This window comes from Hyla sarda, chromosome 3 (assembly GCF_029499605.1).
Source record: "Hyla sarda isolate aHylSar1 chromosome 3, aHylSar1.hap1, whole genome shotgun sequence".
NCBI lineage: Eukaryota > Metazoa > Chordata > Amphibia > Anura > Hylidae > Hyla > Hyla sarda.
Window position 1 is genome coordinate 170,566,487 of NC_079191.1, and position 72,089 is coordinate 170,638,575.

A 72,089-nucleotide genomic window follows, 5' to 3' on the forward strand; every position below is an offset into this window, starting at 1 on the left:
TTTCTTTTGGTTTCTGTGTTGTGACATAATTGTGATTATTATCCCAATGAGATATCACTGGTTATTATTTCTGGTTTTGAATTCACTATATTTACGTTCCATCTTCACCTCTTCTGGCTCAGGTTCTAGGTCCATCGTATTGAAACCCAAAAAATTTTGACTGGGTTTCAAACTGTCTTCATTTCCTTTTTATACTATTTTCATATTTTCACATAAAATTGAATAGTTATAACAAGTAACACAATGGTTGGGGAAGAACGCATCATAACAGATCAGTCTATGAATCAAATGCTACTAAAATGCTTTTGTTTGCTGCAATGAAAATATATACTGCAAAAAAGTTAATGAAGAAGAGCTCTTTACCAGCTTCTATGACACGCAAGCATGGAAACGTCTACATTTTGCTGTTACTTCAGTGACATCTAGGGGATGTTTCTAGAATACCATCTAACCTTAGCAATAATTATAATAAGTAAAATTATGAAAATGATAGCTGGTTTTATTAGAAATGATTCTTATTAATAAAGTCCACTTTCTTAGATAGGCCCCTCCATTATGCCCCCCCCCCTTCCCTATATCAGAATCTATACAGTGTTCTAAGTACCATAACCTCTAATACATCTGATGCTGTACTCACTCCTTCCACTCCCATTCACATCCTGTCAAATTCAACAGAATTCAACAACAATAATCTGGTTTGCAGGGACAGTTTTACAGTTCAAGAAAAAGTGACAAAAAGTAAGAAGTCAGGTTTTGTGTTAGAAAGAAAATTTACCTTCTATGTAATCTGTTTCAAAGAGAGGCCAAATTGTATTTGTCAATAAGTGCATTGATGTACTATGGCAAATTAAAGTGGATCTGGCACAGAGGGGAAAGAGCAAGAAGCCTGCCTGAGAGTACACACAGGCATGAGTCAGTCCATGACTGGACTGAATAGCCCCTGAACGCACTCTTTGTTGTTCCTTTGCTCCCAGAAACTGTTGCTGGTCTCTGTCCTTGGCCGCTAACTCTGGCCTGCACAGGGGAACCCGCCCCAAGATTCAAACTCTCATCAGTGGTAGAGGTTCCCCACAGCTTTAGCTGGCAGACTGAGCTACTCTTAGATTTAAAACCCAGTAACTAGCTGTCTTCAGCACCTGTACTGATCTGGATCCCACTGAAAACTTGAACTGACCCAGGAAGGGGATAATAGACACACCAACCCGCCTTTCATCCCATAAAAACCCTGGTCAGAAAACAGAGCTTACCAAAGTCCTTAGCAAGCAAGTCTTGCCAGGGATTGGATTTTACATATCTCATTCAGCTATCCCTTGAGAAGATAGCCACAATGTAAAACCTGGTTGCTACATTTTACAGGTACCTGGGAAATTATAGTGAACCCCAGACCACCAGTCCTTTCACTTTCTCACATATGTCACAGGGGCAGGATAGAATGGCACCTTTAACCCCTGCTGTGTCTTTTATGACTTATGAGGTCAATCTATGGCAACATTCTATGTAAGTCTATGGGAAAGAATATGTCTGTGCAAACATTATGTAAAAAAAATTGTCTTATTTGTAATTTCTTGCAAAGCAACAAGGCACATTAAAACTTGGCTATTTGTTTTCATGGTTAGCTCCTCTATAGGTGATGTTACGCAAATATGGTGGACACATCCCAAACTTGTTAGATTTTGAAGTAGTATTTGGCCTTCAACATAGCCATGTTGGTACCATTATCCACAGGGACCCTAAATTAACTTTAAACATGACCAACTAAAATATACACAAACGGAAAGGGCCACATTTGTTTTTGTTTTTGTGGCCAAACAGACTGGATTTTATTGAAAATCTGCCTGAATTCCATTTCACACAAATAAATCCCAACTTGATACCTTCTGTGTCAATGAAAAACTTACACTTGGATTGTACTAATTGTACTAAGGACAATTTATGCTGTACTCTGATGTTTACTTATTTTAATAAAAAATATTAATGTAAAAAATCTGTGTGAAAATCCTCTAAGTGTGATGATTCCATAATTTAGCAGTGGTGTGTGTGAGTGTGTATGAGTGTGTATACAAACACTGTGTATGTAGATATAAATATATATATTCTTAAATGTCATTAAAGTTAGGCCAGTTAACTTGGACAGGATGATTTTTTTTGTTGTCTGTACACTGTAGATACTTTTGTCATCAGGATGCATATAAACCATGTCATAAGAAAATGACTTAAAGCTGCAGTCATCTTTGTAATATTCAAGCATGCTGTAAATCCTTCTTTTAGTGTGTGGGTTACCACGGTTTTCCAGATCAAAAATTGCACGGATTTCACGTGGAAATATAGCAAAGAAAGGTATCTCTCCCTGGATTGCCATGCTTTCCTATTCCTCCAGTAACAGCCCTTTCTGCGGTGGATCTCTCATTGGTAAGAACTAGTGGGTAATAAGAAATAAAGAATTTCACCACCTTTAGGAATAATTTGGAAAATAACTTCAATTGGGAAATATTAAGTTTAGGTCCAACTTTAGGCACTTTAAGTTAAAATAATACTCACCACCAGCCTACCACAATATAGGTCCCTTCTTGACACCAAAATAGCATTTTTCCAACAGACTTTCTGTTCTACTTGTCCTTTCTACCATGTTAGGGATGGCAGCAGGAAGAAGGAGGACAGCAGATGTGAGTGTGTTGTGAAGAGTTGGAAATGATACCTGGAGAATAGCTCACACAGCCAGGCTGTAGAGAAGGAGGAAAGCACACAAAGGGCAGCTTGCAGGGAGGGGATCACATAGGTTATGTACTAGTTTACAGAACAGCAGAGAACGGACTCCTAAACACACATGGAGAGATTTATCAAAACCTATGTAAAGGAAGAGTGGGGCAGCTTCCCATAGCAACCAATCAGATACTAGCCACTTATATACAGTATGTAAAACCATGCTTTCCATGTCAAAGGTGTTCATAGCATTAAAGAGAATCTATCAGCTAGTTCATCCGCACTAAGCCCAGTATACTGTGTTACAGTGTGGGTGAAAGCAGAAAAATAAAGGTGTTACTCACTGAAATCCTTAGGTTATGTGCAGAGCATGCATTGAAAGCGGGGAGCCACTGGCAGAGTTCCCCTAAATCCTTCATACTCACCCATCAGCCCCGTCGCTTTTTATTATTGTGTGGGCTGACGGGAGAATATGAAGGAGAGAGGGGAGCTCAGCCAGCCGGCTCCCCTGCTCCAATGCGTGCTGGGGCGCAATAGGAATAAAACTGCTTACAAGCATAACACAGCACCTAAACTACGGATTTCAGTTTGTAACATCTTATTTTACAGCATCCACCTGCACTATAACCCAGTATACTGGGTTTAGTGCATGTGAACTAGCTGTCAGATTCTCTTTAGGAGTGCTCCTTATGCTTGGTTTCACTTTGGTGGAACCAGTCCCTTTGCTTTGCTAGGGCAGCAAACTGAATAATTGGTCTTTGTCAAGAAAAAAGTTCCGTAAATATAAAAATGCACTCAAAATTGGTTGCGAACAAAGGTAAAATGCTCTTTACACTTTTTTTTCCACCCCTTTATACACAAATCCCTCCCATATCACATTTGGTAAAACCAAATATTTACATCAAATCATCAGCAGATAAATATTTCACTTGATCTACACAATTAGTTAATCTGCAATGGCAGGTAACAAACTATGCAATGTAAATGGTGGCTAAATATACTGTGCCTAAATTATATGTATTATTTACGATGTGTACATAATCTAGGTGATAAATGGATTGTAACAGCAGCTCACTGCCTGCACCATGAACTGGAGCATGAGAATTCAGTACTTACACAAGCAGACCTTTTAACTCCATCTTCTTTTCACGTTATACTTGGTAAGTAGATATTAGAAGCATGTTTGTGGGTAATATTAAACAACAAATTAACATGTCAAAGACTATGTTCAGAATTAAACAGCATTTAACATACAATTTTAATCTAAGTAATGGGTAACTCTTCAAATACAAATCTTACATCAGGAGTTTTATTAAAGGTGTACTCCAGTGGGGAATTTATTATTTTTTTTTTTTTTTCAAATCAACTGGTGCCAGAAAGTGAAACAAATTTGTAAATTACTTAAATTAAAAAATCTTAATCCTTCCAGTATTTATTAGCTGCTGTATACTACAGAGGAAATTGAGTTGTTCTTTTCTGTCTGACCACAGTGCTCTCTGTTGACAGGAACTGTCTGGAGCAGGAGAGGTTTGCTATGGAGATTTGCTTCTACTCTGGACAGTTCCTGACACAGACAGAGGTGTCAGCAGAGAGCACTGTGGTCAGACAGAAAATAACAACTCAACTTCCTCTTTAGTATACAGCAGATGATAAGTACTGGAAGGATTAAAAATTTTTTTATAGAAGTAATTTAAAATCTGTATAACATTCTGGAGCCAGTTGATATGAAAAAAATGTTTTTCCACCAGAGTACCCCTTTAACATTCACATAGTGTACAAACAGTGTGACATATCAGCAGTCTCTCCTATTGCATTAACTAATTGGTATGGGGTATGGTGTGACATTAGAAAAATATAAAATGTTTTAAGCCATTGGGGCACAGATATATTAAGGGGGTATCACGCCCTAGACATCTTATCCTCTATCCAAAGGATAGGGGATAAGATGTCTGTTCGCGGGGGTCCCACAGCTGATGGCCCCCGCAATCTCGGCTGCATCACCCCAGACATCTGGTGCATGGAGCAAACTTCACTCCTTACTGGATGACTGGCGATGCGGAGGCTCATGGTGTCACGGTTACGCCCCGATTGTGACATCACTGCCATGCCCACTCAATGCAAGTCTATGGGAGGGGGGTGACACCCCTCCCATAAACTTGCATTGAGGGGGGATGGCCTTGACGTCACAAGCGGGGCGCTACCATGACGTTACGAGCCTCCGGCGCTGCACTTGACACTCTAAACAAACGCTGAGTGCAGGTGGGAGATCACGGTGGTCCCCAGCGGCGGACCCCCCATAATCAGACAACTTATCCCCTATCATTTAGATTTAAACCTCTTTAAGGGTGTTGTCCACTCAGGATGATCCCAGTCTATATGCTCTTTTATAGTACATGATATCGTGGAATCCATGATGTTTAAAAGTAAATTTCCCCCTCTCTAACAGGAGACCTGGGAAGTTTATTAATAAAAATAGTCACTAAATAGTCACAAAAATAGTCAGTTTGCAAATGTTCATATTTTGTATTGGCTGAATTGTCATAGAGAGATCCATTTTAATTTTTTATTTTTTGCTAGGTAAACACAGAACTTTAAAAACTGATGATACTGAACAATTGCTTCAGGTGAAGAACTTAATTCTGCATCCCAAATACAACAGCAGAACATTTCAGAATGATATTGCCTTGCTGGAGCTATTGAGTAAAGCTTCCCTCAATGACTATGTGATGCCTGTTTGCTTACCGGAAGTAGAAGTTCCGCAAGGTACTAAAGGCTCTGTGTATCACGTGACCACATAATGACTGTGAAGATAGCATGACCTAATTATTTACAATAGCTATATATTAACTAGCATATATAAAATCTTAGATAAAAATACCAACATACTATAGCACCTCCCATCCCGTACTGCAAGAAAAACTGTGCCACACTGCAGCAAATTTTGCTTTATTTTCACAGTTTTTTTTACCTGTTTGAATAGTAAAATGACCATTTTATGGCTTACAAAACATGCAAAAGAAGGACATATTTCTACTATTGAGTTCTACTGAACTCAATAGTAAAATGGCCTTTGGTGCATACATGTCAATTTTTGGGGCCTTTTTTAGGTCAGTATTTCCAAATGGACCAAAAAATTAAGAAAAGCAAAAAGACAGCAGAAGAAGTTTTTGGTCCATTTTTTTCATCTGTTTTTGAAGTTGGTTTTTTGAACATAACCTGAGACTATGTAGAAACAAAGGATTGGTAGCACCCAAAAGTCAATGGGGCCTGGGGTACACTGAGCCTTTTTGTAGCGCTACTGATTATCATGTCACATAAAGTCTCCATGTAGATCAGTCCTTACATTTCCAGTAGGTTTACATCTGCATTATTATTTAATGGGCATTGTAGTTATATACCATCACAGACATATCAGGAAAGTGGACATCGATTCTATAATCCAGTCACTGACAGACATCCAAGATCACTTTCCCCCTGAATGAATTGCAGACAGTAGTTATAGCAGTTCTCCAGCCTTCTACCCGCACAGTAGTAAACAGGACAACCCTATCGCCTACACATAGTGAGCATAGTGAGCAGGCCCACATTCCAGCCCCTACCCAATTACAGTAATAATCAGTAACACAGTAACATAATAACATAGTTTGTAATGTTGAAAAAAGACCAGAGTCCATTAAGTTGAACCTATATCCCTAATGAGTCCCTACTGAGTTGATCGAGAGGAAGGCAAAAAACCCTCATACTACAGTGGGGATCAAACGTTTTGGCTTCCCAGGTAAAAATTTGTATTAGTGTGCATAAAGAAGCAAAGGAAAGATGGAAAACTCTCCAAAAGGCATCAAATTACAGATTAGACATTCTTATAATAAGTCAACAAAAGTTAGATTTTATTTCCATCATTTACACTTTCAAAATAACAGAAAACAAAAAAATGGCATTTGGCCACCCTGCATAGTCAATATCTTGTACTGCCACCTTTAGCAAGTATCACAGCTTGTAAACGCCTTTTTGTAGCCAGCCAAGAGTCTTTCAATTCTTGTTAGAGGTATCTTTGCCCATTCTTCCTTACAAAAGTCTTCCAGTTCTTTGAGATTTCTGGACTGTCGTTCAGGTACTGCTCTTTTAAGATCTATCCATAGATTTTCAATTATGTTAAGGTCAGGAGATTGTGAAGGCCATGGCAAAACCTTCAGTTTACGCCTCTTGATGTAATCCCCCGTGGATTTTGAGGTGTGTTTAGGATCATTATCCATTTGTAGAAGCCATCCTCTCTTTAACTTCAGCTTTTTCACAGATGGCATTGAGTTAGCATCCAAAGTTTGCTGAAATTTTATTGAATCCATTTTTCCTTCTACTCGTGAGATGTTTCCTGTGCCACTGGCTTCAATACAACCCCAAAGAATGATTGATCCACCCCCATGCTTAACAGTTGGACAGATGTTCTTTCACTAAATTTTGTTCCCCTTCTTTTCCAAACGTACCTTTGCTCATTCCGGCCAAAAAGTTCAATTTTAACCTCATCGGTTGACAGAACTTTTCCAAAATGCGTCAGACTTCTCTAAATGTTCATTTGCAAAGTTCAAACGCTGATTTTTGTGGTGAGGACGTAGAAGAAGTTTTCTTCTGATGACTCTTCCATGAAGACCATATTTGTACAAGTATCTCTTTATAGTGGAATAGTGTAACACAACTCCAGTGTCTGCCAGATCTTTCTGGAGGGATTGTGCAGTCAAACGTGGGTTTTGAATTGTTTTTCTCACAATCCTGCGAGCTGTTCTGTCTGATATTTTTCTTGGGCTTCCAGATCTTGCTTTAACTTCCACTGTTCCTGATGACTGCCATTTCTTAATTACATTCCGAACAGAGGATATTGACAATTTTTGTTTTCTGTTATTTTGAAAGTGTAAATGATGGAAATATAATCTAACTTTTGTTGACATATTATAAGAATGTCTAATCTGTAATTTGATGCCTTTTGGAGATTTTTCCATCTTTCCTTGGCTTCTTTTTGCACATTAATTCAAATTTTTACCTGGGGTGCCCAAACCTTTGATCCCCACTGTAGAGGCAAACATTCCTTCCTGACTCCAAATATGGCAGTCAGAATAAATCCCTGGATCAATATTCTGTCCCTATAAATCTAGAATCCATAACCTGTATTGTTATTATTCTCCAAAAATGCATCCAGACTCCTTTTTAACTCTTTTACAGAGTTCACCATGACCACCTCCTCAGGCAGAGAGTTCTAACAGTAAATAATCCCTGTCTGTGCTGGTATAGAAACCAGAGATCTCTGTAAGGCCCCCTGATATATTTATGCATAGTTATTTGGACTCCCCTAAGCCTTTTTTTTCTAAACTAAATAACCCTAATTCTGATAATCTTTCTGGGTTCTGTAGTCCTCCCATTCCCCGTATTACCCTGGTTTCCCGTCTTTGAACCCTCTCCAGCTCCACTATATATTTCTTGTACACTGGTGCCCAGTACTGTACACAGTATTCAATGTGTGGTCTGACTAGTGATTTGTACAGTGGTAGAATTATTTCCTTGTCGTGAGCATCTATGCCCCTATTGATGCACCCCATGATTTTATTTGCCTTGGCAGCAGCTGCCCGACACTGGTCACTACAGCTAAATTTACTATTAACTAAGACTCTTTAGTCCTTTTCCATTCAGTCGTGCCAAGTGTTCTTTCCAGCCCGGATTTTTCCTCCCCATGTGCATAACCTTAAATTTATCAGTGTTTAACCCCTTAATGATGACCCCGCGTCATATCGGGTTGGTCCCGGCATGTATCTGAAGCCGGGACCCGGGGCTAATAGCACGCGACAGCGATCGCGGTGCCGCGCGCTATTAACCCTTTAGACACGGCATTCAAAGTTGCACACCGCGTCTAAAACGAAAGTGAAAGCTGCCCGGCTGCTCAGTGGGCCTGATCCTCTTACCTTCCTCCGGAGTGTCCCTTCGGCGATCGATTGCTCCAAGCCTGAGATGCAGGCTTGAGCAATCGACCGCTGATAACACTGATCAATGCAAAGCTATGGCTTTGCAGGGATCAGGGTAAAAGATCGGTGTGTGCAGTGTTATAGCCCCCTATAGGAGCTATAACACTGCAAAAAAAGTTTTAAAAAAAGTTAATAAATGTCATTTAACCCTTTTCCTAATAAAAGTTTGAATCACCCCCCTTTTCCCATAAAAAAAGCATGTAAATAAAAATAAATATAAACATATTTGGTATCGCCACGTGCGTGCGGTATCGCCATGTCCGAACTATAAAAATATATAATTAATTAAACCGCACGAACAATGGTGTACGCGCAAAAAAATTCCAAAGTCCAAAATAACGTATTTTTGATCACTTTTTATATCATGAAAAAATGAATAAAAAGCAATCAAAACGTCTGATCAATACAAAAAATTCAGATCACGATGCAAAAAATGAGCCTTCATACTGCCCCATAAGTGGTAAAATAAAAAAGTTATAGGGGTCAGAAGATGACAATTTTAAACGAATAGATTTTAAACGTAAACGTAAATTTTAAACGTATAAGTTATGATTTTTTACAGAAGTACGACAAAATCCAGGGTATCATTTTAATTGTATGGACCTACAGAATGAAGATAAGGTATCATTTTTACCGAAAAATGTACTGCGTAGAAACGGAAGCCCCCAAAAGTTACAAAATGGCATTTTTTCTTCAATTTCGTCGCACAATGATTTTTTTTTTCTGTTTCGCCGTAGATTTTTGGGTAAAATGACTGATGTCATTGCAAAGTAGAATTGGTGGCGCAAAAAATAAGCCATCATATGGAATTTTATGTGCAAAATTTAAAGCGTTATGATTTTTAGAAGGCAATGAGGAAAAAATTTTTATGCAAAAACGGAAAAACCCTGCGTCCTTAAGGGGTTAAGGGGTTAACCTTATCTGCTACTTCCCAGCCCAAACCTCCAACCTATCCAGATCCATTTGTAACAGTTCACTGTCCTCTATTGTGTTTACTGCTTTACAGAGTTTAGTATCATCTGCAAAGATTGCTACTTTAGCTACTTTACGATACAACCCCTCTACAAGGTCATTAATGAATATATTAAATAGAACAGGACCCAAGACTGACCCCTGTGGTGTCCCACTAGTAACAGTCACCCAATCAGAATAAGTACCAATAATAACCACCCACTGTTTCCTATCACTGAGCCAGTTACTCACCCACTTGCACACATTTTCCCCCAGCCCAATCCTTCTCATTTTATGCACCAATCTTTTATATGGCACGGTATGAAATGCTTTGGAAAAATCAAGATATACAACATCCAGCGATTCCCCCTGGTCTAGTCTGGTGCTCACCTCCTCATAAAAGCTGATCAGTCTAGTTTGACAGGACCGATCCCTCATAAAGCCATGCTGATATGTAGCCATACATTTATTTTTATCAAGATACTCCAAAATAGCATCTCTTAGAAAACCCACAAACAATTTACATACAACGGAGGTTAAACTAACAGGCCTATAATTCCCGGGTTCACCTTTTGACCCCTTTTTAAATTTTGGCACCACATTTGCTATGCACCAGTGCTGGTGAACAGTCCCTGTCACTATAGAGTCCTTGAATATTAAAAATAGGGGTCTGTCTATTACATTACTTACTTCCTTTAGAACACGGGGGTGAATGCCATCGGGGCCTGGTGATTTGGCTATTTTGATTTATTGTAGACGGCACTGTACTTCTTCTTGGGTTAGACAGGTGACCTGTACTGGGGAGTTGACCTTATCTCGCTGTATTTCACCTGGCATTTCATATTCCTCTATTAATACAGAGGAGAAAAAATTGTTTAATATATTTGCTTTTTTATGATCCCTTTCTATAATTTCTTCATAATTTTTTAAAGGTTTCATTTTTAACCTTTTTGCTATTTATAAAGTTAAAGAACATTTTGGGGTTAGTTTTACTCTCTTTGGCAATGAGACTTTCTGTCTCTATTTTTATGGCTTTTATCTATTTTTTACATATTTTACATTTTACTCTATAGCTTTTTAATGCTTCTTCACTGCCATCCTGTTTTAGTAGTTTAAATGCTTTATATTTGTTATTTATTGCCCCCTTAACATTTTTATTTATCCACATTGGTTTTCTTTTATTCCTGACCCTTTTATTCCCATGAGGCATATACCTCTTACAGTAAGAATTTAAAATATTCTTAAAAGTCTCCCATTTAGTGTCAGTATTCTTGTTTTTGAGGACTTTATACCATTTTATATTGTTAACGGCTTCTCTGAGTTGATCAAACTTTGCCTTCCTAAACTTTATTGTTTTTGTGGCCCCTCGAGAGATTCCTGACACGTATCGGCAGGACTGGTAGTGGTTCCTCTGGACCAGAGAGGCGATGGCGCGGGTTGTACCAGAGGACCGCTTCTAAGTGGTTACTTGTTTTCACCAGAGCCCGCCGCAAGGCGGGATGGACTTGCTACAGCGGTAACCACCAGATCGTATCCTCCAGTAGCAACTCGACCTCTCTGGCGGCTGATATGGCGTGGAACACAGGGAGCAGGCAGGAGCATAGTCAGACGTAGCAGAGGCCAGGGCAGGCGGCAAGGGTTCAAGGGCGAGTAGGCGGTATCAACGGGTTCGGCAACAGGCAAGGCTATACACACACAATATGGAACGTTTTCTCAGAGGCACTAGGGCACAAAGATCCGGCAAGGGCAGGAAGGGGCAGGGTACTTTTATATTTGGCCCTTAATTAACCGTTTGGACCAGGCACCAATCATTGGTGCGCTGGCCCTTTAAACTTAACATAGCTTGCGTGCGCGCGCCCCAGAGGGCAGGGACACGCGCCGGGACGCGTGGCCGGTGTACACAGGAGCGGGGAGAGGTAAGTGAGACTGGGATGCGGATCATTTGCAGGGACGAGCAGCGACGCGACCCGCATCCCCGCCGGAGACCACAGGGACACTGCGCCCCCAGTCAGGGTGAAGAACCGGGGCGCGCATGGCTACAGCAGGAGGCGAGCGCTCCGGTCCAGAGGCATAGACCAGAGCGCTCGTCATGATAGTACCCCCCCCTTTGGCCTCCCCCTCTTTTTGGCACCCTGGAATTTGAGGATGAGACTGCGGTCCAGGATGTTCTCCTCTGGCTCCCAAGATCTTTCTTCTGACCGCAGCCCTCCCAGTCAACCAGAAAAAATTCTCTCCCTCGGACAAACTTAGAAGCCAAGATTTCCCTCACGGAGAAGACGTCCAAAGTCCCGGTCACAGGAGCAGGGGAAATGTCCTTAGGGGAGAAGCGATTAAAAACTGCCGGTTTCAAAAGGGAAACATGGAAGCAATTAGGAATTCTTAGAGTACGGGGGAGATGAAGCTGGTAGCAAACAGGATTAATTCTCCTCTTGACTTTATAGGGTCCCAGAAAACGGGGGCCCAATTTATAACTGGGTACCCTGAAACGGATGTATTTTGAGGAAAGCCAGACTTTATCCCCGGGCGCATAGAAAGGAGGAACCCGACGTCTCTTATCGGCCTGGATTTTCATGCGGGAGGAGGCCAATAAGAGGGAATGAGGCGTCTCATGCCAGATGGAAGCGAAATCTTGTACCAGATCATCCACCGCGGGTACTCCAGAAGTGGTAGAGATGGGCAGGGGTGGTAACGGGTGACGACCAAGCACCACGAAGAAGGGTGACTTATTAGAAGCAGAAGAGTCCTTGTGGTTGTAGGAGAACTCCGCCCAGGGAAGAAGGTCGACCCAATCATCATGTCTGGAGGAAACAAAATGACGGAGGCAATCTCACAGGATTTGGTTAATCCTCCCTAATTGGCCGTTGGACTGGGGATGATAGGAGGATGAAAAGTCCAACGTGATCCTTAGTTGTCCACAGAGAGCCCTCCAAAATTTTGAAACAAATTGTACCCCCCTGTCGGACACTATGTGGGAAGGCAGTCCATGCAGGCAAAAAATGTGGCGTAGAAATAGTTTAGCCAGCATTGGTGCAGAAGGTAGAGAGCGCAATGGAGTAAAGTGGGCCATTTTGGAAAAGCGGTCCACGACCACCCAGATAACATGGAGGCAGATCCGTCACAAACTCCATAGCGATATGGGACCAGGGAGATTCAGGAACTGGAAGGAGTTGGAGCAACCCTGGCGGCTTTTGGCGAGGAATCTTGTCTCGGCCACAGACAGAGCAAGCCTGGACGAAATCAGCCACATCTTTCCCCATAGAAGGCCGCCAGTATCTTCTGGAGATCAACTGCGTAGTCTTACGGATTCCAGGATGGCCAGCAACCAAGGATGAATGTCCCCATTTAAGTACTCTCAAACGGAGACGAGGGGCAACAAAGGTCTTTCCTGGAGGAAGATTTTGCAAGTCCACAGGAGCCACGGTGACCAACCGCTCAGGAGGTACGATGTGCTGGGGCTTGACCTCATCTCCAGAGATATCTGAGGAGCGAGAAAGTGCATCTGCTCTGATGTTCTTGCTCGCGGGTAGAAAATGGATCAGGAAATCAAACCTGGCAAAAAATAGAGACCAGCGGGCTTGACGGGGGTTCAGTCTCTGAGCCGACTGGAGGTAGGATAGGTTTTTATGGTCCGTAAAAATGTTCACGGGGTGCAGAGATCCTTCAAGTAAGTGTCTCCACTCCTCCAAAGCCAACTTAATGGCCAATAGTTCTTTGTCTCCTATGGAATAATTTCTCTCAGCGGGAGAGAAAGTTTTAGAGAAAAAACCACAAGAAACCGACTTGCCCTTCTCAGTCTTCTGCGTGAGCACAGCTCCGGCACCCACGGAGGAGGCGTCTACCTCCAGGTGGAAAGGTTTGGAGGGATCGGGCCTGGACAGGACTGGAGCAGAGGCAAAGGCAGATTTGAGAGCGCAAAAGGCCTCCTCGGCCTGTGGAGGCCAAGTCTTAGGGTTAGCTCCCTTTTTGGTCAAAGCAACAACGATAGGTGCCACAAGGGTAGAGAAATGTGGTATGAATTGTCTGTAATAGTTTGCGAATCCAAGAAATCGCTGTATGGACCTTAGGCCAGAGGGACGAGGCCAGTCCAAGACTGCGGAAAGCTTGGCAGGATCCATCTGTAGTCCAACCTGAGTACGATGTTGTTCCAGATCAGAGGAGAATATTAGGATAATGTCCAGGTAAACTACCACACAAGTATAGAGAAAGTCTCTGAAGATATCGTTCACAAACTCCTGGAAGACGGCCGGTACATTACAGAGTCCAAAAGGCATGACTAGATACTCAAAATGACCATCTCGGGTATTGAAAGCAGTCTTCCATTCATCACCCTCTCGTGTCTGTATGAGGTTGTAGGCCCCTCTAAGATCTAACTTAGTAAAGAACTTGGCACCTTTCAGACGGTCAAAGAGTTCAGCAATCAGGGGAAGAGGGTAACGGTTCTTGATAGTAATACTATTGAGTCCCCGATAGTCTATGCACGGCCGAAGAGTACCGTTCTTTTTAGTAACAAAGAAGAATCCTGTTCCGGCAGGGGAAGAAGACTTTCTTATAAATCCTCTCTGTAGGTTCTCTCGTATATAATCGGACATGGCAAGAGTCTCAGGAGGAGAGAGAGGATAAATTCTGCCCCGGGGTGGAGTAGAACCGGGTATGAGGTCAATCGGACAGTCATAAGGTCTGTGAGGAGGTAGGACCTCGGTTTGCTTCTTGCAGAAGACATCCACGAAGGAGTGATATGGCTCAGGCAAGCCAGGAGGAGGAGAAACTTGCGGGTCCCGTTTGACAAGTACAGACTTGAGACAACGGTCAGAACAGGAGGAACCCCAACGCAAGATCTCCCCGGTGGACCAATTCAGGACAGGAGAATGACGTTGAAGCCACGGCAGGCCCAGGAGGAGTTCGGAAGAGCAGAAGGGAAGGACTAAGAACTCCAAAGTCTCTGTATGAAATATCCCAATGCCTATCTGCAGAGGCTGGGTACGGTACTGCACAGTGGCAGAGAGTCTCTCTCATTTAACAGTAGAGATGAAGAGCGGCTTGGGTAGACAGACTATTGGAATACGGTATTTGTCTACCAAGGAGGCGTGGATGAAGTTGCCAGCTGAACCGGAATCCAAGAAAGCAGCAGCGGAGAAAGAGGACTTGGAAGAGAGGGACAACTGCACAGGTATGATGAGGCGTGGAGAGGAAGAGTCCACACCTAGCAACGCCTCTCCCATGTTTACTAGGTGCGAGCGTTTCCCGAACGCGGTGGACGTAGAGGACAATCTCTAAGGAAGTGCTCGGTACTGGCACAGTAAAGACACAGGTTCTCGTCTCTGTGACGGCTTCGAGTCAGGCGTGACCAATCCACCTGCATGGCTTCCACTGCGGGAGACCCAGTAACAGGTTGAGGTGGACACAGAAAAACAGGAGCCAGACGAGAGTAGCGTCTAGGACGAGCCTTTTCCTTTTCCAGGAGGAGTTCCTCATGTCTCTCGGTGAAACTATCCTAGTGGCCAGCAAGATTAGGTCACTAAGGGTGGAAGGTAGCTCACGTGCAGCCAGAACGTCCTTAATCTCGTTGTTAAGTCCCTTCTTGAAGGTGGCACAAAGGGCTTCATTGTTCCAGTTCAGAAGCTAGGGTGTGGAACTGAATGGCATATTCACCCACAGTAGAACTTCCTTGGGTCAAGTTCAATAAGGCAGTCCCTGCGGAGGAAACCTGGGCAGGTTCCTCAAAAACATTCCTGAACTCCTGGCAGAAGCTCTGGACGGAAGAAGTGGCTGGATCAGCGCGGTCCCATAGCGGAGTAGCCCAGGCCAGGGCCTTCCCGGACAGCAAACTGAGAATAAAGGCTACCTTGGCTCGCTCAGAAGGGAATTGGTCGGACAGTAGCTCGAGGTGTAGAGAGCACTGTGACAGGAACCCACGGCACTGCTTCGGATCTCCGTCATACTTGTCAGGCAGGGACAAACGGATTCTGGAACCGGTGGTTACAGCAGGCGGAGGTAAAGTAGCCGATGCAGATGGAGGAGCAGGCTGTTGCTGAGAAGGCAGAAGCTGCTGCATCATAGCGGTCAGTTGAGCCAGCTGTTGACCCTGCTGGGCCACAATGGAGTTGAGGTCCGCTAGGCTTGGCAGGGGAACATCAACGGGATCCATGGCCGGATCTTACTGTCACGTACCGGCAGGACTGGTAGTGGATCCTCTGGACCAGAGAGCCGATGGCACGGGTTGTACCAAAGGACCAGTTCTAAGTGGTTACTGGTTTTCACCAGAGCCCGCCGCAAGGCGGGATGGACTTGCTGCGGTGGTAACCACCAGGTCGTATCCTCCAGTAGCAACTCGACCTCTCTGGCGGCTGATATGGCGTGGAACACAGGGAGCAGGCAGGAGCGTAGTCGGACGTAGCAGAGGTCAGGGCAGGCGGCAAGGATTCAAGGGCAAGTAGGCGGTAGCAACGGGTTCGGCAACAGGCAAGGCTATACACACAATATGGAACACTTTTTCAGAGGCACTAGGGCACAAAGATCCGGCAAGGGCAGGAAGGGGCAGGGTACTTTTATATTTGGCCCTTAATTAATCGTTTGGACCAGGCACTAATCATTGGTGCGCTGGCCCTGTAAACTTAACATAGCTCGCGCGCGCCCGCCCCAGAGAGCAGGGACGCACGCGCCGGGACACGTGGTCGGTGTACACAGGAGAGGGGAGAGGTAAGTGAGACTGGGATGCGGATCGCGTGTGGGGACGAGCCGCGACGCGACCCGCATCCCCGCCGGGGACCACAGGGACACTGCGCCCCCGGTCAGGGTGAAGAACCGGGGCGCGCATGGCTGCAGCAGGAGGCGAGCGCTCCGGTCCAGAGTCAGAGACCTGAGCGCTCGTCATGACAGTTCCCTTATTGAAGAACAAGTTATAATGTATTATATTATGATCACTATTTCCTAGGTATGCTTCTACCTACACATTAGTTACTCTGTCAGGTCTGTTGGTTAATATTAAGTCTAGTAGGGCACCCTCTCTGGTCGGGCCCTGCACCATTTGCAACAGATAATTGTCTTTAGCTATAGTCAGAAACCTGTTTCCTTTATGAAATTCACAGGTCTCAGTCTCCCAGTTTATATCAGGATAGTTAAAATCCCAGTAGAACCCCTCCAGCTCCTATTCCACACAGTAGTAAGTAGAACCCTCCCTACAGCCTCGTCACCCATACAGTAGTAAGTAGGACTCCATTTCAGCCCCCTCCCCATACAACAGCAAGCAGGACTCCCCCCTCTAGGCCCTCCCCCTTCAGACAGAAGTCAGCAGGATGACCCTCCTCCCCCAGTTCCCTTCCTCACAAAGTAGTAGGCAGGATCCCCCCCAGCCCCCTCCCACAGACAGTAGTAAACAGGACCTCCTCCAGCCCACTGGCCTCACAAAGTACCTAATCCAGCAGATCTTCCCCTAGCAACAGTAAGTGAAGTAAGACATGTGCCCTTAGGGGGGCACACAGAGACAGCAACACAGCGATGTGTAGCTGTGTGTAATGTGTTGCAATGCCAGCTGTACTTTGCACACAAATTAGTCCTCCTGGACTCTACCTCCTTCTCACAGAGAAAAAAAAAGTTAAAGGGGTTATCCACCATAAGGTGATTTTAGTACTTACCTGCCAGATAGTAATGGACATGTTTAGGAAGGATTCGTGCTTGTCTTGGAGCTAAATGGCTGTTTTGTGAGTGAAATAGCTATTTTCTGTTGGAGTTCCCTCCCTACTTTTGTAAGTGTAAGCTCACTTTTCTCCCTCCCACACATCAGCCATTATAGCACACCTGAGCTGCCTTCCATGCTGTGCTGTAGACAATAGACCAGTGTTTTATTGCCAAGGTGCCTCCAGCTGTTGCAAAACTACAATTCCTTGCAGAATGATCTCCCTCCCACCCAGTGGTGGCTCCACCCATTGAAGCAGACAGGCTCCTTATGAACGCCTGACTAGTGATGTAATGTCTAGGGCCGCACTGCAACCTGGGAAAACCTGATATGATGTTAAAAATAAGCATCGGGCAAAGATCATGTACAAATTGCATGACCAGCCATCACACATAGGTACAGACATTATATTATGAACTTAAGTAACTTTACAGCCCCTGTAGCACAGTCAAATAAAAAAAATCCCTGGAATACCCCTTTAAAGGGGTTATCTAGGGAGAGAAAGACAAGCAAATTTCCCCAAAAAACAGCATCACCCCTGTCCTCAGGTTGTGTGTGGCATTACAACTCAGCTCCATCCAGTTCAATGAGGAAAAGGGTGGCATTGTTTCTAGTATAAAGCAGCTGATTTTTTTTCTAATCCTGGATAGCCCCCTTAGTACTTTTACGGTTTGAGCAGGAGGACTTGGAGTGCAGTACTGTAGCAGGGCTGCCTCTGCCAGGCTGAACATAAGATCCTTTGTCCTGCCATTCACATAATTCTGTGTGTCGACAGCCACAGCAGGACCAGTGGCATCGATCTCCATAGCTGTCATGCAGTCCATGTCTATAATTTAAATGTGTCCAGAAGACTGTGTGGCCCACTGGCTGACAATCAGGGTAGTCTACCAAAAATCTGCATGACCCGGAAGATTGTCAGTGGAAAAGACCACTTAGTCCATATAGTCTGCATTGTATTATTTGCTTTTTATTTTTATCTTAGGCATATATATTTATTCCAGTCATGCTTACATTTACTTATTGGGGATTTATCAACCACATCTTCTTAAAGTTTGTTCCAGGCATCAACTACTCTTTCATCAATTTGTGAACTTAATTTGCTTAAAACTTAACATTTAATAATAATAATAATAATCATAAAATAAGGCGCCAAAAGATACAGAAATGGTACCCCAATCAGTACCTAGGTAAGTGCAGTGAGGGGAGGGGGGGGAATTGTCGCTGTCACCGAAGAGGTATCGAGGTTTATCAGAGTAATTTATCACACAAATGGTCAGTGTTCTTGCATATGGAGTGCGACAATCTGACCATAAGGTCACAACAATAACCTCAAAACCACCCAATGCGTTTCTCTCGCCAGGTAAATGGCAACTTCCTCATGGGAGAAACCGTTAGGGGAATGTGAGCACAGTAAAAGGGTTGATGTGCTGTGGTAGTAGCCACTACCCAGACACACAATGTGATAAACAATAAAACATAAATAGTACCTAGTACGAAACTCCTATAGATCATGCATGTGGATGGTGTACTAATGCAATACACTTCATTCTCACAGTCTATGGCAAAAATTGTAAGCAACAATCTGACCCCACCTGTTGTGGGATTGCTAATTTCAAAGATGCCGATGACCTGTGGATAAAGAGTGGCCCAAATTGTGTCATTAATTTTATTGGTAATAACCTGTGGGTAAAATTCACATATATAATAAACGCTGTGGACCTTAATCTGTAAACAGAATGTGGGCTGTAACCTGTAAACCGAATGGATCGCTAATGCAAAATCAAAATAGGTCAGCAAGGTATGTCACAGTTCATAATGGTTAAATCCCCTGCTGGAAGAAGAGAGTCTTGGAGCACACAGTGAACTACCACCCTGACACGGCGTGTTACCCGCTACTCACGACTCCCAGAAGTTAGAGTTGGCGTCTTCCTTCTTGCTGAAGTGGCAGTCTGGAGAGATTAGAAGTCCGGCCGTTCTATAAGGGTGATATGACAGAGCAGTGATATGACAGGCAGCACAGGTACTGGAAGGACACTCCCCCCTAGCCACCAGGGGGGAGTGTCTCGGCTGCCACAGTAACCTAAAATGCCAAGAACATCCATCACCTAAGATTGCACTGCTGGCAGGGATGCGTAATACATGTAGGTGTTAGTATGGCTTATAGTGAGAGGTTGCATAACAGTGTGGAAAGACCTGTAACAGATATTTGCACCTGCATGGATACAGAAGCATCAACAGGCACCACGAGAAACAACAAACGGGCATCTGGATGCTCCCACCATAAAGGTGATGGTAGGTCAAATGAGGACAATAAAAATATCCCTAATTTTAGTACTGATGTTACATAATTCTGTGCGTCGACAGCCACACCAGGACCAGTGGCATCGATCTCCATAGCTGTCATGTCTATTATTTTAATGTGGCCAAAGGACTGGGTGGCCCACTGGCTGACAATCAGGGTGGTCTACCAGAAATCTGCCCGGCCCGGAAGATTGTCAATGGAAAAAGATCTAGTCCATGTATTCTGCATTGTATTATTTGCTTTTTATTTTTTTATCTTAGGTAGATATATGTTTATCCCAGTCATGCTTACATTTATTTACTGGGGAGTTTTTTCCAGGCATCGACTACTCTTTCAGTAAAAATATATTAAAATTTGAACTTCTTCACTTTCAGGTGACTTTGTAGTGGTGAGTGGATGGGGCAAGCAGTTCTTAAAAAGGTTGCCTGAAGCTCTCATGGAGGTATTTAATCTCTTCTCATTATATATGATTTGCAGATTAAACCATTCAGAACATGCAAATAAAATAAAATGTCATTTTTAACATATTTAGAAATTACGATACAATGAGACCAAGAAAACTGTACTAAAACAATTAAAGGAAAAATATGGATTACTTACCGGTAATCTGTTTTTCGAGAACCCATGACAGCACCCCTGGAGAGGACCTCCCACTGTGGGACAGGAAACCTGGATAAATTTGGACCTCCTCCTCTCCACCCTCAATTCAATTATAAAGTACTCCTATGGAGCAAGAGGTAGAACAACATGCACAGAAAATACAAAATAATCAAAAAAATAAAAAAGGGAGGGATATCCGAGGGGTGCTGTCATGGGTTCTCGAAAAACAGATTGCCGTAAGTAATTCATCTTTACCCTATCACCCATGAAAGCACCCTTGGAGACTGGAATAGAAATAACTAGGGGGGACAGCAGCCAGAAGAACCTTGCGGACGAAACTTAGATTGGCAACTGGTTCCAGGTGCAACCTGTAGTGTTTCAGGAAAGTATGGCTAGATGACCAGGTGGCTGCCCTACAAATTTGATCTATGGAAGCGTCAGCTTTTTCTGCCCAAGATGCTGCAACTGCTCTTGTGAAGTGAGCTTTAACGGAAGAAGGGGGGTCCTGATTTTTAGATTCATAAGCCATCTAATAGCAAGTTTAATCCACCTACTAATAGTGGATCTAGACGCAGCTTTACCCCTATAAGGGACAGAAAACTGTAAAAGAAGGTTTTCAGATAAACAAAAACTTTTAATAGAATCTAAATGAGTGATTAAACATCTTCTTACATCTAAATTATGAAAACATTTTTCTTGATCATTAGCAGGATTATCACAGAAAGAAGGGAGAATAATGTCCTGATTTTGATGAAAATCAGACACCACCTTAGGTAAGAAGTGCGGTAATGTTCTCATTAGAACTCTATCCTTAAGAGGAAGACCCTCCTTGCTGTGGTAATGGCCAAGAGAAAAGCAAGTTTAATTGTTAAAACTTTAATGGGAACAGATTCCAAAGTTTCAAATGGAGGGATCATGAGGGCATCTAGAACTAAAGTAAGATCCCATGGAGGGACTAAGGACCTAGTTGAAGGATGGAGTTTGGAGACTCCTACCAGAAACCTTTTAATAAGAGGCTGGTCAGCCAACTTATAGTTTAAAAAGGAACTTAGAGCCAAGATTTGAACCTTGAGAGTATTGGGACTGAGGTCTAACTCTAAACATTTCTGTAGAAAACTGAGAATGACAAGGATATTAGGTTCACCTAGGGGATCTACTCCATCGCCTGAAAAATTAAGAAAAGCTTTCCAAGATTTAAGGTAGATTTTTGAAGTTACTTCCTTCCTTCCCCTGAAGGAGACTGGGATCCACATGAGCCCCCCAGCCCCAAGGACTGGCATCTGTTCTAATTCTCACCAGTGAGGAGGGAAACCAGGGAACCCCTTTGGAAAGATTTTGGGGGTTTAGCCACCACCTGAGGGAGAGTCTTGCTTTGGAAGATAGAATGAACCTCTGGTTCAAGGACGAACTTTCCCCATTCCAGTTTGATAGGATGTCTAGCTGTAGCTCTCTTGACCGGAACTGGGCCCACCTTACTGCAGGAATTGCTGCTGTCATGAGACCTAGGACAGACATTGCCTCTCTGAGGAGGGAGTGTGGGAGAGAAACAGATATAGTACCTTCTCTTGGAGCAATAGGGTTGACATTTGAGAAGTTGAGTCTAGGGATATTCCCAAAAAAGACAAGATTTTTTTAGGTTCAGGTTCCAACCTAGGAATTTGAGAATTAAACTTATAGACTGTCTTTGTTGGGTTTGCAGATCCTCTGAACTCACCACAATAAGAAAGTCATCCAGATATGGGACTATAAGAATGTCCTTTGTTCTGATAAAGGCAACTGTCTCCGCCATCACTTTTGTAAACACTCTGGGTGCTTGAGATACCCCAAAGGGTAGAGCCATATACTGAAGGTGGACCCACTTCCCCTCTAAGAACACTGCCACTCTGAGAAACCTTTGAGAGGAATGGATTGGGATGTGGTAGTAAGCATCTTCTAGATCGATCGATGCCATTACACAGTTTGGGAATAAAAGACTGATAGTCGACTTGATTGATTGCATACAGAATTTTTTGTAGGTTAGGAACTTGTTCAGGGCTTTGAGATTGATGATCACCCTGAATGCTCCTGAGGGTTTTTTCACCAGAAAAAGGGGTGAGTAAAAACCCTGATTTCTGAATGGGGAACTGGGACAAGAACCCTCTTTTGCAAGAGGGACTTGACCTCCAGACACATTGCCGATTATTTCAGCCGATCGGTCATTACTCCAGTCGGGAAAAATCTGTCCGGGGGAATTGCTTTGAACTCCAGAAGGAGTCCTGAGGAGACGATATTTAGGACCCAGGGGATTGAAGAAATTGTTCTCCAGGCTTCCACAAATCTGGACAGGTGTCCCCCTACTGGAGTAAAGGTGTCATTGTTGGGAATCTTAGGGGCGGGAATCTCTATTGGGATAAAAAAAGGAAACCCTTACCTCTCCCCGATACTCATTTTTTTTTATTTTGGTTCCCTTGAAAGGAACGCCTACCTTTGCCCATACCCCTCAGGGAAGATTTTGACTGTTTGGGGGAACAGGAATCCCTTCTTTTTATTGGAAGCTTTAAGAAGAATATCGTCTAAAGGAGGCCCAAAGAGAAGGTCACCTGCACAAGGGATAGCACAGAGTTTAGACTTGGATGTGACATCGCCTTTGGCTGACAAGGGCTCTTTACTTTCTTCCATATTCATGGTAATACGGATAGCCATAATAAGTTGCTCTGTATCCTCACGAGTAACCCAGGATACAGAATCAGAATCTTCAATCTCTTCCTCAGAAGATAAGACCTCCCCTTCTTCCCCTATAGTGTTGCTCGCGAATATTCGCAATTCGAATATTATTCGCGAATATCGCATATTCGCGAATTCGCGAATTTCGCGAATATAGCGCTATATATTCGTAATTACGAATATTCGTTTTTTTTTTTTTTTTTTCTTCACAGTACACATCACAGTGATCACCCCTCTCTGCTTCCAGCTTGTGTGGTGTAAAGAAGGCTGTAATACTACTGTGTGAGACTGGCGTGCTAAAATTCGCATATGCTAAAGTTCGCATATGCGAAAATTCGCATATGCTAATTTTCGCATATGCGAAGTTTCACGCATGTTAATCTTGCATGTGCTAATATCCACATATGCCAATTTTCGCATACGCGAATATTCGCATATGCGAAAATAAAACGAGAATATAACGAATATGCGAATATTCGCGAATATAAGACGAATATTCGTCCATATATTCGCGAATATTCGCGAATTCGAATATGGCCTATGCCGCTCAACACTATTCCCCTATAATGGATTCATGAGAGGGGGATTGGGATAACGGGGCAGGAAGGGAGGCCGTATCCTGCTGGTTGTTTAGGCCTAAGCCCTGCAGAGAACTTTTAAGTTCATCCTTAATCATCTTTTTGATGGTTATCGCTAATGAAGTTGATTCCTGGGCAACTAAGGCGTCTACATAGGACGGACAGATAGCTCTCTTATAAGAGGAATCTAGCCGGTTCCTGCATTGTGCACATTCCTTATTATTAGCTTTAGATGACACTTTCCTAGCGGCCTCAGTAGAGCTTTTATCTACCTACAATAAAGTACATGATAACCCCAATTAGACCATTAAAGAGGAAAAAACATTTAACGGTCTCACCCAAGGAAGCTGTAGTACCGGGCTGGAGCTCTTGGATTTAGCACGTCCACCTTCTTTACCAAGATCAGGCATGCTGAAGAAGATCTTCGGTCTGGCAAGAACCAGAGTTCAGGCACCAACTCAGGAACACTGCAGTATCCAATACCTCACGGGTGCAGGAGCTGGCTGCTGCAGTCGGTGGGATCTCCGGACGCAGGAGATATGACAGACACCCCGGCGCCATCACAGTGTGCCGCATCCCCTTAGCACACGCACGCACACACGCGGAGGACATGCAGAGACGGGAGAGCTGGCCATCCATAGGACAGGAAACCTGAACTGAGGGTGGAGAGGAGGAGGTCTAAATTTATCCAGGTTTTCTGTACCACGGCGGGAGGTTTTCTCCAGGGGTGCTGTCATGGGTGATAGGGTAAAACCAAGATTATTGTTGTAAAGCTGATCTGAATGTCATGCTATTATCATCTGTCATGAATGATCTTTAAATAAAGTATATTCTCAGGATATTTTGAGAATGTTCCCAGAAAGATTGTTAATCCCTCACCTGGTACCATTAGTCATGAGTTTTGTGCATCCTGGTACGATGTCTTCCCTAGACAAGCAGTGTACACATACCCAGCTATCCACATAACATAAAGAAAGAAACATGTTTCATCAGACCAGGCCACCATCTTCCATTGCTCCATGTTCCAGTATTAAAGGGGTATTCCATGTTTATACATCTTATCTCCTCTCCAAAGGATATTGGATAAGATGTATGATCAAAGGGGATCGCATATGTATGATCGCAGGGGACTCTGTGTCGGGTGCTGCCTCCGAGACGGGGACGTGACATCACGCCCACGCCCCTAGTGATGTCACGCCACGCCCTCTCCATTCAAGTCTATTGGAGGGGGCGTGGCGGCTATCACGCCCCTTCCCATAGACATGAATGGAGGGGGCATAAGAGGGATTTCACGTCCCCGTCTCAAAGGCAGCATCGGGCACAGAGATCACTTGGGTCCCCAGTGGCAGGACCCCTGCAATCATACATCCTATCCCCTATCCTTTAAGTATAACTCTTATGTGGGACTGGACTTGATGGGCTACCCTTCGCTACCCATTAATTGGATAATTGAGTAAATTAGTTTTTGGCATCCACGTCCATGTAGCCAAGTGTTCTTTCTTGGACATCTTTGGATAGATACTAACCACTGAAAACTCAGAATTCCCTTAGAAGACTTGCCATTTTAGAGAAGCCCGTTGCTTTCTGGCCCTTGTCGGAGTCACACAGATACGTACACTTGCTTATATTTCCTGCTTCTAACTCATGAACATCAGAAGCTGGTTGTTTTCTTGCTGTCCAATATATTCCAACCCTTGTCAGGAGCCATCGGCTGGAGAAATCAATGTTATTCATTTCATCTGTCAAAGGTTTTATTGTTAAGGCTGATCCATGTGTGTGTGTATATATACATAATGCTAAGGGACCTGTGAGTCCTGGAAGAAGAAAGCTACATCATTTAATATATTGTCCTGCACTTACAGATTGAAATTCCAATTGTGGACTTTGATATATGCAAAGCTGGCTACATAAAAATAGACAAAGTACTTACTGAAGACATGATATGTGCGGGTTTAAGAGAAGGTAAGAAAGGTTATGCGTGTTCTTCACATGGTGTGGGGCAATATCACATGGTGTGGGGCAATTTGCATCAGCATCATAAGTTGTTTGTTTTTTTGCCTGCTTCTGGATCAACACAGTAGAGACACAATAGGGATATAGGTTGAACTTGATAGACTTGTGTAACTACTGTATTTATATAAGCAATATGCTACAGTGTTAAATTTGCTGTTTGCTTTATGCATCTACTGTATTTAGGGGAAAACCGAAAGATGTTCCTGAGTAAAAAAAAATCTATTTCTATACATCTGAATGGTGTTATTTCTGCAGCATGTGCATGGATTTCTGCAAGATAGTTGTGAAATTTCTGCAGGGCCTGTGGCTGCTGTGGGATTCTTCTCTAGGCCTTTGTACATAAGACCAGGGCTGCCATGAGAAATGTTGGGGCCCCTTACACAAGCCAAGGCCTGGGCCCACCCCAACTCCACCCATATGCCCATGACTCCGCCCCCAGACCTAAATTAATATATTAATGCCATATTTAAATAGTTTGGACATGTGTGATACCACATATGTATATGTTTACATAATTTAATTTGAAAAAGGGGAAAAGGGAGATGATTCAAACTTTTATTAGGGAAGGGGCTTATTCCCATTAATTACTTTTTTTTTTTACACTTTTTTTTCACAATAATTTTATCCCTATAGGATATGATTTTGTGACGGTGGTAATGATTAGCCCGCTGGAGCAAATTTCCCGCATTTATGCGTCTAAAGGGTTAATCGATTGGCGATCTCGGCCATTAGCCATGGGTCCTTGCTGCTGATAGCAGCCTGGACCCACTTGGTATGAAACACTCTCAGCTTTTGAGCATGCTTTAAATTGCAAAAGTGGTTGCAGGGCGTACACTTATGCCCTGTGTCCTTTAGTGATTACTCAATAAAAGCAACTATTAAACAGAGCGGCCTACCCAAACTATATGGGGGCTCCATAAGGGTGGGCCCCTCTGTTAATAGTTGCCCCCTTATAGTTGTTGTAGGCCCGGGTCCGTCTCAGAGGGGCCTACAATTATAATGAGAAAAACTATTTGCAAACAGGGCCTACAACAACTATGTGGGCACAACTTGCCCCTATATAGTAAGTTGTAGGCTCTCTGTGCTGCTAATTGAATGAGCCGACCGGAGACACTATCTGACTTCAGTCGGCTCATTCTAATGAATCAGATAGGGGCCGGTTCCAGCTGGGGTATGAGAGCGCCTAGTTTTGACATCTCCCATCCAGATCCGGTGACCTTTTGAGGTAAGATGATTGACACCCCTGGCAGCCATATACTTTCCTGTGCCCCATTGCTCCTCTGGTCCAGGACCCACTTCTATAGGTCATAGCCCTAAGTAGTAGGTCCCCCTACTGGAGAAGCAGTGGAGCACAGAAGCTGCAGATACCCTACGCGGATGCTGTGGCTGGGCCGGCTAGACTCCTCCTCGAGCTCCAATCCTCCAGCTGTCCCACCGCTGCCACTCCTGATGCCTGGCAAGGATGTTGATGTAGCATAGGACGTGCCTGTGTGCTGCACGGTGTGCTGCACTACCTCCCGGCAACAATTGCTCTTACAGTAGCAGTGGCTGCTGGCTCCAGCGGACCCTTGTCAGCCATCAGTAAGTAATAAGAAATGGGACATGAAGGAGCCGTTCCGGGACAATGCAACATGACCCCAAATAGGGGAATGTCCCGCCGGATCCGGGCATGACGGGAGTCGTATATTAGCAAAAGCTGTAGATTTGGGCTCTGTACAGAATGTGTGAGTGATTTATCTTCTTGTGAGAGACAGTGACTAGAGATTTTATGCAGCACAGGCCGGAGTTATTTACTGAGAGCTACTACCCAGCTTTACAAGAAAATTGTGCAGAGCCGATAAGTTTAACATACAAGCAGGACTGGTGCAAGGATTTTTGCCACCCTAGACAAAAGCCAATTTTGCCGCCCCCTTAACTCTGCCTATTGTTCCCGCCCCTTTGACACGCCACAACTTACTACTGGGGTGACAAACTGTAACAAACCTCCTCATGTAATCTCCTTTCTACTGGGGTGACACAATGTAACAAACCTCCTCATTATGTAATCTCCTTACTACTGGGGTGACACACTGTAACAAACCTCTTCATGTAATCTCCTTACTACTTGGGTGACACACTGTAACAAACCCCATCCCCAGGTTATGAACTTACTACTGGGGTGAAATGCGACCTCCACTCCAACTAAGCTCAGCCCCGCCTCCTCCACAGCATCACATAGGTCCTTCAACCACTATTTAATCTATCCTAAACAGTCACATGATGGTCACATGATAGTGACATCATCACAGGTCCTATACCGTCAGCATCTAGGCCGCGGAGGGAGGCTGCGGCTCCTGACAGCAGGTAACTAGATAGAGGAGCGCAGCCCCACCAGTATTGTATTAGGGCCCACCAGTGGTAAGTGAGTGACAAACAGCCACTCACTGACACACACAAAAATAAAGTCCAGGGCCAGCAGTGCCAGGGGCCTCCTTGGGGCTCCGGGCCCCTTACCCGAGTATGGGTTGTACCCCCTTGATGGCGGCCCTGCATAAGACTGTCAAGTATGCACTCATTACCACTCACTTCTTAATGGGGAAAGCCTCAGGTCCATATCTCATTAAAGGAGTACTCCGGTGGAAAACTTTTTTTTTTTTTTAATCAATTGGTACTAGAAAGTTAAACAGATTTGTAAATGACTTCTATTAAAAAATCATAATCCTTAATCCTTCCAGTACTTATTAGCTGCTGAATACTACAGAGGAAATTATTTTCTTTTTGGAACACAGTGCTCTCTGTACAGATCACGGCATCTGCGGCAATGCGAATATTAAAATAGATGATCGGATCGCCCACAGCACTGCCGTGACGATCCGATCATCTGTAATGGTGGACGGAGGTCCCCTCACCTGCCTCTGACCGTCTCCCGGCGTCTCCTGCTCTGGTCTGAGATCGAGCAGCCCAGAGCAGGAGATAGCCGATAATACTGATCAGTGCAATGTCCTATGCATAGCACTGAACAGTATTAGCAATCTAATGATTGCTATAGATAGTCCCCTATGGGGAAATAAAAAGTGTAAAAAAAAATAAAATAAAAAATAAGTTGAAAAATTTAAAAATAAAAAGTAAAAAAAGGGAAAAATCCCCTCCTGCAATAAAAATGAAAATTGTCCTTTTTCCCATTTTACCCCCAAAAAGTGTAAACATTTTTTTTTATAAACATATCTGGTGTCGCTGCATGCATAAATGTCCAAACTATCAAAATATAATGTTAATGATTCTGTACGGTGAACAGCATAAACGTAAAAATATTTTTTTTAAAGTCCAAAAATGCGGCTTTTTTGTCACATTTTATTAAAAAAAAGTTAATAAATGATATAAACGTTTTATATATGTAAATGTGGTATCTATAAAAAGTACAGATGACGGTGCAAAAATTGAACCCTCATACCGCACTATATACAGAAAAATGAAAAAGTTATAGGTGGTTAAAATAGTTTTAGATTTTTTGTATGCAGTACAAAAATATAAAAGTATCTAGCCATGGGTATCTTTTTAATTTTATTGACCCACAGAATAAAGAACACATGTCATTTTTACCGTAAATTGTACAGTGTGAAAACGAAACCCTCCAAAATGTGCAAAATTGTGGTTTTCATATAAATTTCCTCCCTAAAAAATATTTTTTGGGGTTTGCTGTACATTTTATGGTAAAATGAGAGGTTTCATTACATGGGTCTGTAGATGGAAATATAAAAGAGTTATGGATTTTAGAAGATGAGGAGGAAAAAACGAAAATGCTAAAATATAATTGGCCTGGTCCTTAAAATGAAAATGGGATTGGTCATTAAGGGGTTAAGAGCAATGTTGACTGCTCCCCCCTTAAGTTTCGAAATCGTCAAGAGGGCACTGTTATCAATAAGGCGTGAACCTTAAATGGGCACTGTCAGATACAAAAACTTTTAATATGTTGTAAAGCATGCTAAACCAATAGGTTTTGCAATTGCTTTCATTAGAAAATGTTCAGTATTTCATACTGAAAAAGCCAGTCAAACAATTGCCCCCCCCCCCCCCCCCCCCCCGTCTTCTTGGAGACATACTAGTCCTGCTGTGTCCATGCATCATCATCTATGTCATGGACACACTTCCTTGATTGACAGCTGTGGGTGCAGGGCTCACAGCTGGAGGAAAAATCCTCCCACTATCAGCTTGTGTCCCGCTAATGTCAGTAAGGACAAGCTGGAAGTTGTAGTTTTGCTAATGCTAGGGGAGATGTGAGCAGACAGCATACTGAGGGAGGGGGCGGAGACCTGCACAGTGAGGCCACATGGACAGAGGTGTCAGCAGAGAGCACTGTGGTCAGACAGAAAGAATGACTCAACTTACCCTGGAGCATACAGCAGCTGATAAATACAGGAAGGATAAAGATTTTTTAATAGAAGTAATTTACAAATCTGTTTAACTTTCTGGCACCAGTTGATTTGAGAAAAAAATTTTTTTCCACCAGAGTACCCCTTTAATGAGAACCCCATCCACAGTGCTCTGAGCCACAGACTGGGCTAAAGGACCAATGACCCTAAACACATGACCCTAAACACACGGCCAAGACAACACAGGAGTGGCTTAGGGACAACTCTGTGAATGTCCTTGAGTGGCCCAGCCAGAGCCCTGATATGAGCCCAATCGAACATTTCTGGAGAGACCTAAAAATGGCTGTCAACTGACCATCCCCATCCTTGCTGACAAAGCTTTATAAGATCTGCAGAGACGAATAGTAGAACATACATATTTCCGGATGCACAAACCTTGTGGCAACATATTGGAAAAAGAATAAATTATATATATATAATATAAAATGCAATGCATTAAATTAGCGCAGGGCTCTTGCGCAGGCTGCAGATACAATAGATAATAAGAGTATAAATGTGAAATCATGTCAATAAAGTCACTATAATAAATAGAATTAATAAAATACTCCTATTTTCTATTTCTTTCTATTTCTGGGTATATTGAGGTAGGAAAACTGATCAAATATAATGAAAAATCAGGGGTATCATAAAATAGTCCAATATATGAATTGTGCAAAGTCCGCTATGTTTGTAGATAAATAGCGCTAAGTCAATGCTGCTGGATTAGTGCATAACAAATCCTAGGTATGATTTCAAGTTTATAGTAAGAATTGTAGGTGCACCGCACCACTTACCACCCTGCCTGTTTTGGTATGAGAGCTCCTGTGTTTAGCATTGGATGCGGGCTGGCACGGATTGGGGTCCGGCCCATTGCTAGTAGTGCCGCCGGAAGATGTGCTGAGCAGATGTAGATGACAGAGCTTTACGTGTTAACTGCAGTGATTTCCAAAAGATAGACAGCTGCAGTATGGCACCAATTGCTCCCTGGCCTCGAAGGTGATGATGGCACATAGTTTGGGACAATTTATTTTTAGAATTCAACAACTGATTCGGATTTAACCCTAGAAGGGAAACTTTTGACATGAGATTTATTCAGCAATTATTTTATCTCCATTGAATACCCCTTTCAGGGATTGTGTTAGTTTTTATGTGTTTTTACCCCTGAAGCTGTTTTTGGTTTATGGTACAAGGTTGCAGTATGAAATGTATATCTCATTTAATACAATTTACATTTATTTTACCTTTTAGGAGGACAAGACGCATGCTCTGGGGACTCTGGTGGTCCAATGGTCACATACAACCATAATACTAACAACTGGTACATAGCAGGAACTGTATCATGGGGAGTGGGCTGTGGGGAAAGTAATAAGTATGGAGTATATTCAAATGTTTACAAAAATGTTGACTGGATTAAAGGAAAAATTTATTAAATCACTAAAGCTTGTTTTGATATCCACCATATAGGGGTATTCTCATTTCAATATATATATATATATATATATATATATATATATATATATATATAAACCAAAAATGTGGTCTCAAATGGCTGGAGGTGCTCAACCCCAAATGCGGTTGTGCATTTATACTGGGGGAGCAGATCCTGCCCTTGTAGTCCGTTGCTAGGGGCGATCCCCAGCATAAAAATGCATACACTGGAGGATGCCTGCAGCGGACTACAAGTGCCACAATAGAATCCTACACCAGATAAACGGTGTGGATGTGTAACAATTAGAACAATACAATACAGGAATTTAGGTGCACTACTGTGGTAGATGTATACAATGACATTGGCTATCCCTCAACACTGATGTTAAAATTGAGACATTCGCCAGTATATCCTTATATGAAGGACATACCAGAGCCCGCACACCAACGCCAAGGTGCACCTAAATTCCTGTGTTGTATTACATATATATATATATATATATATATATATATATATTATTTTGATTCTCCCTGCTCCTCAGTTTGAAGTCCTCCCCCCGTGCCACATCATTCCTCCCCTTTTATCAGCCCCTGTGCCACATTTTCCCCCCTCAGATCCCTGTGTGCCTCCTTTCCCCTGTGATTTACCCAGCGAATCATCCCCCCCTCTGCCTTATCATTCACCCACTCCTCATTATTACCCCCCCCCCCTCTTCTTCATCATCTCCCCCTGCTTATATTCCCCCCTGTTCATCATTACCCCCACAACCCCCCCACCTCATCATCTTCCCCCCTGCTCATTATTTCCCCCTTGCTCATAATCCCCCTTCTGTCTCCCCCTTCTTTTAATATTTTTTTTATAATCCCTTACATGGCCCCACTCCGGCAGGCTCGGGTCAGACAGCAGGTCTTGTGGGCAGTGTGGATAGTAAGGTGTGACGAGTGACATCCCCTGCCGGCTCTTCTGCGCGACATCAGGGACGTCACTCCACATTCCCTGCAGTCGCCACTGGTCAGAGTGGCCACAGCGCCAGCTGCTTGTTAATGTTCAGCAGCCCAGCTGCAGCCACTTTAGAACAGTCGCCAGCAGCGGCTGCAGGGAATAAGGAGTGACATCCCTGTTGCCGCGCAAAGGAGCCAGCAGGGGACGTCACTAATCATACTTTACTATCCCCACAGCCCACAATACCCGCCACCTAACCTGACCCAGCCGGAGCGTGGCCAGGTAAGGAATTATAAAGAATATCAGGAGGTGTTGGCCCACAGCAGCCGTGGGTCGGCGCTGCGACCACTTTAAACCAGTGAAAAAATCCTGCCTGCGTGTATAACACGCAGGCAGTATTTTTGCCCTAAATTTATGTTTTAAAAGTGTGTGTTATATGCTGATAAATACGGTGTGTATATATATATATATATATATATATATATATAACAGAAGAAAGAGGAGTCCAGCATCCAGAAAACTCGGAGGATAATATTTATTCACCAGATGGTCATAACAGGAACACAGGGTACAGTGACGCGTTTCGGCTTTACAACAAAGCCTTAGGTGTATGACTAAGGCTTTGTTGTAAAGCCGAAATGCGTCACTGTACCCTGTGTTCCTGTTATGACCATCTGGTGAATAAATATTATCCTCCGAGTTTTCTGGACGCTGGACTCCTCTTTCTTCTGTTGTTCATTTGGGCGAGGTCCGCGGCCTGTCCGTGCGCACCTGGGGTGAGCTGAAGCACTGTTGTTTTTCTATATATATATATATATATATATATATATATATATAATCTCTCCAAAGGAAACAGCAACAATCACCAGGTCCAGTATAGTAGCAAACTGATATTTATTGCATCAATAACAGCGCTGTTATTGATGCAATAAATATCAGTTTGCTACTATACTGGACCTGGCGATTGTTGCTGATTCCTTTGGAGAGATTGTGAAGTGTACCCGTCCTTGGCGTTTGGGTGGATTACGGGCACATCCCCAGTGGTCATCCAGTGCTGGCTCCCTCTGTGTTTTTTAATATATATATATATATATATATATATATATATTTACTAAAATACCCATTAAAGGAGAACTTTGGCAAAAATTAGCTAATCACATATCCACAGGAGAGAGAATAAGTAGTTGATTTCAGGGTCCAACCATTGGGACCCCCTGTGATCACCAGGATGGGACCGAGCACTCAGTGAGGAAGAGCAGGTGCTGCAGATGGCATGTGCTCTATTTATTTCTATGGGAGCGCCGAAAAGACCCAAGTACAGCCCTGAGGCAAACTCATTGGTACACTCATAGAAATTAATGGAGCGGGTGTTATCTACCAGTAGACGAAAGAGCTCACTGAAAGAGCTTTGGTTCCCTCCTGGTGATATCGGGGGGTCCCAGCTGTCAGAGCCCCATGATCAGCTACTTATCCCTTATCCTGTAGATAAAGAATAAGTTAACTTTTACTGGAGTTCTCCTTTAACCTCTTAAGGACCACGAGTGTATGGGTATGTCCTGGCTCCCTGGTACTTAAGGACCAAGGACGTACCTGTACGCCCGTGGGAATTTCGGTATGGGAATTTTCAGACCGGAAAGGGGTGACTGCTGAAATCTATCAGCAGGCACCCTGTGCAAATGCCCAGGAGGGTCCTGAGACCCCCCCCCCATGTCAGCAATCGGTGAATTCTCCAGTGAGTTCACATCGGTGATCTGCGGCGATTCGGGTCATACGGGTCACGTGGGACCCGATGATACATGGTGATCGCCCCCCCAGGAGCGCTGCTATTGGCCAGACGATCGGTCCTGAGGGATTAATGACCTCTTCTTGAAACTCTGCCAGCTTACTGAGTTTAGTCAGCGGGCAGAGCTGCGAGAAGAAGCCAGGGGACCCCCCCTCTGACCAGATCAGAGCCCCTCAGGGCAGAAGATATCTCTGTACTGCAGGGAGAGAATACAATATAGGGACAGGTAAGAGTGGGGAAAAAAAAAAGTAAAAATAAAAACCCCTGACCCCCTAATAGGTCCTCAAGGGTCCGTACCAGTTTTCTCAGCGTGACCCGGGCCCTATTAGGGTTTTTTTTTTCCCCCATAGAATGGTGTGTGATTTATACATACATATATATATATATATATATATATATATATATATATATATATAGTTACACCAAGCACACACATACACACTTCCCCCCCCCCAACCCACACACACCCCCTCCCCCCATGTGTCACTGAGTCACTATAATCGGGGACTTTTTATGTTGCCTCAAATGCACACCGCTCTCTCTCCACCTGAGCGTTGTGTGCATTTGAGGCAACAGGTTAGGGACGGCCACACACATCACATTCCCAGAATGATAATTCAGGGCATAGGGTTTGGGGTGGGCATATTTTTTAGTTTTGGCTATGCTCTGCTCTGAGTCATAATTCTGGGAACATAACCTGTTTTATAATTTTATGTCCCACTGTACCCCTTGTTAGTAATTTACCCCATGTAACACTCATTGAGGGGGGTCCCGCTGTTCTGGCTCCATAGGCAGCTATGTAGAAGCTCAAGGCCCCTGACTGCGCTCCTGCTCTTCCGAGACCAGTGTGCCCCCGCAGAGCTGTTTACGACCAGATATGAGGTATGTCCTTACTCCAAAGAAATGTATTTACAAATTTACGGTGACATTTTCTCCTAAGAACACTTGTGAAAAAAAATTTGGGGTAACCCCAGCATTTTAGTGTACAAAATCAAATTTTTCCTTTTCAAATCCCAATTTAATGAACATTTATCAAACACCTGTGGGGTGTTAAAACTCACTGTACCCCTTGTTACGTTCCTTGAGGGGTGAAGTTTCCAAAATAGTATGCCATGTGTTTTTTTTTTTGCTGTTCTGGCACCATAGGGGCTTCCTAAATGCGACATGCCCCCCATTTCAGCAAAATTTGCAAATGTGACTCCTTCTCTTCTGTGCATTGTAGTGCGCCCGCAGTGCACTTGACATCCACACATGGGGTATTTCCATATTCAAAAGAGATGGGGTTACAAATTTTGGGGGGCATTTTCTCCTATTATCCCTTGTAAAAAAAAAAGTTAAATTTGGGGGAAAACCAGCATTTTAGTGAAAAAAAATTCATTTACACATTCAACTTTAACGAAAAGTCACCAAACACCTGTGGGGTGTTAAAGCACACTGTACCCCTTATTATGTTCCTTGATGGGTGTAGTTTCCAAAATAGTATGCCATGTGTTTTTTTTTTTTTTGCTGTCCTGGCACCATAGGGGGTTCCTAAAAGCGACATGCCCCCCAAAAACCATTTCAGCAACATTTGCTTTCCAAAAGCCAAATGTGACTCCTTCTCTTCTGAGCATTGTAGTGCACCAGCAGAGCACTTGGCGTCCACACATGGGGTATTTCCATACTCAAAAGGGATGGGGTTGCAAATTTTGGGGGGCATATTTCCTTATTACCCCTTGTAAAAAAAAAGTAAAATTTGGGGGAAAACCAGCATTTTAGTGAAAAAAATAAATTTTTTCATTTACACATCCAACTTTAACGAAAAATCGTCAAACACCTGTGGGGTGTAAAGGCTCACTGTACCCCTTGTTATGTTCCTTGAGGGGTGCAGTTTCCAAAATAGTATGCCATGTGTTTTTTTTTTTTTCTGTCCTGGCACCATAGAGGCTTCTTAAATGTGACATGCCCCCCAAAAACAATTTCAGAAAAACTCCCTCTCCAAATTCCTATTGCTGCTCCTTCCCTTCTGAGCCCTCTACTGTGCCCGCTTAACACTTTACATACACATAAGAGGTATTTCCTTACTCGAGAGAAATTGGGTTACAAATTTTGAGAGGATTTTTCTCCTTTTACCCCTTGTAAAAATTCAAAACTGGGTCTACAAGAACATGCGAGTGTAAAAAATGAAGATTTTGAATTTTCTCCTTCACTTTGCTGCTATTCCTGTGAAACACCTAAAGGGTTACCACACTTACTGAATGTCATTTTGAATACTTTGAGGGGTTCCGTTTTTATAATGGGGTCATTTATGGGTTATTTCTAATAAGAAAGCCCTTCAAATCCACTTCAAACCTAAACTGGTCCATGAAAAATTTAGATTTTGAAAAATTTGTGAAAAATCGGAAAATTGCTGCTGAACTTTGAAGCCCTCTGATGTCTTCCAAAAGTAAAAACATGTCAACTTTATGATGCAAACATAAAGTAGACATATTGTATTTCTGAATCAAAATATAATTTATTTGGTATGTCTATTTTCCTTACAAGCAGAGAGCTTCAAAGTTATAAAAATGCTAAATTTGAATTTTTTTCATCAAATTTTGGAATTTTTCACCAAGAAATGATGCAAGTATTGACAAAATTTTACCACTAACATAAAGTCGAATATGTCAGGAAAAAACAATCTCAGAATGAAAAGTAAAAGCATCCCAGAGTTATTTATGCTTAAAGTAACAGTGGTCAGATGTGCAACAAACGCTCTGGTCCTTAAGGGGTTAAGGCTGAGTTCACACGCAGTATTTTGGTTCCTATTTTTACCAGTATTTTGATCAGTATTTTTACCCAAACCAGGAGTGGATCTGATACAGATAAAACTATTGTGGAAGGATTTGCACCTTTTCTGTGATTTAGACCCAGTCCTGGGTTTGAATAAAAGACTAAACAAATTATTGACCAAAATACTATGTGTGAACCCCCACCCTTAATGTTAATGCAACTACAATTATACAAATACAAGGGCATCCGTTCCCATGAGATATGCATCTTCCTGCTCCCATATGTACTGTTTTCTGACATACACTCACCTTTTTTTCATTTTGTAGTCAAACACTGGACATGTTCTGGTAAGTTTTGCCATTACAATAGAGAACACACTAGAACACATTTTAAATAACTGATAATATTTACATTAATCTCTTTGAAAAACCAAATATAATGTAATATATGTATAAAAACATGCTTATAAACCTGCAAAAAATGCGTTGAACATAAATAAATAGTTGCTAATAGCTAAACATTTAGTAGTCCATGTTGGTTATGTAAGAATTTAGCCTGCATAACAAGCAAATACCCTTGTGCAGACAGTATGAAAACAGCAGTTATAGTAATAGTTTAGCAAAGCACTGCAGATCACAGCACACAGTCTCTTTGCATTCTTATATAAGGCACCCATGTCTTAGGTGAAGGGTAACAAACAACAGCAGCAGCATGGAGAACATTATGGAGCAGTAGTGAGCAATGTAAACTGTGAATCAACAATAACAAAACAAAAGGGAAAAAAACAGCTCACTGTTTTATGCAGAGTCAGTAGCCTGTTTCAGATACAGTCTGCTGCAAATAAGATAACCAATACTTGTCTACATCAGGGGACTAAGTAGTGTGCAAGAAACATCTAACCTGAGACTGATTTGGGCTGTGTGCAGTGATCACAGCGCTATGCAGAGTTTCAGAGGCTTCACCAAAGACCATCTTCAGTCCACACTGAGATCTTTCTTCAAGTATCCTGCTTCCAGCTCCAAGAAGGAGAAACTACTAGCCAGAAGTTGAGAACCAGCTGTTAATGAACCCTTTTGCTAACACAAAACTCTTTTTGTTTTTGTTTGTATAACTGTTTATTTAATAGGTTTTTCATTTTAACATAGAGGAAAAAAAGGACATGTACAATGAACATATTCAAGATGTAGTTACAAAGCAATTCGAGCATGCATGTGTATGAGGGAATTATAAGTGATGCAACCATTCAGGGGAAAAGGGGTAAAAAATTTTTTTTATATCAACCGGTTGAGACCGCTATTCAGCTGTTTTCTTTCTACATTCATTTTTTTCAACATAATAATTTTGATTATATGTGGTATATGAAAATAGATTTGAGAAAAGAACAATAAAGATGCCTTCCGACTTTGTCTAAAGGAACAAAGAATACTATTGAGTGATTTGCTAGCCCATGATCTTTGCATTTGGAATTAACATTTACCATATATACTCAAGTATAAGCCGAGTTTTTCAGCATGATTTTTCGTGCTGAAAACGCCCCCCTTGGCTTATACTCGAGTGAACTCTACGCCTGTCAATCCCTTCTCAGTGGTCTTCAACCTGCGGACCTCCAGATGTTGCAAAACTACAACTCCCAGCATGCTGGGAGTAGTAGTTGTGAAACATCTGGAGGTCCGCAGGTTGAAGACCACAGTGGCCTTCGTCATCATCCAGACACCCCCCCCCCCCCACCCCTTTGGTTTTCTACTCACCTCCCCTCCCCTCGGTGGGAAGGAAGGGTGGGCTGGTCCGGGCCATCTATGCTGCAGGGAACGTCCGGTGGGGAGGATTAGTCGTTCCAGGCTGTCCATCTTCACCGGGAGGCCCTCTTCTCCGCTCCAGGCCCAGCCCCGGACTAGTGACGTTGCTTTGACGACGACGTGCAGGGACGGCATGCTGCTGCGCAAGGACAGCCCGGAATGACTAACCCTCCCCACCAGACGGTCCCTGTAGCATAGATGCCCCGGACCAGACCACCCTTTCTTCCCACCGAGGGGAGGTTAGTAGAAAACTAAAGGGGGGGGGTCTGGATGATGACGAAGGCCGCAGTGGTCTTCAACCTGCGGACCTCCAGATGTTTCAAAACTACTACTCCCAGCATCCCCGGACAGCCAATGGCTGTCCGGGCATGCTGGGAGTTGTAGTTTTGCAACATCTGGAGGTCTGCAGGTTGAAGACCACTGAGGGATTGACAGGCGGTGATGATGGAGGGGGGGGATGATGACGGGGTGATAATGAAGGGGGGGATGATGACGGGGTGATGATGAAGGGGGAATGGTGACAGGGTGATGATGACGGGGTTGTTAATGACAGGGGTCTGGATGATGACATGGGGGGATGATGTATTTCCCACCCTAGGCTTATAGTCGAGTCAATAACTTTTCCAGGGTTTTTGGGGTGAAATTAGGGGCCTCGGCTTATATTCGGGTCGGCTTATACTCGAGTATATACGGTAATTATAGACATGATCAAAATGGTGCCAGTGATTTGCAGGTTGTATCGCTGGAAGTAATGATATCTACATTTATAAAACATCATTGTCTTTGTTACATACACCTTCAATACAATCTTCACACAGATCCTTCTCGTGAGGTTTGGTCCTTATTTTAGGATACTTTCTATCTTGGATATCACTGTCAATCTTCTCCCTATAACAGTTTTTCCTGATTTTTAAAATGAGATTTTCCAGGATTACTTTGACATTTTCCTCCTTAAATTTGGGATTGATAAAGTTGTCATAGTCGCATTGCCGACACATCTGCCCAAAGGGGCGTAGAAGGACTGTGCCTGTCTTGGTTTTTCCAAGAGAGTAGTGAAAGATAAGTGAAACTCGACTGGAGTTCCAAAAATGAGAACATTTCGAGCAGGTGAAACTACAAAAAGAAATACAATATTAATTATAATAATAGGAACAAATGTGTTGTAGTGAAGCTTTATTATACACAATTACTACTGTATGTGCAGGTTTGCAGCACTGGTCTACCAGAGCTGGATGGATCCTAGCACTGAAAAATAAGGAGCCCAAAAGGGTCAACCAGAGAAAATCCCATTTGGATCTGGCTTAAGATCCAATCACTGTTATAAAATGTTTCATGTTACATTTCTACAACTACATTGACGTGGTCTGAAATGGCAGGAGGTGCTCAATCCCAACTGCAGTTGTGCACCTACGCTGGGGTGGAGGTACTGCACTTGTGGTCCATTGCTATGGGCGATCCCCAGCATATTGTGCATACAATGGAGGATGCCTGCAGATGGTCACAAGTACCACAATATAGGTTCACTGCTGTGGTAGATGTAAACAATGACATTAGCTAACCCTCAAAACTGATGTAAAATTGAGACATTAGCCAGTATATCCTTATATGAAGGAAATACCTGAGCCCGCACACCAACGACAAGGTTTCTCAAGTGGTACGGGACCTAACACTAACCTACTTGTGCCCAGGGCCGGTTCTAGGCTTAGCGTGGCCCTAGGCAAAATCAAAAGTGGTAATAGTGCACTAACCAGATTTGCACCTTTTTGGTCACTTCAAATACCATAAAAAAATCTAAAATGCAATTGAAAAGTCCCATCAAAACAAAAATGGTACAGATATAAAAACTACAAATCACAGCACAAAAAATGACCCTCATACATCCCCATATACAGAAAAATAAGAGTTATAGGGATCAGAATTATATTTTTGTATAGTTCCCCCACATTAGGTAGGCAGTATAGTTACCCCAACATTATGTAGGCAGCATAGTTCCCCCACATTAGGTTGGCAGTATAGTTCCCCCACATTAGGTTGGCAGTATAGTTCCCCCACATTAGGTAGGCAGTATAGTTCCCCCCATATTAGGTTGGCAGTATAGTTCCCCATATTAGGTTGGCAATATAGTTCCCCCACATTAGGTTGGCAGTATAGTTCCCCCCACATTAGGTTGGCAGTATAATAGTTCCCCCATATTAGGTTGGCAGTATAGTTCCCCCCACATTAGGTTAGCAGTATAGTTCCCCCCACATTAGGTTGTAGCTCCCCCACATTAGGTTGGCAGTATGTTCCCCCACATTAGGTAGACAGTATAGTTCCCCCCACATTAGGTAGACAGTATAGTTCCCACACATTAGGTTGGCAGTATAGTTCCCCCACATTAGGTTGGCAGTATAGTTCCCCCACATTAAGTTGGCAGTATGTCCCCCCACATTAGGTAGACAGTATAGTTCCCCCACATTAGGTAGACAGTATAGTTCCCCACATTATTTTGGCAGTATGTTTCCCCACATTAGGTAGGCAGTATGTCCCCCCACATTAGGTTGCAGTTCCCCCCCATTAGGTTGGCAGTATGTTCCCCCACATTAGGTAGGCAGTATGTTCCCCCACATTAGGTTGCAGTTCCCCCCATTAGGTTGGCAGTATGTTCCCTCCATTAAGTTGGCAGTATGTTCCCCCACATTAGGTTGGCAGTATGTTCCCCCACATTAGGTTGCCAGTATGTTCCCCCACATTAGGTTGCAGTTCCCCCCATTAGGTTGGCAGTATGTTCCCCAACATTAGGTTGGCAGTATAGTTCCCCCACAGTAGGTGCAGTATAGCTCCCTTACATTAGGTTGGCAGCATGTTCCCCCACAATAGGTGCAGTATGTTCCCCCACATTAGGTTGGCAGTATGTTCCCCCACATTAGGTGCAGTATAGTACCCCCACATTAGGTTGGCAGTATAGTTCCCCCACATTAGGTTGGCAGTATGTTCCCCCACATTAGGTTTCAGTTCCCCCCATTAGGTTGGCAGTATGTTCCCCCACATTAGGTAGACAGTATAGTTCCCCCACATTAGGTAGACAGTATAGTTCCCCCACATTAGGTTGGCAGTATGTTTCCCCACATTAGGTAGGAAGTATGTTCCCCCACATTATGTTGCAGTTCCCCCCCATTAGGTTGGCAGTATGTTCCCCCACATTAGGTAGGCAGTATGTTCCCCACATTAGGTTGCAGTCCCCCCTCATTAGGTTGGCAGTATGTTCCCCCACATTAGGTTGCAGTTCCTCCCCATTAGGTTGGCAGTATGTTCCCCCCCCCCTTAGGTTGGCAGTATGTTCCCCCACATAAGGTTGGCAGTATGTTCCCCCTCATTAGGTTGCCAGTATGTTCCCCCACATTAGGTTGCAGTTCCCCCCATTAGGATGGCAGTATGTTCCTCAACATAAGGTAGGCAGTATAGTTCCCCCACATTAGGTGCATTATAGCTCCCCCACAATAGGTTGGCAGTATAGTTCCCCCACATTAGGTTGGCAGTATGTTCCGCCAAATTAGGTTTCAGTTCCCCCCCATTAGGTTGGCAGTATGTTCCCCCACATTAGGTTGGCAGTATAGTTCCCCCACATTAGGTTGGCAGTATGTTCCCCCACATTAGGTTGCAGTCCCCCCCCATTAGGTTGGCAGTATGTTCCCCCACATTAGGTTGGCAGTATAGTTCCCCTGCTCATTGCTCCCCCCTCTCCCCCTACTTTTTACATTTTTCATATTTCCTTACCTGGCCGCGCTCGGCAGGCTCAGGTAATGTGGCCGGTCTTGTGGGCTGTGGGGATAATATGACAAGTGATGTCTCCTGTGGCTCCTCTGCCCAGCGTCAGGGACATCACTCATCATTTCCTGCAGCCGCGGCTGCTTATGTTTAGCAGTCCGGCTGATGATGAGTGACGTCCCTGACGCTGTGCAGAGGAGCCGCAGGAGTCGTCACTCATCATATTATCCACACAGCCCACAAGGCCCGCCGCATTACCTGAGCCTGCAGACCGCGGCCAGGTAAGGAAATATGAAAAATAGAAAAAGTAGAAGAGTCCGGGCCCACCGCTGGTCGCGGTTTTAAAGTGGCTGCGGGCGGGCTGCTAATCTTTAACAAGCAGCCGGCGCTGCGGCCACTTTAAAACAGTCCCCCCCCCCACTGAGCAGCGGCATGGGGGCCCCTGGGGGATCGGGCCCTAGGCAATTGCCTTGTTTGCCCCGCCCTAACGCCGGCCCTGCCTGTGCCGAATAAGCAAAACAAGGAACCAAATTACAGCAGCTTTAGGTCTGACTTGTAGACTGCTCCCAGGTTACCTCCAGTCTGTATGAGCACACAATGGGAGGGGGGAGACAGGCTACAAGCCCCATCCTGGTTGGCTAATATATTGCTGGCCTCACAGGTGAAATCCTAATGCTACACAATATGATAAAAGGGTGCATTAGTATAAACTTTTAACATTAAACAGCTTACATTGACGTGGTCTGAAATGGCAGAAGGTGCTTAACCCCAAGTGCAGTTGTGCACCTACGCTGGGGTGGAGGTACTGCACTTGTGGTCCGTTGCTATGGGCGATCCCCAGCATAATATGCATATAATGGAGGATTCCTTCAGACGGTCACAAGTGCCAACAACCAACCAGGGAAGGGCTTGTAATGTGTCTCCCTACTCCCATTGTATGTGTGCTCAGCCACACTGTAGGTAACCGGGGAGCAGTCTACAAATCGGACCTAATGCTGCTGTAATTTGGTTCCTGGTTTTGCCTATTCCGCACAGGTAGTTTAGTGTTTGGTCCCGTACCACTTGAGAAACCTTGGCGTTGGTGTGCGGGCTCAGGTATGTCCTTCATATAAGTATATACTGGCTAATGTCTCAATTTTACATCAGTTTTGAGGGTTAGCTAATGTCATTGTTTACATCTACCACAGCAGTGAACCTATATTGTGGTACTTGTGACCGTCTGCAGGCATCCTCCATTGTATGCACATTATGCTGGGGATCGCCCATAGCAATGGACAACAAGTGTAGGACCTCCACCCCACCGCAGGTGCACAACTGCACTTGGGGTTGAGCACCTCCTACCATTTCAGACCACGTCAATGTAGTTGTTTAATGTTTAAGTTATGAGTGTTACGCATCCACACATTTATCTGGTGTAGGATGTCATTTTGGTACCTGTTACCATCTGCAGGCATCCTCCATTGTATGCATATTATGCTGGGTATGGCCGATAGCAATGAACCACAAGTGTAGGGCCTCCACCCCACCGTAGATGCACAACTGCACTTGGGGTTGAGCACCTCCTGCCATTTCAGACCACGTCAATGTAAGCTGTTTAATGTTACATTTCTACCATAGTTTGTGACTAATCAAACAGTTTAACTGGAAGATTCTATCACCTAACTTGATCTGCAAAATATTCTTAATTTAACATGTTTTCAAATAAGTTTAAGAAAACTAACTAAAAAACTAATGTCAAAAATGTTTACCTCACCACATTAATTTCACAAAGATGGCACCATAACCAAGCTCAGTAGATAAATATGGTATTAAAGTAACAGAATGTACATTCATATGGTATCAGAACTAAGCTTAGTACATAAAACTAAACTCAGTACATAAATACAATGCCAGAATTAAGCTCAGTAGAAAAAAACTGTGACAGAACTAAGTGTAGTACATAAATACAATTCCAGAACTAAGAGCTGTAAATAAAAATGGTACCAAACATCACCACGTGCAAGGACAGTTAATAAATATGGCAGATAACTACGTTTACTAGAGAGGAAGTATAACATCAGTGAAACCTCTCATAATGCTGCCCACTTTAACAGCATCATTATCTTATATAATCAGACGTTTCAAATTTAATTAATTGTACCCTTCAACAAACCCTGCAGCATATGTAAATTCTTTCTGCAGACAGCAGAATTGGAATTAACACACCAGAAACATCTGGCAGGGAAATTCCTCCATGTTCACAGTTCAGCAGAATCCTATTGAATACAATGGGACTCTGCTGCTGCGGAATCACGGAGCGGATTTCCAATGTGGAATTCCACACAGAAATTCCAACATATGAACATAGCCTTAGTAAAAGACAAGTATCAAATTCATACTTATGAACTGGGAAAATCCTATCATTTTCAGAGTATTAAAAAGGAAGTGGAGTGTTGATTCCACTAGAGGGTATGAATAGATCATAGGAGGTTTAGATATTCTTACCAGGCAAACTTTGTGGTTTGTGAAATCTTCCACCCTTTCTTTTTCTGTTCTTCAGTTAAATTGTCCTCTAGACTGTAGCTGAACTGCAGAATCCACCTTTTTCTATATATTTCTTCTAAATCTTTCTTCTGCAGGCTATAAAATGTATCAATCCAGATATTTCCAGATGATATTCCAGCCATTGCTCTAAAATTTAAGACATAACAACTAAAGTACTAAAGAAAATATAGCCTCAGGATGTTCCTTCTTTTCTGTTTCATGCTGTAATCATTCTAACTAGTATTTTACCTAGTTATATGCAAATTTAAACATTGCAATGAAACACTTAAATACCAAATTGCATTACAAAAATGCTAAGCAAAATGTTAAAAAAAAGGCTCTGCTACGGACTCACTTAAATGGGCACTGTCAGATATAAAAACTTTTTATGTGTTTTACTTCTTAATACACTTCTTCAAAAAAATTAAGACAACTTTGAAAATCCCACCACTAGGGGTCCCCATACCTCATGGGACACTGATGAGTCCCATAGCGGCATGAGGATGTCCAAAAGTCATGGACACCTGATGGCTGAATGACAAGACTGCAGGAGAAACACAGCAGGAGCAGTGAGTCACCAGAGTGAGGGAGGGGGAGGAGTCTTCACAGTGCAGGGAAGAAAGAGACACGTCGCCTCCCTTTGACAAGATGGAAAAGACAGTGAGCAGTGTTAATATGCTATTTTTTGTGAAATATGGGTGATAGAGATTTAAAATCACATGTATGTGAAATGTGAAATGAGTTACATAACTTTGTGACGTAAGTACACACAGAATTATTCTGTTCCTTTACACTAGCCTTTTTCTGTATACCATTGTAACGGTTGTGGTAGTTGGATCCACTGACCTGTGAGGAAGATGGCTTGGGCCATACCAGGGAGCGGAGTCTAAGATGCCACTGGTGCTCACCAGACCCCGCCGCGAAGCTGGATGGTCTTGCTGCAGCAGGCGGCACATAGGTACCCCTGATACGACTTGTCCCCACAGGCAGCCGAGGTATATCATGGCACAGGAAGGATGAGGCAACGCCTAGTCAGGAATAGCAGAAGGTCAGGACTGGCAGCTCAGATGCGTGGTCAGGAAACATAGCAGAAGGTCAACAGGCAGGCCGCAAAGAGGCATGGTCAGGTCACGGAGTGGAAGGTCAGAACACTGACAGGGCAATACACAGAAACGCTTTCTCTAAGGGCTCAGGGCACACAAAGATCCAGCAACAGATAGAGGGAGGTGAAAAACTTAGGAGGCACCCTAGGAGGCAGGGGCACGTGCCAGAGAACAGAGACAGCGGAGAAGACAGCAGAAGTAGAAGGTAAGTGACGGCCCGAGATTTGCATGCGGGCGCGTCCCGTGATGCGAATCCCGGGCCCACCGGAGGAAGCAGGAGGAGAGCACTCACAGCCAGAGTGGGTGGCTGTACCACTCACCGCAACAGTACCCCCCCCCCCCCCTTTTGGTCTCCCCCTGCTTTTGGGTCTTAAGAATTTTCAGAGCAAGTCATGGCCAGAATCTTCTCCTCCAGCTCCCACGACCTCAGGACCGAATCCCTTCCAGTCTATTAAGAAAAGTCGTCTTCCCCTTACAGTCTTAGTGGCCAAAATTTATTTGACTTCAAGAATATCAGAGGAGCCAGAGACTGAAGAGGAAACAATGTGCTTTTGTGAAAACCAATTAAAGACCACAGGTTTGAGGAGGAAGACATGAAAAGAATTCTGGATATGTAAGGAGGCAGGCAGACGGAGCTTGTAAGACATAGGATTGATTCTGTGCAAAACCAGGTCCCAGGAAGCGAGGAGCCAACTTATAACTGAGAACCCTAAAACAAACATACTTAGAGGAGAGCCAAATTTTGTCACCAGGAGAGAAAGTTGGAGGAGGTCTTCTCTTCTTATCCGCTTGAGACTTCATATGGGAAGAGGCGCAAAACAAGGAGAGGCGTGTCTGCTGCCAGATGGACATAAAATCCCATACTTGAACATCAATGGCTGGAAATAGAGATGAGCGAAGTTACAGTGATTACATTCGTCACGAACCTCGCGGCTCGGCGGCTGCTGACTTTAGCCTGCATAAATTAGTTCAGCTTTCAGGTGCTCCGGTGGGCTGGAAAAGGTGGATACAGTCCTAGGAGAGACCTTCCCCAGTCGTTCCCGCTACGTTTTTTGACTACGAACCTTGTCGTCTGCCTTGACCTTCTGCTACGTTGACTACGCCTCCGCCTCATCCTCCCGTACCTCGCCTTGCCCAGTTACCTGTATGGTCAAGCCGTATTGGGGGTAGCGACCTGGGTGTCGCCTGCCGCAGCAAATCCATCCTGCTTTGCAGCGGGCTCTGGTGAAGACCAGCGGCACTTTAGACTCCGGGACCAGTTCTCCACAGAACGAGCAAAGGTGGCCTTCGTCATCAGTCTCCTGTCTGGTAGGGCCTTGGCCTGGGCTACTCCACTATGGGATTGCAGTGATGCTATCACTACTAATCTCCAGGCATTCCTGATGGAATTTCGCAGAGTTTTTGAAGAACCTGCCCGAGCTTCCTCCGCCAGGGCAACTCCACTGAATATGCCATCCGGTTCCGGACCCTGGCATCAGAGTTGTCTTGGAATAATGAAGCTCTCTGCGCTACTTTCAAGAGGGGATTATCTAGCCAAATAAAGGATGTCCTCGCTGCCCGGGAATTGCCATCTAACCTAAATGAACTGATACAATTGGCATCCCGGATTTATATCTGTTTCTCTGAGAGATGTGAGGAACAACGTCAAGAAAGAGAATCAGCAAAACCTCGATGCTTTCCTCGCTTGGCACCTGTCTTCCAACAACCACCACAACCTTCTACTTTGCCTCCCGCAGTGGAGGCTATGCAGGTGGATCGGTCTCGCCTGACTCCGCAAGAAAGAACTCAACGCCGAGCTGAGAATCTGTGTCTGTACTGCGCCAGTGCTGATCATTTTCTCAAAGATTGTCCTGTACGTCCACAGCCACAGGGAAACGCTCGCACCTAGGGTTTGTTGGAGAGGCCTCCCTAGGTGTGAATTCCTCCTCTCCATGCTTAAATATCACAGTTCAGCTTCATCTTCCTTCTAAAGTGAACCTCTCACTCTTGGCCTTCCTGGACTCTGGCTCCGCTGGTAACTTCATTGATACCCTTCTAGTGCACAAGTATCTTCTGCCAGTTCTACGTCTCCCGAAACCGCTGTTCATCTCCACGGCCAATGGAGAAAAACTGGACTGTACCGTGCTATACCGCACTGAACTCCTGTTAATGCAGGTCGGAGTCTCACACAGAGAGTACTTGTCCTTCTATGTGCTTCCACACAGTACTTCTCCTCTCTTACCGGGTCTACCTTGGTATCAACTCCATGCCACACAGCTGGATTGGAAGACCGGAGAAGTCCTTCACTGGGGTCCGCACTGCAACAATCATTGGATTCAGGTACGGGTGACTAAGTTGGAACCATCTTCTCGTCCACTGCCCGGTTTGCCTTCCTTTCTACTGAATTTTGCCGACGTCTTTAGTGAAAAGCAAGCCGAAGGTTACCTCCACATCGCCCCTACGATTGTCCTATTGACCTGCTGCCTGGCACCACACCTCCCAGGGGCAGAATCTACCCCCTATCTGTTCCCGAAACTCAGGCCATGTCTAAGTATATACAGGAAAATCTACAGAAGGGATTCATCAGGAAGTCCTCCTCCCCTGCTGTAGCCGGTTTCTTTTTTGTTGAAAAGAAGAACTGATCTCTACGACCTTGCATAGACTACCGTGGCCTGAATAAGATCACTGTTAAGAACCGCTACCCGCTTCCTTTGATCACTGAGTTGTTTGATCGTCTGCGAGGGGCCAAAATCTTTTCCAAGTTGGATCTTCGTGGAGCCTATAATTTAATCCGTATACGAAAAGGGGACGAATGGAAGACTGCATTTAATACTTGTGATGGTCATTTTGAATATCTGGTGATGCCTTTTGGACTCTGTAATGCTCCAGCGGTCTTCCAGGAGTTTGTCAATGACATTTTCTGTGATCTCCTATACTCCTGTGTTGTTGTCTACTTAGATGACATTCTCATCTACTCGCCTGATCTCCATACTCATCGTTCTCACCTCCGCCAAGTTTTACAGCACCTCCGAGACAATCATCTCTATGCTAAACTTGAAAAATGTACTTTTGAGAAGACCAGTCTTCCATTCCTGGGGTATATTGTCTCCAGTCAATGCCTGCAAATGGATCCTAACAAGTTGTCCGCAGTACTGGGTTGGCCTCGACCTTCTGGCTTGAAAGCGATTCAGTGCTTCCTCGGCTTTGCCAATTATTATCGGCAATTTATTCCGCATTATTCCACCTTGGTTGCCCCCATCGTGTCTCTTACTAAGAAAGCGGCTAATCTGAAGGTCTGGACTCCAGAGGCCGAAGAAGCCTTTAAACAGTTAAAATCTGCCTTTGCTTCTGCCCCTGTGTTGTCGAGACCAGACTCAGCCAAGCCATTTATTTTGGAAGTGGACGCTTTTTCGGTCGGTGCAGGCGCTATATTGACACAAAAAACTTCCAAAGGAAAAACTGTAACCTGCGGTTTCCTCTCTAAAACCTTCTCACCTGCAGAGAGAAACTATACAGTAGGAGATCGTGAGCTTTTGGCTATTAAGTTGGCCTTGGAAGATTGGGGCTATCTCTTGGAGGGTTCAGTACATCCACTTACCATTTTTACTGAACACAAGAACGTGCTATATCTACAGACTGCTCATCGTCTCAATCCTTGTCAGGCCCATTGGTCTCTGTTTTTCTCCCGATTTTTTTTTTCTTTATTCATTTTTGGCCAGCAGAGAAGAATCATCGTGCTGACGCGCTATCTAGATCCTCTGAGGTTCAAGACCAAGAATCACATCCTCAGCATATTATACCTCCTGATCGTCTAATTTCTGCTGCACCAGCAACTCTTCAGCACCTGCCTCCTGGGAAGACCTACATTTCTCCCCGCCTGAGACTCCGAATCTTGAAATGGGGTCATTCCTCTCTTTTGTCCGGCCATGCCGGAATACATAAGTCCTTGCAACTCATCTCCCGACAGTACTGGTGACCATCTCTGAGAAAAGATGTCGTTGACTTTGTCTGCTCTTGTTCGGTCTGTTCCTGGGACAAGACCCCTCGTGCCAAGCCTACTGGTCTTCTACAACCTCTGTCAGTTTCAGAGCTGCCCTGGACCAACATAGCAATGGACTTTATCACCGACCTTCCATCTTCCAGTGGCAACATGGTCATCTGGGTTGTGGTTGACCGGTTTTCTAAGATGGCTCATTTTGTGCCCTTGCCAGGGTTGCCATCAGCCCCGAAGCTAGCCAAGCTATTCTTCGCTCACATCTTCCGTCTCCATGGACTACCTACCCATATTGTCTCCGATCGGGGGGTCCAGTTCATTTCCAAGTTCTGGAGAGCCCTCTGTTCCCGCCTCCAAGTTAAATTGGACTTCTCCTCGGCTTACCACCCTCAATCCAATGGTCAAGTCGAAAGGGTGAATCAAGTCCTGGGGACTATCTTCGTAATTTTGTCTCCGCTCGTCAAGATGACTGGACTGATTTACTACCCTGGGACGAATTTTCTTATAACTATAGGAATTCCATAGGAGTCCACTGGAACGTCCCCCTTCTTTGTGGTCTTTGGCCTTCACCCTCGTCCACCTCTTCCCTTGTCTTCTTCTTCTGGAGTACCTATGGCTGACGAACTGGTTCAAAATTTTGCCTCCATCTGGCAGAACAGTGTATGAAGTCACAAGTGGAAAGGAAAAATGTTCCATTTGTTTTTAATTGACATGTCTCTTGCCACTTAGGTGGTCACCACCACCACATGACTCATTAAACGTTAGGTTTTATCTTGATTTTTCTCCAACGGGAGCTGGACCTATCCTTTTTCACCATTTCTTGTTACCACGATGAGAAGCGGTTCCTTTTTTCCGTGCTTCCGGATCCCAGGGTATGGCGTCCTTTTCGTCAAGAAGATTGTGGTGAGCTGATCTAACCTACCTCCTTCTGGCACCTTAAACTCCGCTCCCTGATACGGTCCGAGTCATCAGCCACACAGGTGAAGGATCCACATCCTGTTCCAGACCGCCCACATCCAGGTGCGTGACAGAACCATCCTTCTTCCCTACAAAGAAGAATCCAGCTCCGGCAGAAGATGAGGACTTTTGGATAAAGCCCTTCTGAAGGTTCTCTTGAATATATTTAGCCATGGCTTTCGCCTCAGGAACTGATAAAAGATAGATTCTTCCACGAAGAGGCGTGGTCCCAGGCTGTAAGTCAATAGGGACGATGTGGTGGAGAATCTCAGCCTGCTTTTCGCAGAGTACGTCTGAATAATCTTGATATGGAAGAGGCAGGCCTGGCATAGAGGAAGGTGGTGAGACAAACTTAAGCAGGGTAGACTTGAGACAATGATTTTGACAATAAGGTCCCCAGCAGGTGACCTCACCAGATTTCCAGTCGAGAAGTGGAGTGTGACGTTGAAGCCAAGGAAGAGCAAGAAGAAGCTCAGAAGTACAATGAGGAAGCACATAGAACTCAATCTTTTCTTTATGTAATGCGCCCACTTGCATAATGAGAGGTTTAGTGCGAAATAGCACCGTACAGTTCAGGTTTTCTCCATTGACAGAAGAAATGTACAAAGGCTTAGGAAGCTGAGACACAGGGAGATGACATTTTGGGACCAGGGAGGCATCAATGAAATCTTCAGCGGAACCTGAGTCCCAGGAGGCAGAAGCAGAGAAAGAAGTCTTGGCAGGAGTAAAGACTTGAACCAACATGGTCAAATGAGAAGAGGAAGTATTCACACCTAGGGACGCCTCTCCCACATGAGAGCGTTTCCCGAACGCTGGGGACGTATAGTACAGTCTTTGAGAAAGTGCTCTGGACTGGCACAATATAGGAACAAATTCTCATTGCATCGACGGAATCTTTCCAGCTTCATTAGGCGAAAGCAGTCCACTTGCATAGCCTCTTCGGCAGGAGGCAAAGAAGATGGTAAAGGTCGACGTTGGAACACGGGTGCAAGACGGGGAAATCGCCGTGTTCGGGCAGGTTCTCTTTCCAGACGGAGTTCTTCCTGCTTCATGGGAAAACGCACATCAATACGAGTGGCTAAATGGAAAAGTTCAGTCAGGGTAGACGGAGGATCTCGTGCAGCGAGAACATCCTTGATTCTACTGGACAAACCTTTTTTAAATGTAGCATACAAAGCCTCCTCATTTCAAGCCAGTTCAGGGGCAAGAGTGCGGAATTGAACCACGTAGTCTCCAACGAATTGGAGAAGTTCGACAAGAGAAGTTCCCTTGGATGAGGTTCAGAAGAGCCGTCTCGGCTGAGGAGGCTTGTGCGGGTTCCTCAAATATACTGTGGAATTCCGCTAGGAAGGCTGTCAGGTTAGAGGAGACCGGGTCATTACGATCCCAGGGAGGAGTAGCCCAGGCCATGGCTTTTCTGGACATTAGACTGACCACAAACGCCACTTTAGCTTTCTCTGTCGGGAACTGATCAGCCATGACCTCCAAATGCATAGAGCACTGAGTCACGAAGCCTCTACATAACTTAGGATCTCTTTTATACTTTGTGGGCAACGATAGAGGAAGCTTGGATCCCGAAGGAGCTCCATGTACAGGAGGAGAAACAGGAGCAGGTTGCGGCTGCTGTTGCTGTTGGGCGGCAAGAAGTTGTTGCATCATGGCAGACAATTGATTTTGTTTTTGCGCCTGACGATCTAACTGCTGCGACTGTTGAGCCACAACAGTGGAAAGGTCCGAAACATCAGGCAGAGGAATCCCTTCGGGATCTATGGCCGGATCTTACTGTACCGGCTGTGGTAGGTGGATCCACTGACCTGTGAGGAAGATGGCTTGGGCCGTACCAGGGAGCAGAGTCTAAGGTGCTGCTGGTTTTCACCAGAGCCCACCGCAAAGCGGTATGGTCTTGCTGCGGCAGGCGGCACCCAGGTCGCTACCCCTGATATGACTCGTCCCCACAGGCAGCCGAGGTATAGCGTAGCACAGGAAGGATGAGGCAACTCGTAGTCAGGAATAACAGAAGGTCAGGGCTGGCAGCTCAGATGCGTGGTCAGGAAACATAGCAGAAGGTCAACAGGCAGGCGGCAAAGAGGAAAGGTCAGGTCATGGAGCAGAAGGTCAGAACACTGGCAGGACAATACACAGAAACGCTTTCTCTAAGGGCTCAGGGCACACAAAGATCCGGCAAAACTTATAAGAAAGGGACAGGTACAATAACTAATTAGGGCACACTGGCCCTTTAAATCTCAGAGCTCCGGCGCACGCGCCCTAGGAGGCAGGGTCGCTCGCGCCGGAAAACAAAGGCAGTGGGGAAGACAGCAGGAGTAGAAGGTAAGTGACGGCCCGAGATTCGCATGCGGTCACATCCTGTGATGCGAATCCCGGGCCCGCTGGAGGAAGCAGGAGGAGAGCGCTCACGGCCAGAGTGAGTGGCCAGAGCGCTCAGCACAACAACCATCATGTAATTAGGTCTCATTGACTCCATAGAGAGGTAATCTCACATACCCCTATGATCAAATAATTGTGGGTCACAGTTCTGTGCAGTCATGTAAAGTTGCATCACTAGGTACATAAAGTTACTGAGGCGTAATCATCAGAATGTAAGTTACTGGAGTATTGCCATTCTTCTACAAAGCTTCATCATAAAACCCCTTCACTAATTCAGGCATGAACAAGGGAGTCTTAAAAGGGTTGTCCCACCCAAAAAAATCTTTGTGTGCAGGCTTGGGCTGGAAAAAATATAAAGAAAAAAAAACATACCTATAGAAAGAAAAGAAAAATTAAAAAAATTAAATGTTCTTTAGGCTAAAGTGTTCATGGTGGCATGAACTGCATACCTTAAAGGGGTACTCCGGTGCTCAGACATCTCATCCCCTATCCGAAGGATAGGGGATAAGATGCCTGATCACGGGAGTCCGGCCATTGGAGACCCCCGGGATCATGCACGCAGCACGCAGTTTGTAATCAGTCCCCGGAGCGTGTTCGCTGCGGGACTGATTACCGGCGACTACAGGGCGGGCGGCGTGTGACGTCACGCCCCGTGTGATGTCACGCTCCGCCCCTCAATGCAAGCCTACGGGAGGGGGCATGACAGCTATCAGCGGCGGGACTCCCGCGATCAGGCATCTTATCCTTTGGATAGGGGATAAGATGTCTAAGCACCGGTGTACCCCTTTAACCCCTTAAGGACACAGCCCATTTTGGCCTTAAAGGGGTACTCCGCCCCAGACATGTTATCCCCCTCAATGCAATAGACTTGCATTCAGGGGGCGTGGCATGACATCACATGGGGGCGGAGCCATGATGTCACAATACTCCATCTCCTGCATCGCCCGTCATCAGCCACAGAGCAATCCTCGCTCTGTGCAGCTGAGAAACGGGGGTGCTGCAGGAGAGCTCGGGGGACCCCTGTGGCGGGACCCCCGTGATCAGACATCTTATCCCTTTATAGGGGATAAGATGTCTAGGGGTGGCATACCCCTTTAAGGATACATTTTCATTTTTGCATTTTCTTTTTTTCCTCCTTGCCTTCTAAGAGGCATAACTTTTTATAAATTTTTTTATCTACAGACCCATATGATGGCATTTGTTTTGCATGACCAGTTGCACTTTGTAATGACACCTTTCATTTTAACATAACAGATATGGCACAATCAAAAAAATATTATTTGTGCAGGGAAATTGATAAGAAAACCGCAATTTGGTAACTTTTGGAGTGTTAAGTTTTTACGCTGTAAAATGGTAATACTGACATGGTAAAACTGACATGTTTTCTTTACTCTCTGGGTCAATACGATTAAAACAATTTTTTTCATGTCAGGAACTGTCCAGAGCAGGAGCTCTGGATAGTTCCTGATATGGACATAGGTGTCAGCAGAGAGCACTGTGGTGAGACAGAAAATAAATTTAAAAAAGAAAAGAACTTCCTCTGTAGCATAGAGCAGCTGATAATTACTGGAAGGATTAAGGATTATAGTATATTACACAAGTGCAATAGAACGTACCACGATAGTTGAGAGATTAGCAAACATTTCTGTTGTCATCATTAGTCCTGAGTCTATAACTGGCTCACTCATAATGTAACCTATCTTAGGCAATACTTTGACTTGAAGTAGTCACAATAAAATGCATTCAAACAGATATCAACAAGATGTTTACAGTCTGAGTATGTATGTCGCTTTAACCTCTTTGGGACGCAGGGCGTATGCATATGCCCTGCATCCCCGAACCTTAAGGATCGGGTGTACTTGTACGCCCTGAGCATGTCTGGTCCCCGCCGCTCACCGGGTGGGGACCAGACCGGGATGCCTGCTGAAATCATTCAGAAGGCATCCCGGCACATCACAGAGGGGGGTCCTGAGGTCCCCCCATATCGGCGATCGTAAATACAAACCGGCGATCTGCGGGGATTCCGGGTCATCTGGGTCAAGTGTCACCCGATGACCCGGATAAGGATGGTGACCAGTGGTGTAGTATACACACCAATCACCATCAGGACTGTACTGGGAGGTGGCAGTATTTAACTACTGGGGGGACACACTGTAACAAACCACATCCTCATGTAATCTGCTTTCTACTGGGGTGACACACTGTAACAAACCTCATCCTCATGTAAACTCCTTATGACTGGGATGACACACTGTAATAAAACCCATCCTCATATTATTAACTTACAACTGGGGTGACACACTGTAACAAACCCCCTACCTATGTTTTCCTTACAAACAGAGAGTTTGCATCCTTTGCAAGAAAGGATGCAAGTAAGGATGAAAATGTACCACATGTTACGAAAAACAAACTTGGAATCAGAATAAAAGGTAAAAGCATCCCAGAGTTATTAATTCATAAAGTGACAGTGGTCAGAATTGCAAAAAAGGGCTGAGTCCTTAAGGTAAAAATAGGCCTAAGAAAGTCCCTAAGTGGTTAAAAGGCTTTTCAGGCAATGTCTATCCAGCCTAGGCATGCCCAAGCTGTATCAGTTCCACAAAAGTTAAAGGGGTATTCCAGGAAAAAACTTTTTTTTTTAATATCAATTGGCTCCAGAAAGTTAAACAGATTTGTAAATTACTTCTATTAAAAAATATTAATCCTTTCAATAATTATCAGCTGCCGAAGTTGAGTTGTTGTTTTCTGTCTGGCAACAGTGCTCTCTGCTGACATCTCTGCTTGTCTCGGGAACTGCACAGAGTAGAAGAGGTTTGCTATGTGGATTTGCTTCTAAACTGGGCGGTTCCCGAGACACGTGTCATCAGAGAGCACTCAAACAGAAAAGAACAACCCAACTTCAGCAGCTCATAAGTACTGAAAGGATTAAGATTTTTTAATAGAAGTAATTTACGAATCTGTTTAACTTTCTGGAGCCAGTTGATATATAAAAAAAAGTTTTTTCCTGGTTAACCCCCTTTAAGCAATCTGCCCTGAGTGGATGCCTGGACAAGCCTGAACTCTAAAATGCATAATATAATGGGAGCAAAATATTAATAGACTTAAAATATGGCAAAAAATGTTAAAACATTTGAAAGTAATGGTACATTATATAGGTTATTTAAAGTTGATTGTTTTGATCGGCAACCAAAAATCTCTAGGATATATCCAGAAGTGTCCAAGAAGCAATTTTTTTGTTGTCCATTGTTAATAGTATTGAATGAAACTCTAATATAAAACTAGGGATGCACCGATATATCGGCGGCCGATACATATCGGGGAAATCCCGAAACAACAAAAAATGTGTCGATAATGACCCACCTCCCCTGCCCGCCCACAGCACAAGTTGCAAACACTGCCAGTGGCAGAGGCACTCGTGGAGGGTGCAGGGGGGGGGGGGGGTGGCCGCAACATCTGGGGGGCGCGCTCTCCGGGATAGGAATACTTCTTTTTATGTGCCCGGGCCGGCTCCCGTGTATGGCTGCAGGCGGGGGCCGACCAGAGCATATAAAACCTAATACTGTATACTAAAAACCAGGGTGCCTCCAGCTGTTGTGAAACTACAACTCCCAGCATGCCCGGACCCGCAAAGTCTGTCCGGGCATGCTGGGAGTTGTAGTTTCACAACAGCTGGAGGCCCCCTGGTTTTAAGTATACAGTATTAGGTTTTATATGCTCTGGTCGGCCCCCGCCTGCAGCCACACACGGGAGCCGGTGCATTGCCGTAGAATGAGATTTGCCATAGAATGAGATGGTCCGCCTCCATCACATCCTATTGGCTCTCTCTTGTCACGTGACATATTTAAACGTCATGCATCGATGCGCACAGCAGTGTCAGTTTGGCTATAACAGGGAGAGGATCTCCTCACCCTGTGATAGCTGAAGCTGTACGGAGCTCTCATGGCCTCTGTGGCCCGACAGAAGTTCACACATGTACGCAGCTCATACGGCTGCCTCATTTACTGTTGATCCACAGCGCTATCGGGATCCCGATGCCGCTGTCATCAGTGTGCGTCCCCGCGAGCACCCCACGCCCGCAGCTGTACTCCCCGTCCCGTTAACGCTCAGGGAGCGGGGGACAGAAAGTAGAGCATCGGGCGCAGGTTAAGTTATTCGCATAGTGCTGCGCATGCGCAGTACTACTTTACCTGCGCCCGATGCTCTACTTTCTGCTCCCTGAGCGTTAACGGGACGGGGAGTACAGCTGCGGGCGTGGGGCGCTCGTGGGGACGCACACTGATGACAGCGGCATCGGGCATAGGAATCCCCATAGCGCTGTGGATCGCTCCCTGAGCGTTAACAGGGGACAGGGAGTAGACCTACGGGGGACGGGGAGTACAGCTGTGGGGGACGGGGAGTAGAGCTACGGGCGACGGGGAGTACAGCTGCGGGGGACGGGGAGTAGAGCTGCTGGGGACGGGGAGTGGAGCTGCGGGCGTGGGGCGCTCGCGGGGACGCACACTGATGAAAGTGCCATCGGGCATAGGGATCCCGATAGCGCTGTGGATCAACAGTACATGTAATAATAGAGTAAATGTATATGAGGCAGCCGTATGAGCTGCGTACATGTGTGAACTTCTGTCGGGCCACAGAGGCCATGAGAGCTCCGTACAGCTTCAGCTATCACAGGGTGAGGAGATCCTCTCCCTGTGATAGCCAAACTGACACTACTGTGCGCATCGATGCGTGACGTTTAAATATGTCACGTGACAAGAGAGAGCCAATAGGATGTGATGGAGGCAGACCATCTCATTCTATGGCAAATCTCATTCCAGGCCCGGGCACATAAAAAGAAGTATTCCTATCCTGGACATCCCTGTGTCCCGGCCCCGGCGTCCTCCTGCGATCCTCCTTCGGTCCTTCGCTTCTCCGCCTCTATGGTCGTACGCACGGGACGTCACTGACGTCCCGTGCGTACAACCATAGAGACGCAGGAGGACCGCAGGATCGTCGCAGGAGAACGCGCGCTGGCCGAGGCCTGGTAAGTGACCGCGTCATCTTCTTCAGTGTTCCGGTCACCGCTCCCCCGGTCCCGGCACCTACTGCTATGGTACTTAGGCCATAGCAGTAGATGTGACCCCGGGCCGGAGGAGCGGTGACCGGAACACTGTGGGGGCAGCAGTACAGACATACAGCCTCCAGCTATACACTGTATATGGCTGGAAGCTGTATGTCTGTGGGGTGGGAGGAAGCTGCCTACTATTGTGGGGGAGCTGCCTAATATTGTTGGGGGGCAGCTGCCTACAAATGTGGAGGGGGGGAGCTGCCTAATATTGTTGGGGGGGAGCTGCCTACAAATGTGGGGGAGCTGCCTAATATTGTGGGAGGGGAGCTGCCTAATATTGTGGGGGGGAGCTGCCTACAAATGTGGGGGGGAGCTGCCTACAAATGTGGGGGGCTGCCTAATATTGTGTGGGGGAGCTGCCTAATATTGTGGGGGAGCTGCCTAATATTGTTGGGGGGGAGCTGCCTAATATTGTTGTGGGGAGCTGCCTAATATTGTGGGGGAACTGCCTACTATTGTGGGGGAACTGCTGACTTAATGTGGGGGGGAGCTGCCTAATATTGTTGGGGGGAGCTGCCTAATATTGTGGGGGAACTGCCTACTATTGTGGGGGAAATGCTGACCTAATGTGGGGGAGCTGCCTACTATTGTGGGGGAGCTGCCTACTATTGTGGGGGAGCTGCCTATTAATGTGGGGGAGCTGCCTATTAATGTGGGGGAACTCCCGACCTAATGTGGGGGAGCTGGCAATCTAATGTGGGGGAATCTAATGAGCGGAGCGCTGTATTTTACCAGAAGACGGGGAGAAGTCATTTTCGGTTTCGGTATCAGTTTCGGCCGTACATTTTTTTTTATTTCAGTTTCGTTTTGGTTCTGAAATTACCATTTCGGTGCACCTCTATATATAACTATTTGTCTCAGACTTATTTGTTTACTGTGATATACAGATATACAGTATATTACTGAAAATAAAATTATGCTCTAGGAACAGTAGTTATTAAATAGCTCAATATCATGACATAATTATCATGGCAAAAGTATGTTCCTATAGCATAACCTAATGTGAAGCAGCTATGTTAACAGCACAATAAGTTCCTATACAGTACATTATGGTATATGACATAAGAGCATGTATATATCTTATAATACTATTCACCTCTAATTAATAACTGAAGTTACATTTTATACTTATTGTACCACTGGTTCAAACTTATTGGAGAGACAAGTGCAGTCACCATAACCTAATTAGAAGATAAATACTGATAAAATACTTCACTATTCTATAATATCACCTCCTTAACTACAAATAAACAGTGTAAATGCAGCAAAATAAGACATACTTTTTGTTCCCCAAAACTGGGGGGGGGGAAGTTGGTGCGTCTTATACGGCGAATACACACCTATCGGGTCGGTCCCGGCTGCCATCAACGGCCGGGACCCGCGGCTAATACAGGACATCACCGATCGCTGTGATGCCCTGTATTAACCCTTCAGACGCAGTGATCAAAGCTGACCGCCGCGCCTGAAGCGAAAGTGACACTAACGCGGCTGCATCGGGAGGGACCTTACCTGCCTCCTCGGTGTCTGCTCCGTGCCGGGATCCCCTGCATGGCCGGCGCTCTCCTTCGTTGTCATCGCGCACGCCGCCCCGTCATCCAATAGAAGCCGCGTACGTGGCGGCGTGATGGCGGCGACGGAGAGTGAGGATACTGGGCAGCAGAGACGTTCCGGAGCGAAGGGGACACCCCGGGGACGCGGCAACAGCGATGGAGGGCGACATCCAGGGCATCGGTGACGAGCGGTGACGGGTCCAGAGTGGCGGGGACACGTGAGTATTACCTCCTATACCAGTGGTCTTCAACCCGCGGACCTCCAGATGTTGCAAAACTACAACTCCTGGCATGCCCGGACAGCCAACGGCTGTCCGGGCATGCTAGGAGTTGTAGTTTTGCAACATCTGGAGGTCCGCTGGTTGAAGATCACTGTGACCTATACTTTACATTGTATTCTAGATTTTCCTCATTTTAAATTGGGTGCGTCTTATATGCCGGAGCGTCCTATAGGGCGAAAAATACGGTATTGCATTTATAATAGCTCACAGATTTGCAAACAGTTGAACAAACATCAACAGAAAAACAAACAGATTAGTTTAAAGGGGTACTCCGCCGTAGACATTTATTCCCTATCCAAGAGGGGTTCTGAACAAATTGGGTTCCGGCGGCAGCGGTCGTGATGTCACGCCATGACCCCCTTATGATGTCATGCCACGAACCCTCAATGCATACACCTTAATGACTTCAGTACAAGGTATTGTGATGCATTCTTAGGTATGTAGAGTGCATCTTAAACCAGACCATAGCACATGACCTAAACTATACTCTGAAAGAATAGCATAAAGTTGTTAAAATAAAAGATCTAAATAAAGGATTTTTTTTAACATTCTCGTATACATACCCAAATGAGTGATGCTGCCTCACAGGATTCCAATTCTATGTGGCGTCTCTTTTATGTCTCACAGCTCTGAAAGAGAATAGAAACTGAAACTGAATGGCATTCAGTGCCTTGATTTTATTGGCAATACTTTATAGGTCACACAGCTATGTTGCCAATGTTTGGTGCCTATAATTTATAACTCACTGTAACTATGGACAGAGAACACAACAGTTTGTGTACAAAGTCCAGAATACAGTTTGAATTTTAGATTACTTTCATGCAGAGCATTTGGGGGCGAAAATGTTTTTTTTGTTTGTTTTTTGTTTTTTTAGCATTTAGTTTAGTTTATTTATGCATCCAGGTATTACTTTGAAGTCTAAAGAGCAATATGAAGACCACTACATTCAATGAAATTGTTTAAAAACTGTGTTTGTTTCCCAAAAATAGCCTGCACAGCTTATATTTAGAAAGAAAACCATAAAAAGGAAAGTTATGTCATGATTAGTTGCTATGGGTAACAAAAGCGGATTTATTTAAGGGTTTCCCACTGTGTTCTTAAAAGAGGGCAGGCTCTTTTCGTCTGCGGAATTTCCGCTGCCAAAAATCGGCCAAAGACCCTATTGACTTCAATGAGGCTTATGCCGGATTTTTTACGCATCAGAAATTCCGCAGCCGAAAATCTCCTGCGGACAGCCACAGAGAGCCCGCCCCCTTTCAAACACGCAGTGGGAAACCTACAAATAAATCCGCTCGTGTGAACGGCCCTAATACATGTACTCCAGTGTGCTTTGATTTGTTGCATTTTAGTGGATTTTTTGTGGTCAGGTTTCTTTTATTTTTCTAAAACACATCATACTCTGGTCATGGAATTAAATTTGAAAAATGGGTTTGAAAAGGTAAGAAAAACTAATATTAAAAATGTCACTGAATAAAAACCGTAAACAGAAAATAATAAGGATAAGGAACAGGCTGAAAAAATTGCTCTAGCTGGAAAGAAGGCATTGTCCCCACCTAGTAACCTTGAGGGTATGTTCACACGGCAAAATGTCTATGCAGAATTCTGCTGGAATATTCTGCAGCAGCAGAGTCCCATTGATTTCAATAAAATTCTGCTGCACTGTTCACAATTGAAATTTCCTCAGCGGAAACACGCATCTATTATTTTTGTGGCTTTCAATCGGAAATGCATTGCCTTCTGAGACTGTGTGGAATGTCCACCTGTGTTTTCTGCAGATTTTATGCCATGTGAACATGGCCTTACAGAAAATGGGTCTTTGTGTGTGGTGGATATCTTCCAGGCAAAATGTGCACTTTCCACTGCAGGGGAGCTAAACATAAGCTGCCAGGTTCCCCATGGATTAAAGGGGTTCTCCGGTGCTTAGACATCTTATCCCCTATCCAAAGGATAGGGAATAAGATGCCTGATCGTCGGAGTCCCGCCATGGGGGCCCCCGGGATCTTGCACGCGGCACCCCATTTGTAATCATTCCCCGCTGTCACACCCCCATAGGCTTGCATGGAGGGGCGGAGCGTGACGTCACACGGGGGCAGAGGCGTGACGTCACAGCCTCCAGCTGTTGCAAGACACACGGATTGATATTTGAGCCCTAAAAAGGGCTTTTTTGGGTGCTGTCCTTAAAGCAGATGTTAAACTAGTGCTTTAGGAGTAAAGCGGACCCTGAATACACCACCTAGCAGCAACCTAGCTATCGCTTTCCCTATACAGCAGGAGCAGCTTCTCTGTCCCTCCGCTTTCTAAGCCTGCAGAATGCTGAATGGAGGTAAAATGGCATCCGTGCAGGAGGTAGAAGGGTCTGGAAGAGAGGGACTGCTGCTGATTGGCTGTAATGTGTCTGCTGACTCTGACTCACAGGGTCAAAGTTTACCGCAATGTTAAAGTATAGGGGGCGAATTGAACTTCACATATGTTCACCCGGCGATGCGTACGCGAACATGCTACGTTTACCGGGAACTGTTCGCTGGCGAACAATTCGCGACATCTCTAGTAATTAATCCTGTCCGAAGTGTTCTGTGATGACGAAAGGAGGTATCTAGGCCTGCCTACCAGTAGTAGTACCAAGTAGGCTGAAAAAAATTGTAGCAATTCCAGGCAAAAAACAGGAATAGTAGGGAGGCACAATTCTTGATCCTTTGCAAAAACAGCCTTGGTTTCAAACACAACATTCTGAGCTGTCCCTTTAACTTATACCACTCAGCTGAGGCCAATCTCATGTGTAGAATGTGTAGCTTACTTAGGGTTGGAGAAGTATGTACCCAAGGTTAACGGTGATGCTTTCACCCAAAAAGGCCAAAAATGTGTAAATGGACATAGAATTAACCAGTCCTCAAAGGTACATTAGTAAAGAGAGAGAAGAATGGAATAGAAAATGAATCCAGATTATCGCAAGTTTATTGTATGATGAGTATAAAATAAAATGTATATAAAATCAACCTCCTGTCGCCTAAGCAGGGCCCTTGCATCGGGCAAAGGGGCTCAATATAACATAATAAAATGTGATAATATATACTGATGGTTCAGGCGTATATACCAACTGAGGTGAATAGCAGCTGAAAATGGTAAGGTGCACTTAGTTCATAGAATAGTTTGTTGGTGGTACAGTACAACAATGCAGTAATAGTAGCAGTAATGTAGCAAGGAATAACTTCCACTATTGGTGAATAATCATTGGTGGTATAATGACACTGGAATAAAACAAGGTTGGTGCACGGAACCACTCACCGACCGTAAGGGATGTAGAAAGATGAAGAGTCCGGGCTGGCACGGTGGCGTCCTGCACTAAGAAGTGTGCCCATCTGTGCGATGCTACAGGATCTCGGTCTCCAGCTTTGTTCCACAATATTCGGCTGGCACGGGACACCGTCCGGCCTATGAGAAGATGATCACCGTAGTAGCTGGCAGATGGAGATACAGATGAGTCCTGTTCTGGAACTGGAGTAGATACCAGCGTCCTCATGTCAGTGATGCGCTGCAAGCGTGCGTATACTAGTGATCCCAGAATAGGGGGCATCCAGCTGTTCCAATTGTGAAAGCTGACTTGTGGTTGGTATATAGGCTGAGGGGTGGTAGTGGTGAACAGGTAGGATTGCTAGACGCGTTTCAAGGCCACAGGCCTTTTCTTCAGTAGCAAAATCCACTCTCGCTTTCAAAATCTGTGGTTGATCAGATTTTAAAATCAATTAGACAAAAAGAATAGCGTTTTGCACTTTGCCCAACAAGATGGCGTGACTTAGCAAAATGCGGGTGTGCTTTTGCATAAAGGGAGGTGTGGCCTAAATGCAACCAAAATCTAAGCCATATTAAAGATGATTCAAATTAAACCTACGCAGTCTAAACATAAGCAGATTTTTAAACAGAATATTTAGTTAAGAAGTACACACTTTTTATTTATGTGGTGACCCACGGTGATGGCGGGACCACGGGGTGTAGCGGTGTAGATGGATGGGGCAAGATGGTATTAACCCAAGGGGCAAGGTGTTATTAACCCCTAATGTTCTTGACGCCAGAGTGGTTTTTTGATACCAGAACAACGCAAACCGTGTCTCCGCAATTCCAATAGCTAGGCAGTGAAAATGAGATTCCACAACCAGGTTATGGTTTAACGGAGGCATTACTGAGGTCAGATAGATGTTATTATCTTCACAGCTAGGCCAGAATCCCAGAGAGGTGGCCAGGAACACAGAACAACCTTGCAGCTTGCTGGGACCAATTATACTTGTAATAGACTTTAGATAATTGACTTGAGGCTTGACTAGACTATAGGTAGTGACAGCAGACATAGATTTGACTTAGTGGAATGACTGTAGATTTGAGGCCTTCCTGGTGCTGGACACTAACACCGAGATCTCTGGTGTTTGCTGGTCTCAGTAAAGAAAAAAGAGAGAGAATTGAAATGGCAGCCCCCTTATATAGAAAGGGGCTGAGCCAAGGCCCATTGGTCAAGCTCCAGGTCATGTGTTAAACTGGTGCCCTCTGGGTAACATGTGATAACATAAACATAACATGTGACATTTCACAGGTCCTTTAGACATTTACTGGAGTCCTCCAAAGGTTCTTTATACTGACTATACATTGACATACTGACTATAATCCTATTACATTAAATAAAACTATAATAACAGCAGGGGAGACACTGCAGGTGAACCCCCAGGTCACCAAGGGACTTAACCTGGCAGGATGTAGTGTAGGATCATGTCCTGTACTGGGACATCACAAAACCCCCTACTTAACACAAGTCACCCTCAACGCAGGTTCTGTTGGAGTTCAGAGTCGAGGTGGCCCTGGGGCTGGATGCAGTCCTGAGGCCTTTTCTGCAAGCAAACATCCTTCCCAGGCTGGTAAAACTGATAACATAAGAGTCTCTGTAGAATTGTCCATACATGCTCTGATTTTAGGTTGGTCAACTGAGAACAGGATTAGAGAAGACCATGTCTAGTACTGACAACTTGATTTTAAGGACCTATAATTATGCATTTGATGACTTGACTATGCATAACAGTCAACTAGACATAACATTATATTTTTGGACTATGCAGGTAATATTCTATACATTTGGTACAAGACATTCATGGATTGGGTTACCTGAGGCTTTCTGCCCAATGCCTTGGCTACTGGGGTCCCTTGGCATTTAAAACACTTCTACCCAGAACACTATATTTAAGTTTATGCTAGACATTTTAATGCTAGGCATTTTATGTTGATAACATTTGACATTTCTGTTACCTTAGACTTGATTACGTTCGTTACTTAGTATCAGGAACACCTTCTGGACAGGAAAGTATCCTGTGCACGAACACAAGAACATATGTACGACTAAGGCCAGCACCTGGCCGAAACGCGTCACTTCCTCCCTGTTACCTGTTGCCTCGTTGATGTGAATAAAGCCGTATTTTCCTGAGCTCAGCTGGAGTCCCTCTCTTTCTTCGTGATTTATCCGGGTGAGGTCCACACCCACTCCGTGCCCAGCATCCAGACCAGGGATTGAGCCGGGATACCTGCTTTCTGTTTGCGTTAGACATTTGACATATGATATTAAAGTAGACTGTGTAATTTTGAGTGCTACAGTACTACTGTATGTGACATTAGGTGTACATTACTTGTACATGTACATTGTGTGTACATGACTGTGTACTTTTAGGTGTACATTATATGTAGTACACTACTGTTTCTGATATGGTATGCATGGTCTTCATATCTGGCTGGTATCTGCCCTTACGTGGACCATTGGGACCTACGCAGCACCATCTCTTGGGACCCAGGAACGTTAACTTCTTCAGGAGCTCTTGACTCAACTGGACTTTCAACAGGTTCCTCCCTTTCAGCAAGCAAAGTAGGTTGTAACTCTGGACTGGCAGGACTTGGGGGTTCGGACATGGGCGAAGCAGGTGTTCTGGAGACTGGACTATACTCTTGTGCCAACGGTGACAAAACTTGAGCCGGTGTGGTGACTAGAGTTGGTTGCACAGGCCGACAGGTTGGCATGAAACCGAAGATTGCAGCTCGGCCATGAGAGAACATGGGGACATCCATGGACGGGTGAATTCCCTCTCTGGGCACATACTCCCTGACAGGTCTGACTGTTGGTGAGGGAGGCACAGGGAGCACAGGCAGATCTTCCTTGTGACACAAATTGATCCGATTACAATGAACGACTTGCGGTTCGCACCCTGACTTCTGGATTGCATACATGTCTGAGTCTGGATAAGGTACAGCGGTCACCGTATAGGGCTCCGTTTCCCAGATGGAGTCCAGTTTGTGGGTTCTCAGGAACTTACGCAGCCAGACCTTATTGTCTATCTGGGGAGGTTTGGCGGAGGCATGACGGTTGTAGTCTTGCTGCTGCCTCTGTTGGGCCTCACCCATCTTTCTGCTGACAATCTCTCTTGCTTCCTGGATCCTTCTCTGGTGGTTGGAGACCCACTCCAGAGAAGCTTGCGGAGAGTTATTGAATGGAGCTTGGAGTGCAAACCTCCGATCCTTAGGCAGCTGGCCGTGTTGACCCATCATCAAATAGAACAGGGTGTATCCAGTGGAACAGTGCACTTCGTTGTCATAAATCTCTAACAGTTCAGGTAACAACCGGGGCCAATCCTTGTGTCTGCACACGGACGCTGCTTGCAGCATGTGAATGAAAACTTGATTAATTCGCTCACAGAGCCCATTCCCTTGAGGATGATAAGCAGTTGTCTGGAGTTTCTTGCAGGCACAAAATTGACACAGCTCCTAGAAGAGTTTAGCCTCAAAGGCGGTTCCTCGATCAGTTAGGACAGACTCCGGACATCCTAGGATTTGCACCCAATGGGAGTAGAACATCTGGGCCGTGGTTCTGGTTGTGAGATCTTTAACTATCACGATGACAACCCACTTGGAGTAGTGATTCACCATGGTGAGAGCATAAGTGTAACCGGACCGGGTAGGAGACAACTTGACATGGTCAAGCACGACCGACTGATTAGGATTTTAACTCTGGATGGACTGGAGGGGTGCTCTGGCATCCTTGCGCCCGTTCTTGATGAGGTTGCAGACGGCACACTCACCGCATCACTTCTCAATGTCCCGATCCAGTAGAACCTTCCCCTGACAGTAGCTTCGGTCTTGTGAACTCCAAAGTGTCCCGACTGATCGTGATAGGCGCTGAGGACCATCGCCACGTCCCTTCAGGGAAGCAGGATCTGATGAAATCTTTCACCGGAAACCGGATCCAAAGAGTTTCAGTACAACAGTCCTTTGTGTATGAACAGTCGCGTTCTTTGTCGCCATAGACGCTTAAACTCATAGTCGTTCTGAGCTTGGCGTAGATGGGTTGGTATCTTTTTCATCAGCAGGTAATCCAACAGTCCCCCCATGACTTGACTTTCGTCTTGCAGAGTCTTTTGAACAGTCTCTAGGGCATTTTGTAAAGCTACTGCATACGCTCTCATAGTCTCACCTGGCTTCTGCCGTCTCTCATACAACCGGAGGCGTACCTCTGATGGAGAATGTGACTCAAATACTTGGTACAACCCCTCAAAAATCTGCTCTACCTTTGCCTTCTCGGAGGCGGGCCAGGTGCGGACTTCCTCAAGTGTGGGTCCCTGTAGTTGTCCTGTAAGCAGCTGCACCTGTTGATTAGTAGTGATGAGCGGCATTGGCCATATTCAAATTTGTGATATTTTTTACGAATATTCGTCTACGCGAATGTCGCGTATTCGTTATCTTCGCATATGTGAATATTCGTATATTTGCGTATTCGAGGAAGAAAACAGTGACGGGGTGGGCAACTTTATTATTGGTTGCTAGGGATGTTGTTGATAACCTCTGACAAGTGTACTTGCATCATTCTAATTGGTCCACAAGTGAAAAGAAGGAATATGCGAATATTCACATATGCGAATATGCGCATATGCAAATATTCACATATGTGAATATGCGCATATGCGAATATTCACATATGCGAATATGCGCATATGCGAATATGCGGGAAAAAAGTGAATATTCGTAATTTCGATTATATAGCGAATATATTCGCAATCTTTGCGAATTTGCGATATTTGCGATAAAAATTTGAAATGCGAATATTGGCGCCCAACACTATTGATTAGGTGAGAGAGAATAAAAGACAAACAAACTCTGGATCTTCTCCTTGAAATACCTCAGGGTGAAGGGGTCTCCATTGTAGGTAGGGAGGAAAGCATTCCCCAAGAATACCGGTGCTGACATTTTGTAGAATTTTTGAGTACCCTGTCACTTTAAGAGGATTTGAGCGTGCTGACGCTTTAAGAAGATTTGAGTGCGCTGTCTCTTTAAGATGATTTGAGTGTGCTGTCGTTTTAAGAAGATTTGAGTGCGCTGTAACTTTAAGAAGATTTGAGTGCACCGTCAATTGAGTGCGCTGTCTCTTTAAGATGCTTGGCAATAGATTGCAGCGGTTTAACTCTTGATTAGCAGAAACCGTCCGGGTAGCATCCCCCCTACTATGCAGCAATTGCTCGTGGACTTCGTTGGGCAGTAAGGGGTTAACACTGACTGCTACTGGTGCTGGTGACTCATTGCGGAGGATCGCTGGTTTGTGCAGAGTCTGCACTGCAGCAGGTGCTTGTCGATATATTGCTGAGCCGGACGCAGCCGCCGAAACCTTCAATATGGCAGCGCCAAGGGAACTTCCTGTTTAGTCCGGTTGGTTAAATCTTCCCCCATGCAACACAGGGTCAGATCTTTAGTTCCGGCTTGCACACTGAAGAGGTGTCACCGCTGGGGACTGAAAGGATGGTGCTAGGACCGCTCCCGTGCGCGGGAAACCCCGGACTCTGTTTAACTTCTTCAGGTACTGACTTCACACACTTGGCAATAACACTTAACAGTCTTTCTTTCACCTCCCCCACTACTTTATCCGTGCCACGGTAAAGACATACTTCACTAACACAGTCCCGTACAATTTTCTGGCGCAAACTTTTTCGCAACTTCATGCGATTTATCTCCTGGACACAATTCAGACTGGGGGGAAGGACTTGCGCTATATTGCTTATGGCACACACCCGTGACTTGATAACGGTGACTTGACATGGTGCAGATACAAAAGGAATTCCATAAGTCATGATAAAGACATAAATCAACCGCATATGGTACAATGTATCCTGGCCACCAATGCAGCGCTTCGCTTGGCTCAACTCATTAGGGAGACATGTCAGGCTGTAATATCTAGCCACTCCCACTCCACCCTACTGGGATATTACAGCCTGACCACATGTCTCCCTGATAAGCTGAACCAAGCGAAGCACTGCATTGGTGGCAAGGATACATAGTACCATATGCGGTTGATTTATGTCTTTATGATGACTTAAGACATTCCTTTTGTATCTGACTTGACTTGGTAGTTAAGTGGTTAAGGCCCACACCCGTATCCTGTTCGTGAAGCCAAAGTTGTGGTGAACCACGGTGATGGCGGGACCACCGGGTGTAGCAGTGTAGGTGGATGGGGCAAGATGGTATTAACCCCAGGGGCAAGGTGTTATTGACCCATAATATTCGGGACACCAGAGAGGTTTTTGGGTACCGGAACCACCCAAACGGTATCTCTGCTATTCCAATAGTTAGGCAGTGAAAATGAGCATCCACAACCAGGTTATGGTTTAACGGAGGCCTTACTGAGGTCAGATAGGTGTTATTATCTTCACAGCTAGGCCAGAATCCCAGAGAGGTGACCAGGAACACAGAACGACCTTGCAGCTTGCTGGGACCAATTATATTTGTAATAAACTTAAAATAATTGACTTGAGGCTTGACTTGACTGTAGGTAGTGACAGCAGACATAGACTTGACTTACTGGAATGACTATAGATTTGAGGCCTTCCAGGTGCTGGACACAAGCACTGAGATTTCTGGTGGTTCCTGGTCTCATTAAAGTAAAAAGAGAGAGAATTGTAATGGCCACCCACTTATATATGGGGTCGGGCTGAGCCAAGGCCCATTGGTCAAGCTGCGGGTCATGTGTTAAACTGGTGCCCTCTGTGTAACATGTGATCACATAATTGTGACATTTCTAAGGTCTTTTAGTCGTTTACCGGAGCCCTCCAAAGGTCTATTATACTGACTATACATTGACATACTGACTATAATCCTATTACATTAAATAACACTATAATGACAGCAGGGGAGACACTGCAGGAGAGCCCCCAGGTCACCGAGGGACTCAAACTGACAGGGCCTAAGTGTAGTGCAGGACCATGTCCTGTACAAGAACATCACATTTATTACCCCTCAGTTATGAGTAGAATAGTTCTAAAGAAGTTTCTCAATTCAAACAAAAAAATTGCTCCCTCAGCAACACACCAGCACATAGCTACAAATATAACATTATGCATTCTGAACAGACAGAGGTACTCTATAGCAATGATTTCTTCTACTTTGATCTCTTCAACCAAAGGTAAGAGACCAAGTAGAAGAACAGAGACAGAGACTTATTGTAGACATATATTACAGCAGCTTATAATGTCATGGTGTATGAAACTAGGGCTTAAAGGGGATTTCCAGTGCAAAACATCTTATCCCCAAAAGGATAGGGGATAAGATGTCAGATCGCTGGGGAACCTACCGCTGAGGACCCCTGCGATCTTCGGGCCGGCAGCAGCAGCATCCGGAAAACGGGAGCTCCCGTGTTCATGACATCACGCCACGCCCCCTCCATTCATATCTATGGGAGGGGGCATGACAGTTAGTACGTAGCCATCACGTGTTCTCCCATAAACCCAAAGACATAGATTGTGGGGGTCCCCAGAAGCGGGATCCCTGCGATCTAACATCTTATCCCCTATCCTTTTGATAGGGGATAAGATGTTTTGTGCCGGAGTACCCCTTTAAGTTCCGCTGTCATGGCCACACTGCAGCTCACCTGTTTGTAGATGTTATACAATTCTCTGACTATGGCAGGATGTGACCATGTTATGTGACAATGAATGATATACCCAGTGTAATGTATGGTTCTATAATATAGCAACAAGAGTAAAGCTGGCACCGTAATCCAGATAACAGACCCCTCAAACTAACATCCAGCCACCAGGTTCCTATGTGTACAGCACAGCCAGTGAAGCTCCCAGCGTACCTCATGTGTGGTGCTCAGTCCGCTAATATACATATGTAGTAATCCATAGAGGTAGAAATGAATGGACGGCACTCACGTACTGCAATTCGAACACAGACGCTTTCTTCTTTAAGGAGCAGCAGGATCTCAGGAGTTACAAGTAAGATAAGCAACAAATGTTTCACGCTTCATGTGCTTCTTCATAGCTTGATCAAGCCCGGCACGTCACACGGAGCTTCAGCGGGACATCGCTGCGGCCGGTGATAGGCTGAAGCTCCATGTGACGTGCCGGGCTAACAGGAAGTAAGAAGAATACAGCCCGGGGACCGAACACCTGTACCGGAGTGTACCGGAGCTCCGGGGGCTCGTTGGCAGGTAAGAGAAAGTGTCTTTTCTTTTATTTTGCTGCCTGGACGGGATAAAAGGAAAAAAGTGCGCACCGGAGTACTCCTTTAAGGCAAATGGACCTCAAAAAGATGAGACCACACAGATCTGCTTTGAGAAACTTTATTATTGATCAGTTATAAAAATGTTTTGTGTCCTTGTCCCTTTACATGGCCTTCTCTAGGCAATTTTTCATTTTTATAAAATTTGTCAGTACAGTATGATGATTGTTTATTTTTTCAAATACCATAGAGCCAATGCCCCAATTCCTAAAATGACAGAGGTTAAAATAGGAAAGGTAGATGTTTCTTTTTTACGTGGTGGTGAGTAAGCTGTTGTATATCTTAGATTGATCA

The 72,089-nt window shown here is 44.7% G+C and overlaps 3 protein-coding genes across 4 annotated transcripts in view; 1 reads left to right on the plus strand and 2 right to left on the minus strand.

Annotated features, from left to right (window-relative positions):
- The first annotated feature begins 17,031 nt into the window (after window positions 1-17,031).
- On the plus strand, window positions 17,032-31,342 carry LOC130361003 (mannan-binding lectin serine protease 1-like). Its single transcript, XM_056563561.1, has 4 exons — window positions 17,032-17,094; window positions 20,005-20,072; window positions 25,374-25,473; window positions 31,161-31,342. The coding sequence occupies exons 2-4, from the start codon at window positions 20,067-20,069 to the stop codon at window positions 31,340-31,342; spliced, it is 288 nt and encodes a 95-aa protein (XP_056419536.1). The 5' UTR covers window positions 17,032-17,094; window positions 20,005-20,066.
- Window positions 31,343-39,103: 7,761 nt separating this feature from the next.
- LOC130360672 (receptor-transporting protein 3-like) lies at window positions 39,104-60,860 on the minus strand. 2 transcript variants are annotated; one of them, XM_056563218.1, is made up of 3 exons: window positions 60,797-60,851; window positions 44,845-45,030; window positions 39,104-39,726 (listed from the first exon to the last, which is right to left on the minus strand). In XM_056563218.1, exons 2-3 carry the CDS (start codon window positions 45,024-45,026, stop codon window positions 39,378-39,380), a joined length of 531 nt encoding a protein of 176 aa, XP_056419193.1. In that variant the 5' UTR covers window positions 45,027-45,030; window positions 60,797-60,851; the 3' UTR covers window positions 39,104-39,377. The 2 variants fall into 2 exon arrangements, 1 of the variants encoding a protein (XP_056419193.1); XR_008890754.1 differs by lacking the exon at window positions 44,845-45,030 and having other exon boundaries at window positions 39,610-39,726; window positions 60,797-60,860.
- Window positions 60,861-71,847: 10,987 nt separating this feature from the next.
- LOC130361004 (receptor-transporting protein 3-like) overlaps window positions 71,848-72,089 on the minus strand; it is a 24,345-nt gene continuing 24,103 nt past the window's right edge. The window contains exon 6 of the mRNA XM_056563562.1: window positions 71,848-72,089. This exon is cut by the window's right edge and continues 698 nt beyond it. Coding sequence (XP_056419537.1) covers window positions 71,965-72,089 — 125 coding nt within the window. The 3' untranslated portion in view covers window positions 71,848-71,964.

Coding starts and splice junctions, on each gene's coding strand:
- LOC130361003 (XM_056563561.1), top strand. Junction 25,474..31,160: donor ATGTGCGGGTTTAAGAGAAG/GTAAGAAAGGTT, acceptor TTTACCTTTTAG/GAGGACAAGACGCATGCTCT.
- LOC130360672 (XM_056563218.1), bottom strand. CDS start 45,026: ATGGCTGGAATATCATCTGGAAATATCTGGATTGATACATTTTATAGC. Junction 39,727..44,844: donor CAAACCACAAAGTTTGCCTG/GTAAGAATATCT, acceptor TTCTTTTTGTAG/TTTCACCTGCTCGAAATGTT.